General features: G+C 40.6%; 3 protein-coding genes across 3 annotated transcripts; 2 read left to right on the top strand and 1 right to left on the bottom strand.

The window, feature by feature from the left end:
• Window positions 1–10,955: 10,955 nt before the first annotated feature.
• prickle2b (prickle homolog 2b) lies at window positions 10,956–30,688 on the top strand. The gene is made up of 7 exons (XM_083907966.1): window positions 10,956–11,102; window positions 18,305–18,418; window positions 19,850–19,987; window positions 22,981–23,184; window positions 25,748–25,934; window positions 28,514–29,401; window positions 29,496–30,688. Exons 1-7 carry the CDS (start codon window positions 10,971–10,973, stop codon window positions 30,452–30,454), a joined length of 2,622 nt encoding a protein of 873 aa, XP_083764092.1. The 5' UTR covers window positions 10,956–10,970; the 3' UTR covers window positions 30,455–30,688.
• An 11,917-nt stretch (window positions 30,689–42,605) lies between these two features.
• Window positions 42,606–50,158, bottom strand: slc2a9l1 (solute carrier family 2 member 9, like 1; the record flags this gene model as incomplete). Its single annotated transcript, XM_083908074.1, has 12 exons — window positions 42,606–42,791; window positions 42,871–42,998; window positions 43,113–43,188; window positions 43,444–43,548; window positions 43,975–44,085; window positions 44,187–44,374; window positions 44,924–45,072; window positions 46,910–47,039; window positions 47,148–47,272; window positions 48,390–48,550; window positions 48,815–48,910; window positions 50,135–50,158. The coding sequence occupies 12 exons, from the start codon at window positions 50,156–50,158 to the stop codon at window positions 42,606–42,608; spliced, it is 1,479 nt and encodes a 492-aa protein (XP_083764200.1).
• A 1,280-nt stretch (window positions 50,159–51,438) lies between these two features.
• On the top strand, window positions 51,439–59,496 carry psmd6 (proteasome 26S subunit, non-ATPase 6). Its single transcript, XM_083907755.1, has 8 exons — window positions 51,439–51,703; window positions 52,906–53,111; window positions 54,477–54,622; window positions 54,726–54,945; window positions 55,844–55,952; window positions 57,473–57,641; window positions 59,139–59,216; window positions 59,309–59,496. The coding sequence occupies exons 1-8, from the start codon at window positions 51,559–51,561 to the stop codon at window positions 59,403–59,405; spliced, it is 1,170 nt and encodes a 389-aa protein (XP_083763881.1). The 5' UTR covers window positions 51,439–51,558; the 3' UTR covers window positions 59,406–59,496.
• The last annotated feature ends 11,758 nt before the right edge of the window (window positions 59,497–71,254 follow it).

The following is a 71,254-nucleotide window of genomic DNA, read 5'->3' on the forward strand; positions in this document are numbered from 1 at the left end:
GTATAAAAATGTATAGTTTTTAAGAGGGCGTTGCATTTGTCTGCCTGTGATTAGCTCTGACAGGTGGACACAGGTCTAATCCCTGTTCTGTTCTCAGGAATATGTCGCGTCTGGTTCTCACTAATTGGACGCTGAAGGAAAAACACGTACGCGAGACCTGAACCTGATCCTGAACCTGATCCTCGTCACAAACACCTTCAGTCGTCGCGATAAATCGTCTCTGAAGTCTGTGTGAGAGAGTTTTAAAACGCGCTCAAAAACTCGGACAACTTTAGGATGGAACGAGGGAATAAATAAATAAACAGCAGAGAGAGAGAGAAAGATAATCTGTCCTCCTTTTCACTCTCTGCTTCCAGAGAAAACACAGAAACGGGAGTAAAAACAGCTGTTTTCCTCTCAGTTTTATTGACTTCCGTTGATCTATTTATCTGTCTGATAGTCTAATCTATCTATCGTTCTTTACAGCTAGCTAGCTAATTTTCTATCTATCTGTTTGTCTATCTATCTTTCTATCTGGTTGCTAGCTGTCTATCTATCTGGAGTTCTTTCAATCTAGCTAGCTAACTTTCAATCTATCTGTTTGTTTATATATCTTTCTATTTAGCTTGCTGGCTATCTGTCTATCTATCTGGAGTTCTTTTTTCTATCTAGCTAGCTAGCTAACTTTCTATCTATCTGTTTGTCTATCTATCTTTCTATCTGGTTTGCTAGCTGTCTATCTATCTGGAGTTCTTTCAATCTAGCTAGCTAACTTTCGATCTATCTGTTTGTTTATATATCTTTCTATTTAGCTTGCTGGCTATCTGTCTATCTATCTGGAGTTCTTTTTTCTATCTAGCTAGCTAGCTAACTTTCTATCTATCGGTTTGTCTATGTATCTTTTTATCTAGCTTGCTAGCTGTCTATATATCTGGCGTTCTTTCTATCTAGCTAGCCAACTTTCAATCTATCTGTTTGTTTATATATCTTTCTATCTAGCGTGCTGGCTATCTGTCTATCCATCTGGAGTTCTTTTTTTCTATCGAGCTAGCTAACTTTCTATCTATCTATCTATCTATCTATCTATCTATCTATCTATCTATCTATCTATCTATCTATCTATCTATCTATCTATCTATCTATCTATCTATCTGTGTATAGTTCTTTATAGCTAGCTAGCTAACTTTCTATCTGTTTGTTTATATATCTTTCTTTCTCGCATGCTAGCTATCTGTCTATCTATCTGGAGTTCTTTTTTCTAGCTAGCTAATGTTCTATCTATCTATCTATCTATCTATCTATCTATCTATCTATCTATCTATCTATCTATCTATCTATCTATCTATCTATCTATCTGTGTATAGTTATTTATGGCTAGCTAGCTAACTTTCTATCTATCTGTTTGTCTATCTATCTTGCTATCTAGCTTGCTAGCTATCTGTCTGTGTATAGTTATTTATAGCTAGCTAACTTTACATCTATCTATCTATCTTTCTTGTCTAGCTTGCTAGCTATCTGTCTATCGATCTAGAGTTCTTTCTATCTAGCTAGCTAACCCTTCTAACTATCGTTCTTTCGCCGTTGGAGTAGATGTGATTGTAATCTGGAGTGATGCCATGTAAAGGCTCTGCCTTCAGTGGTTTTTCTGAGCGCTGCTCAGGATGAGAGTGGAATGAGACTCCGTCTTCAACTGAAAGGCCATATTTACCTCCAATGGTTTCTGGAGACGCTTGAATCAGATCTCTCTCTCTGAAAAGAGTCTCTTCGTCACAAACCCTAGAGTTTGGGCTCGAACCTTCTTCTTATTATGATGTTTTTCTCAACTTTGCACGGATCATTTCTGTGAGGCAGCGTTTACACGTAAGGCTAAACCTTTTATTTTGAAAATGCTCTTTTCAAACTGGCTTTGAACCTAAAAAAACATCTGTGTCCAGAAGAGCATTCAAGCTCCAGATTATCTGGCCAAATTATCTGTAGTTGAGGGATTAACAGACGTGATTTTAACGTCATCGGATGCAGGCAGTCTGTTTATATTCTGAAGTCACGTTAATCACGCTGAGAGTTTCTGTGAAATCCCAAATCCCTGGAATATCCCTTCCTTGATTAGACTTCAAGTGTGCGGTCCAGAGTCTGGACTGGATCGTCTCGTCTGTTCTTTCTCTGATTAAAACGTTGCGTCTGCGCTCGCCCACGCTTTTAAAGTCAAGTCGGATTTAACGATCCTCTAGTGTGGAGCAAACTCAAGAGAAGTAAGCAAACGCTAATGCTAATTCACTGAAAATGTACAGGTCAAACGGGGTTAAGAGGAAGTTGATCATCTAGATTATCAGTGAGTTTCAGGAGGTCCAAAGTGACGAGGAGCAGGAAAAACAGTAAAAGTCAAGAGCAGGGATTTCTTTTTGAGACGCACGACACAATGGAGCATTCAGGAAGTGGATGAGATTAGCTGCGTTGTCTTTTTTACAAGATCTCTGTTGATTTCTATCTGCTAACTATCAGGCTAGCTAACTTTCTATCTATGTCTGTCTGTCTATAGTTCTTACCCGCTAGCTAACTTTTTATCTGTTTGTCTATCTTACGTTCTATATGTCTGTCCTAAAGTTATTTCTAGCTAGCTAGCTATCTGTCCTATCAATCTATATAGTATTTGTCTATACTTCTTTCTAGCTAGCTAGCTAACTTTCTATCTATATAGAGTTATTCATATCTATCTATCTATCTATCTATAGTTCATGCTAGCTCGCTAAATGTTTATCCATCTAAAACATTTAGCTGGCTAGCGAACTTTCTATCTATCTGTTTTTCTATTGATCTTTCTTTCTAGCTCGCTAGCTAGCTATCTGTCTATCTATGTAGAGTTCTATCTATCTATCTATCTATCTATCTATCTATCTATCTATCTATCTATCTATCTATCTATCTATCTATCTATCTATCTGTATGTATGTTTATACTTCTTTATAGCTAGCTAGCTAACTTCTATCTATATAGAGTTATTTCTTTCTGTCTATCTATCTATCTATCTATCTATCTATCTAGCATTCAGGAAGTGAATGAGATTAACTGCATTATCTTTCTCTAACTGATCTCTAATGATTTCTATCTGCTAACTATCAGGCTAGCTAACTTTCTATCTATTTGTCTGTCTGTCTGTCTATAGTTCTTGCTAGCTAGCTAACTTTTTATCTGTTTTATCTGTTTGTCTATCTATCTTTCTAGCTCGCTAGCTAGCTATCTGTCTGTCTATCTATGTAGAGATCTATCTATCTATATGTAAGTCTGTTTATACTTCTTTCTAGCTAGCTAGCTAACTTTCTATCTATATAGAGTTATTTCTTTCTATCTATCTATAGTTCTTGCTGGCTAGCTAACTTTTTATCTATCTGTTTGTCTATCTATCTTTGAAGAAGTAAATAGTTTCATTCCGTTCACCAAAAGAACATGAAAATGTCATCATTCACCAGTTTATCAGATTATAGCTCTCCACACGTGTGACGTTAAATCGACTCTTCCTTGCAAAGCAGGTGACAGAAAAGTGTCCGTGCCGCTGATAGAGCGGTAAATATCAGATCCTGGTTACGCATTACATTACAAAGCACCCGTTGCCGTGGTTACGGGGGCTAATCTACAAGACCATGGTGATGATAATTAACCTGCAGCGGTGAATCATTGTCCACTGACATCACGGTCGCAGGGATCACTAACCAACAACATACCCCACAGGTCCTGAGCAAACCTCACAGATGGACCGCTCCACTATTTACGCGTCCCGGGGGGGGGGGGGGGGGGGGGGAGCGGTGCCGCTCTCATGTCGGCCGATGAACGAGCCCCTTCACTTCACTTTTATTTACCTCCTCTGCGAGTCATTTACGAGGCGTCGGTGAACAGTGAACACTCTGCTTGTTCTACAAAAATCCCCAAATCTCTCTCTCTCTAATTGACAATCATGCAGATTACAAGGAGAAGCTTTTGGGGGATTAAGTTTCAACGGGGGGGAAATCCCAGGCATGTGCAGGAACCTGGCTGTAAATCACCCCGGGATGGAAGTGGAAACAGCCAGGCCCCTGTAGGTTCTAGCTGTGTCTCTGCCGGTGCTGGTGTGTGTGTGTGGTGGAGATGTTTGTGAGGTGAATCACCAGAGAAGGAAAGGTCATCATCACACATCTGCTCCAGCAGAGTGGGTCAGAGAGGTGCATTTCTGCAGAGGTGGCTAGCTTTTATGCCTCCGCGGTGTTGTGGTGACGTGTAAAGGAGCTGTTGTTCTCTCTCTCGCCTAAAAAAATATTGCATTTTAAAGCAAATGTCACCTTTAAAATATGCAGTAGGAGCTTAAAAACACACGAGGGTCACGTAACAACATGTGGACATGAGCTGCGCAATGGCTGATGCTGCTGAAGTGAAGCAGAGTGAAATTGCAGAGGTTTTAGTAAAGAGATGCCCAAACTAAGTAGAGTAAATCTCTGCAGTTACAAGCTCTATGTGGATTATCTTGGTATCAAACTACAGATGACACTCGTGAGATTCCACCAGAGGTTTAAGTTTCACTGTAGATGCCACTGTGTCAGAGTAAATGTACATGGAACACAGCACAACTGAAGGATTTTTTTTCTCTCGCCTAAAAAAATATTGCATTTTAAAGCAAATATCACCTTTAAAATATGCAGCAAGAGCTTAAAAACACATGGAGGTCATGTAACAACATGTGGACATGAGCTGTGCAAAGTCTGATGCTGTTGACGTGAAGCAGAGTGAAATTACAGAGGTTTTAGTAAAGAGATGTCTAGGCGTTCTCTCTTTTGGCACAGTTTGGCACCATCTGTGCCCGGTACCGGGGGCAACCGTGAAGAAGAGGTTAATTGACCAGACTCCTCTGTTAAATATTGATATTTTAGACATTTCCTTTGCTAAATGTTGCTAAATTAACGCATGTTTTAAGTGACCAGGTAGCTTTTTCTGAAAAGTGCCATAAGTCTTCAAACATCATCTCCAAACTAGCTTAAGACGCATTTGTCAATATATTCGAATTCTGGGTGTTGAAGGAAGCTGCTGTTGAATCAAAAATAATCTACATTAACATACACGAAGAACATGCTAAGTCCGTAGCAACTGGACTTGAAGTTTTCTTTGAACTGGAAAGGAAAAGTTAAATAAAAAATTAGCAACTGCCTTATCTGTAACACCTCATATTTTGATTTTGTGACAATTAATAATTCCCAAGGGATGTTGTTGTTGGTAAATTAATAACAAACGTGTTTTATGCATGATATTTAAAACAAATGCACATAAAGCTGAACTAAAAGTGTGAGAAAATTCAGCAAAATTTGTTTGGGGACCCAAAAAATTCTCCCGGCGACACATCTGTGGGCCCCGACCCACTCTTTGAACAACACCCTAACGTCTCCAGACAGTTTCTTGAAGTTTCTGTCACTTCCCTGTTCAGCGACGGCAGAATTTTGACTTTTTTTTTTACAAGCTGCGGGCGACGGTTGAAAGCCGAAGCAGGCGCTAATAGGTTGTTAATCTCTTGCCGGAGGGCAGGGATTCTCCAGTGGTGAGAGGAAATGTGTCCCGTCTATGAAACCTATAGTTGTGAGTGTTTTCTTTTGGGGGGGGGAGATTGAATGTCTCATAACCAGTCGCGGCATGTTAGCGCCACGGTTTATTTCCAGGCTCTCGGCTCTCGTCGCGGAAATCCATCCATCACTGCTCGGCCAAATATAATGAGGTGCTTTGTTTAAACTCCAGCTCGACCTCGGTTTAGAGTAGAAGAAGAAGAAGAAGAAGAAGTGCTTCTTTAGGACTGGGCGTCGCTCCACTGAGTCCTTCAACACATCTGCTGCCAGTCCGTCAACCCGGCGTCCTCGGTGTCCTTAAGCTGCTCTGAAGGACTGTTTGTCCTCCAGGGGGTTTGGTGGGATGTGATGTTCAGGCCACCCACACCGAGGGGTCTCCTCGTACAGATCTGCTGAAAATGACATATATATAGAACATACATTTTAAAGGGATAGTTCGGAATTTTGGACATACGACCTATTTTCCAACTCAGCCGGTGTGATGGAGACGTCTGGAGACGTTTTCAAGAAATTTCATTCAGTTCTTCTAGTTGTTCTAGAGTTCGCTGGTGCTATGGCTAGCGCAAGTCAATGGTACCTGCTAGCATGGCATTAGAAACACTCATACCGACTCCACAGTGCACCTGAGGCAAATCAATTGTAACGGCAGACTATCGATGTACATATCTGTGTTGATAGAATGTTTGAAATAAAACCAACCTTGCAATTTGAAGGATTTATGTCTCAGCAGCAGCAGCAGCAGCGCGTCATACTTCCTGTTAGGCTATGGCAGCGGCGGACTGATTCCGCTGCTGCTGAGAAAGTAGTCCCTCAATAATGCATGGGACTCGAGGTTAGTTTTGTTTCAAATATTATTCTATCAACACAGATATGTACATCGATAGTCTGCCGTTACAATTGATTTTGAGTCGGTACGAGTGTTTCTAATGACATGCTAGCGTGTACCATTGACTTGCGCTAGCCATAGCACCAGCGAACTCGGCAACTAGAAGAACTGAATGAAATTTCTTGAAAACGTCTCCAGACGTCTCCATCACACCGGCTGAGTTGGAAAATAGGTCTTATGTCCAAAATTCCGAACTATCCCTTTAATGCACGCTCTCAGGGTGTTTACCGTAATTGTTCCTTTCACCACAACCTGTCTAGGCAGATGCCGCACATATTTGAGCCTGGTTCTGTCAGAGTTTTCGTCTTCTTTCCGCTGATTGCGTGAACTGTTGTGCGTCTCGTCTTTCTATAATTATGTCAAGGGTTCTGTCTTGAAATAATATACGTCTTGATTTCACGCGATACGAAATACAATTTAATTCAATTTCCTGCTTTTTTTCGTGAAACTCTCTTATGTTTCTCTAAGAACGTTAACTCTTGAACATTTAAAATAAAATAATTATACTTTCATCGGTGTTAAATACAGTTATATATGGTAAAATAAACACCCACGCTACTCCATTTTCACTAACAGATGCATTAATTTGGAGCTGCAACTAACGATTATTTTCGTGATCGATTAATCTGTCAATTATTTTCTCGATTAATCGTTTGGTTCATAAAATGTCAGAAAATTTAAAAAAACGCTGATCAGTGTTTGTCAAACCTGGAAATGATGATGTTCTTGAACGTCTTGTTTTTGTCCACAAACCAAAATGATTCAGTTTTCAATGATTTCTTTGATATGTGGAGCAAAGAAACGTTCACATTTAAGAGGCTAAAACAATCAGAAATCTTGTTTTAATCATGAAAAAAAGCTTCAAACCGATAATCGATTATCAAAATACTTGACGATGAATTTAGTAATCGATTAATAATCGATGAATCGTTTCAGCTCTACATTGATTGCCTGTATTCATTAGCTCAAGGGGGTTTTGTTGGGTTTGGGTTCTCGAAAAACTTGGCTCAAGTTGGAGGTTTAGCTTTAGCTTTAGCTCGTTCCACTGTAGTATGTGTAGGACGTTGAACTTGTTCACTATTTGCCTCCTTTGAAGGTTCCAGACTGTTGGTAATGTCAGTATCTGAATAGGTTTGCTTGGGTCACTTTTACACCATTATTATGTCATAAATGTCCAAACATCTGTATGGAGATTACTGCGAGGCTTGAGTTGAGTCGTCTGGATGATCGGGGAAACAAAGGCCCGTTAAAATTCACACATTCACACAAGTCTGTTCAGTTTCACTCTCATATTTTTCTACTTAAGTTGCAGAGTGTGATGCTGAGGTCACACAAGCCCAATGACGTATGTTTCAACCACAAGATAGCGCTTGTGTTCGCATTCTGCGACTTCCTCGCATACTTTTACTTACTTGCTGTTTCAACAGTCTTGTAAATTAGATTTCCAGCGCGACCGCAGAAATGATGAGTTTTTCCCTCCGTCACCACCTCACTCTGGCTGCTCGACGCAGACGTGACGTCGCGACAGTAGTCGGAGAATCTCGGATTCCTGTATCCCACGGTTCTCACGGGTCCTTGAAATCCTTAAAAAAGCCTTTGAAAAATGGCTCTAAACAGACACGGGTCATTGAAAGTGCTTGGATTTCGATGCAAAGAAAGAAGTGAAGTTGATATTTTAGGTAAACGTCTCCCTTGTTTGTTTACGACGCCACCTACTGTTTCACGTTCTGCGTTGCTCGACGTACGTAGTCCACTGTCTCTCTCTCTCTCCGACTGTTGACGTGAGATTCCGTGCAGAACAATGAGCGAGTAAAGCTAAAACAAGACTTTGACCAAGATCCCAAAAAGGGACAATCATGGACGAGCTCTTACAAAAGTCGCCCTCTCACATCTTAAGCTGTGTCTGCACATTTTGGTCCTTGAATTTGAAGGAATTGGTCCTGGAAAGTCATTGAATTTGATGTCAACGAGGCCTACGCGGGACAAACGTGGACTTGTAATCACTAGCGGTGTTGTGGACGCTCTCCACTCTCTCTTGTGGTTGTTGATGTGAGATTCCGTGCAGAACAATGAGCGAGTAAAGCTAAAACAAGACTTTGACCAAGATCCCAAAAAGGGACAATCATGGACGAGCTCTTACAAAAGTCGCCCTCTCACATCTCGAGCTGTGTCTGCACATTTTGGTCCTTGAATTTGAAGGAATTGGTCCTGGAAAGTCCTTGAATTTGATGTCGACGAGGCCTACGTGGGACAAACGTGGACTCGTAATCACTAGCGGTGTTGTGGACGCTCTCCACTCTCTCTTGTTGTCGTTGTTGACGTGAGATTCCGTGCAGAACAATGAGCGAGTAAAGCTAAGACGAGAGAGCAAGTGACAAAGACCGAAGGACAAATCCCTTTTCCAGATGCTACAAATCAGTCAAAGTGGACGCCAAGACGAGCTCCTGCAAAGTTGTCCTCCCGTCTGAAGCGGTGTCGACACATTCTGTCCTTGAATTTGTCCTGGAAACGTCCTTGAATTTGATGTGTGTGGGAACCTTGGAACTGGTGTTTTTTGGATTACTTATGAAGCCTTCAATATTCCTCTACTCTCATCGGAGGAGGAGGAGGAGGTGGAGGAGGAGGAGGAGGAGGAGGTGCCGTCAAACACTCACGGCCTTGTTTTCTGTGGAAACTCGCGCATTAATATTTTCCATTTTAAAGCTCCCTCTCTCTCTCTGGGTGGAGACGATTGAGTCAAAGAGAGTGTAGAAGTGTTCTGGCTCAGCATCTGTTAGTGTTTCCCTCTGAAGCTCTTCAAGTGTGTGTGTTTTAATGTGTGTGTGTTTGTACCGACGTCGTTGTGAGGGCCTGAACCACAGGAAGTGATGACACATTGGGACATTTTGGTCCGGTTTCCTCACGTTCTGTCACAGCTGAAACGAGCGGTTTATGGGTTAAAATGTGGTTTTAGGATTAAGATTGGAGGTAAAATAGGGTCGGGGTTAGAGGTTAGGAGGTTAAAACTCTGTTTCACAGGCCTTCTGATTCGGCGTGTGGTGATGGTGGTTCAGTCCAAGTCTGTCAGCAAGGAGGACAAGGCCAGATCCCCAGGCAGAGCTTCGGGCACTGCCTAGGGTTAGGGTTAGGCTTAGGGTTGGGTTTAGAGGTTAGGAGGTAGCACAATCCCACTGATCCGGCATGTGGTGATTGTGGTTCAGTCCAGGTCCGTCAGCCAGGAGGCCAAGGCCCGATTCCCAGGCAGAGCTTCGGGCACTGCCTAGGGTTGGAGTTGGGGTTAAAGGTTAGGAGGTTAAAGTTCTGTTGCACAGGTTTACTGATCCGGCGTGAGGTGATGGTGGTTCAGTCCAGGTCCGTCAGCCAGGAGGCCAGGGCCCGATCCCCAGGTAGAACTCTAGGCACTGCCTCGAGTTAGGGTAAGGCTTAGGGTTGGGGTTAGGAGGTTGCACAATCCGCCTGATCCGGCGTGTGTTGATGGTGGTTCAGTCCAGGTCCGTCAGCCATGAGGCCAGGGCCTGATCCCCACCCAGGTAGAACTCTAGGCACTGCCCAGGGTTAGGGTTAGGCTTAGGGTTGGGGTCAGATGTTAGGAGGTTGCACAATCCGCCTGATCCGGCGTCTGGTGATGGTGGTTCAGTCCAGGTCCGTCAGTCAGGAGGCCAGGGCCTGATCCCCACCCAGGTAGAACTCTAGGCACTGCCCAGGGTTAGGGTTGGGGTTAGATGTTAGGAGGTTGCACAATCCGCCTGATCCGGCGTGTGTTGATGGTGGTTCAGTCCAGGTAATTCAGCCAGGAGGCCAGGGCCTGATCCCCAGGTAGAACTCTAGGCACTGCCTAGGGTTAGGGTTAGGGTTGGGGTTGGGGTTAGGGTTTTGCTGTGATTGTGATGGTCAAGTTAAACGTAAACATAAACATAAAGTGGTAGAGAATGGAGTGTGTCCTCATGAAGACTGCTGTACACAAATGTGTGTGTGTGTGTGTCGGTGTGTGTCTGCACACAGCACTGGTTTCCATCACTGTCACTGGCTCTATTCGGCTAATTTCCACGGCCTGTTTGCGATTATATCCTCATACTCTGACGTTTCCCCGCAGGACGACTCGGGCTTTTTGCGTTTGTTGCACCCGCATTGTTTTTTTTCTTCGGCTGCGAGAGCTGCGGCAGGAAGCCTTGACCTTTGACCTCTGAGGAGTTCACACGCCGACGGGGGCCGCCTTGCAGTCATGTGCAGGCCGGGCGTTGAATGGCGTTTTTACAGAATTCAAACCTTGTTTTTTTGGGTGATTAATAGTTTTTATTGGCTCAAACAGTTGTTATTTTTCCCTCTTAATGCTTCAGCGTTCTAAACTAAATGTTAATAACCACAAATGACTGCAGAATGAAGGTCAGATAGCTTCTGAAGGTCAAAGCGCTCATTAAAACCTGCCTGTTAAATACATATTCACCTTATATTTGTGTTTTTTTTTTTTTCCATGATCCAGGAAGATCTGCGTGCACTGCAAGTGTCGTCGCGAGGAGCATGCGTTGCCGGTCATGCCTGTAGAAATGGAGAAGACGGTCACCAAGCTGATGTACGACTTCCAGAGGAACTCCACGTCGGACGACGACTCCGGCTGTGCCCTGGAGGAGTACGCCTGGGTGCCGCCGGGACTCAAACCCGAGCAGGTAACCACCGCGCGTTCACTGAATGTTGTGTGTCGGTCACTCGCCCCAAACAGACGCTGGGTCGCGACCCACAGATGGGTCGCGGGAGGTTAGTTTCAGGGTCCTCACAGATACAGATTTGCTAGTTTTGTTTAAAGGCTGAAAAAGTTGAATGTTTTTATTCTGTCCGTATGGAAACGGCGTTTTCTGGGACCTGACATTTTTTATTTTTTTTGGGAAACGCCATCCCCGTTTTCCCGCGTAAATGGCAAATATGCTACATTGGGAAAATTATGATATCATAGCCCCAGCTCTCTGATCTTTAACCCCACGTGACGGGACGTAATAACAACAATCGGCTAAAAAATATGGTTTTCGTATGGTGCCGCTTCCGCGTTTTCCCAACTTAAATCACTCAAAGGCGCCATATGTAAGAATGTGGCCAAAAACGGTTACTACATTCAAATTCAGTTTGCCAGAACTGTGATAATGAGTTGTTTTTCATGCTGTTAAAATAAGAAAAAATAGATGTTTTTCCTCCTTGTTTTAGCTCGTAACTGATCATTAAAGCCGTGGTGTCTTATTAAAATAAAGTTAGTTATACTTTTACTTAGAATTTAAGGCACAATATCAGACAACACCTTCTTAAAAGTCGTATTTTTGCTGTAAACACGTATGAAACCGTCCACGCTTCCGCTGTTTTCTCGTTTCTTCTCTTATATTTTTATGACTCCGTGTGGAAGAGTTTTTAAAGCTGAGCGAATAAAAAAAAAAAAAAAGCTCCTGATTTTCCTCAGCATGAGGTAAAGAAAAAAAACAGAGCAACAATAGAGTGAAACAGAGTTAATCTGCAGGATTGTCCTCAGCAGTGGGTTTAACTTTCTCCACAGGGAACAGTGTGTGTGTGTGTGTGTGTGTGTGTGTGTGTGTGTGTGTGTGTGTGTGTGTGTGTGTGTGTGTGTGTGTGTGTGTGTGTGTGTGTGTGTGTGTGTGTGTGTGTGTGTGTGTGTGTGTGTGTGTGTGTGTGTGTGTGTGTTCTTGTTCTTGTTCTTGGGGCATACTGAGGACGAGTGAGGGTTTTTAACCAACAAAGTGAGATAATTTGTGGGGACATTTTGGCCGGTCCTCACTTTGTTTCAATTGAAATAACTTACTTAGGTTGCTATTACATGCCGTACTCAATTTGTCAAAAAAATAAATAAATCTAATTTTGGACGACATAGTATAGTATGACTTTTTTGTCAAATTTTGGACCAGAATTTTTTTGTCAAATTCTGGACCAAAAATTTTGTCAGATTTTTTTTCAAATTGTGGACGACATAGTAAAGTATGACTTTTTTGTCAAATTTTGGACCAAAAATTTTTTGTTCCTTTTTTTTTCAAATTTTGGACGACATAGTATAGTATGACGTTTTTGTCAAATTTTGGACCAACATTTTTTGTCAAATTTTGGACCAACCTTTTTTGTCAAATTTTGGACCAAAAGTTTTTGTCAAATTTTGGACCAAAAGTTTTTGTCAAATTTTGGACCAAAAGTTTTTGTCAAATTTTGGACCAAAAGTTTTTGTCAAATTTTGGACCAAAAGTTTTTGTCAAATTTTGGACCAACAATTTTTGTCAAATTTTGGACCAACAATTTTTGTCAAATTTTGGACCAACAATTTTTGTCAAATTTTGGACCAACAATTTGTCAAATTTTGGACCAACAATTTTTGTAAAATTTTGGACCAAATGTTTTTGTCAAATTTTGGACCAAATGTTTTTGTCAAATTTTGGACCAAAACTTTTTGTCAAATTTTGGACCAAATGTCTTTGTCAAATTTTGGACCAAAAATTTTTGTCAAATTTTGGACCAAATGTTTTTGTCAAATTTTGGACCAAATGTTTTTGTCAAATTTTGGACCAAATGTTTTTGTCAAATTTTTTTTCAAATTGTGGACGACATAGTATAGTATGACTTTTTTTGTCAAATTTTGGACCAAAAAATGTTTTTCAAATTTTTTTTCAAATTGTGGACGACATAGTATAGTATTACTTTTTTGTCACATTTTGGACCAACATTTCTTTTTTCATTTTTTTAAAAATTTTGGACGAAATAGTATAGTATGACGTTTTTGTCAAATTTTGTAAAAAAAAAAAATCAAATTGTGGACGACATAGTAAAGTATGACTTTTTTTGTCAAATTTTGGGTCAAAAATTTTGGGTCAAATTTTTTTTTCAAATTTTGCAGACATTTTATGGTACTGCAACCAGTAGTTCTTTGTAGATGTCATTCATGACGTAGATATTTGTAATTGGGTTGATTTATAAAGTGGAAATGCTGGTCCTCACTTTGTCAGCAACCCAGTCCTCAGTATGCAGCAAGTACAAGAATGTGTGTGTGTGTGTGTGTGTGTGTGTGTTTGAGGCTGTTGTTCAGCGACCGCTGGAGTAAAGTCTGTTGTAAAGAGGGATTTCAGAGCAGCAGCAGCAGAGGCTTTCAGTCTTCATATGTGAGGATTATCAGGGATTCTCTCAGCTCTTAGTTTGGACTCATCCACTCTCCGCTGTGTTTTTATTTCTGTGAATCTCTGTCGACAAACCTGAAGCCGCTAAAGAGGCATAGACGTTATCAAAGAGACGACGTTCTCCGATATTCTGAATACAGCGTAAATAAGATCAGAATCTGCGTAAAGTCTTTGTTCACGTGTCGGCTTTTTAGCCACGCAGAACCGGCACTTTTGGTACGCACTAAAATGCTATTTGTGGAAAACGCTAAGAGACGACACAACACTGCGTTTTTCTGAACTTTGCAACTCTGGTCGCTTAATATCGGCTTTCTCGTCTACGGAGCTCCCCCTACAGTTTTGGAGGAATACGCGTACGTAAACATCCATCCATCGCCCACGTCTTTATCCTACGCTCAGTACGTTTGCATGCACAGTTAAATCGGGCTAAGGTCATAGTCCAACTATGTCTGACTCCGCCTCCGTAGGTGGCGCTGTATCTCTTGCTATAAGCTAGCGCGTTTTTAATCAGTTTCCTGTCTGACTCTGACAACCAACAAACTGACTGCCAAATACTGAGCTGATCAAAATTCACCAACAGACTGACTGCCAAATAGTGAGCTGTTGCATCTATCTACCAATAGACTGTCTGCCAAATAGTGAGCTGATCTAAATTCACCAACAGACTGCCGAACAATGAGCAGTCGTATCCATCTACCAATAGACCGACTGCCAAATAGTGAGCTCTTCTATATGTCAACCAACAAACTGACTGCCAAATACTGAGCTGATCTTAATTCACCAACAGACTGACTGCCGAACAATGAGCTGTCGTATCCATCTACCAATAGACCGACTGCCAAATAGTGAGCTGTTCTATACGTCACCCAACAAACTGACTGCCAAATACTGAGCTCATCAGAATTCACCAACAGACTGACTGCCGGACAATGAGCTGTCATATCTATCTACCAGTAGACCGACTGCCAAATAGTGAGCTGTTCTATACGTCAACCAACAAACTGACTGCCAAACAATGAGCCGTCGTATACATCGGTTTAAGTCGTTTCCAAATGAAGGTTGTTTTCTGGATTTTCTTCCCAGGAAATGTAGTTTCTTTTGTTTTTTTGTTTTTTTTCGCTAAAAGGGCGTCGAAAACCCGTGAAAAGACAGGAAATGATAGATCACACACACACACACACACACACACGCTAATGATAAATTACAAAACATGCTTTCAACAACAGCAGGGTTACAATCTGGAGGTGAAAGCCACATCGCCCCAAGGGAAAGATCTGAAGACAGATAAGACACACACACTAAAACACACAAACACACACACTAAAACACACACACACACACACACACACACATGAGCCTGATGGACGCACAGTTGCAGTGAGATCCAGGACGAGCAGCTTGTGATAATAACTGTAATCCAAAGCAGACCAAACTAAAGACAGGGCAAGGACTTTTTTTTTGGAGTATTTTTAAAAGCGCAGGCGAATCGCAGCATTTTTCTTTTTTTTTTTGCATGTGAGTGACAAGAGTGATGGCCTCACACAGCTGCTTTCCATTGCACTTAATTACCAGACGGGGGTAAAAGAGATGGGAAAGACGGCACCAGGCACCAGGACGGACTTTCTCAAAGACAAAGACACGACTACGGCGTCGTAGCTGCAGTCAAACGTCGAGGAAAAAAGAGGGCGTTTTTTTGTTTTTGTAGCAGATTCAATTTTAACGGCTGTTTTTGTCTCTTTTTTTTTTTGCTGAGTTGTGCGAGTGCCGGTGACTCAGCGCTTTGTCGGCACAGCTGAAAAGATGCAAATGATGTCCTGGATGTGTAACGTAGGCATGAAATGTACTGTATGTAAGCAACAGACACACAGAGCTGCAGTGTCAAGTCACTTCAGTTCCTCCCAGAAACTGGGTCAGGACCCACAGATGGTCACAGGAGGGGTTTTTTTTTAGGCCAACAAGTAAATTTACAGAACTTCTTTTCAGCATTTTATGCAAAAACAAATAAAACTGAGTTGTTATTCAAACATTTCTCGAAAATACCTGGTTTATTTATTCAGTATAATGTTGAGTGTCAGGCAGTAGTTGATGTTGCCGTGTTCTGTATAACCACAACCATACTGACTGCCAAATAATGAGCTGTTCTGTCCATCCACCAAAAGGCTGACTGCCAAATAGTGAGCTGTTTATTTGTCCATCAACAGACCGACTGCCAAATGAATGTGCTATTCTGTGCAATTAATCAAGAGACTGACTGCCAAATAGTGAGCTGTCATATACATCTACCGAGAGACTGACTGCCAAATAGTGAGCTGTTCTGTCCATCCACCAAAAGACTGACTGTTAAATAATATGCCATTCCACGCGATTAATCAAGACACTGACTGCTTAATACTGAGCTGATCTAAATTCACCAACCAGACTGACTGCCAAATAGTGAGCTGTTTATATGTCCATCAACAGACTGGCTGCCAAATAATATGCTATCCTGTGCAATTAATCAAGAGACTGACTGCCAAATAATGAGCAGTTCTGTCCATCTACCAAAAGACTGACTGCCAAATAGTGAGCTGTCATATACATCTAACGAGAGACTGACTGCCAAATAGTGAGCTGTTGTATACATCTAGTATCAGGGTGAGTATATCCGTCAACAGACTGACTGCCAAATAGGGGGCCGTTCAATAAATCCATCAATATATTGTTTGCCAAATACTGAGCTCTTCTATACATCCAAAATCAGGCTGAGGATAAACATCAACAGACTGACTGCCAAATAATGAGCTCTTCTATATACCAACCGACAAAGTGACTGCCAAATACTGAGCTGATCGAAATTCACCAACAGACTGTCTGCCAAAAACAGTGAACTGTCGTATCCATCTACCAACAGACGGGCTGCCAAATAGTGTAATAGCTGCTGCATACGTCCACAACAAACAGACTGCCAAATAGCGAGCTGTTCTATACACCCAGTATCAGGCTTTTAGTCTATCTACCAACAGACTGTATGCCAAATAGGGAGCTGTTCAATATATCTACCAACGTATTTTACTGAGCTGTTCTATACATCCAAAATCAGGCTGAGGATAACCAAATAACTGCCAAATAATGAGCTTTTCTATATACCACGTCTGTCTGTGACCTCTGTCCTCAAATCTCCCTTTAAAGCCCTGTGGCTTTTGTGGTTCTGCTCCTCCTCCTCCTCCTCCTCCTCCTCCTCCTCCAGTCACATTCATGTGTCGCTGCCTGACCTCTGTAACAACCCGACCCCCCCCCGTTACAGTGGAATGAAGAAGACGGTCATAAATAACGGGGAGATGACACAGTCATTGTCTGACGCTGTAATGTAAAGAAAGAGCGGCCGAGTCGTTTCGAATGGCTGGATTAGCATTAATCCCACTGTCGCACACGCGTGATTTCACCTGTGTGTGTGTGTGTGTGCGCAGGGATTAAGACCTGGTTTTAGGGTTATGGTTATTTATAATTAGGTTAAGGTAAAGGGTTAGGGTTAAGTTAAGGGTAACAGGCGAGGGGAATGCCTTAAGTCTGTGACTCTGTTTGCTGCACGAGAATGTGAATTTGTTGACCTTTTTCGACCTCTTTAAGGACATTTTTTCTGCCATAAACACTGACCTTGTCGGGACCAGTCGTCCTCCTGGAGACCAAAACCTGGTCCCAATGAGGCATGACCTCATTTCTGAAGACCTGGGTTAAGTTTAGGACATCAATTTGAATTCTGGTTCGGCTGAGTATATCCACTAACAGACTGACTGCCAAATAATGAGCAGTTCTGTCCATCTACTACCAAAAAACTGACTGCCAAATAGTGAGCTGTATGTATGTGCATCAACAAACTGCCAAACAAGGAGCTGTCATTTACGTTTACTCAGACTGACTGCCAAATAGTGAGCAGTTCTGTCCATCTACTACGAAAAAAACTGACTGCCAAATAGTGAGCTGTTTGTGTGTGCATCAACAAACTGCCGAACAAGGAGCTGTCATTGTTATATTTACTCAGAGACTGACTGCCACATAGTGAGCTGTTCTATACATTGAATATCAGGCTGAGTATATCCACCAACAGACTGACTGCCAAATAATGAGCAGTTCTGTCCATCTACTTCCAAAAAACTGACTGCCAAATAGTGTGCTGTATGTATGTGCATCAACAAACTGTCGAACAATGAGCTGTCATTTACATTTATTCAGAGACTGACTGCCAAATAGTGAGCCGTCTTATATGTGCATCAACAAACCGCCGAACAATGAGCTGTCGATGTTATATTTACACAGGGACTGACTCTGCCAAATAGTGAGCTGATATATATGTTCTGGTTAGGCATTAACTAGTTATGGTTAAGGTAAGGGATAAGACTGTCCAACCAAACCTGTGTGTGTGTGTGTGTGTGTGTGTGTGTGTGTGTGTGTGTGTGTGTGTGTGTGTGTGTGTGTGTGTGTGTGTGTGTGTGTGTGTGTGTGTGTGTGTGTGTGTGTGTGTGTGTGTGTGTGTGTGTGTGTGTGTGTGACATTAAATGGACAAAACACGGAATTGATGACTGAACAAAACGATGACGGTGAAGTCAAATCAATAATCCGCAATAATCCCAGTCTGTTCCCTTGTGTATTTGCTCTTTATTTGCCCCGTTTGTTGTTGTTGTTGTCGTCGTTCTTCATCGCCGTCTTCTTCCTCCTTGTCTCTATGTGCGGCTCTGCAGGTGCATCAGTATTACAGCTCCCTGCCCGAGGACAAGGTTCCCTACGTGAACAGCCCAGGAGAGAAATACCGCATCAAGCAGCTGCTGCATCAGCTCCCGCCTCACGACAATGAGGTGAGAAGTCCAAAGTGTCTCCGTCCTCCACAACATCATCCATCCACCCCTCACTCCCTCACTCCCTCACTCCCTCACCCCCTCACCCCCTCACCCCCTCACTCCTTCAGGGCAAAACAGAGATAAGAGAGAGGTGAAGGGATGATGACACACAGAGAGACAAACACAGGGAAAATGTCAGTGAGATAGTGAGTCATGAAAATCATCATTTAAATTGATTTATGAAGCTCATTTTAGTCGTAAAGGTTCCATTTTATTGTGAATAAAGGGTCAAAGGGCAAGGTCACATGACTGCCAATCTGTAAAAAATGGCTTTAAAGAAGTGATTTAAAACTGATTTTCTGAGGTTTTTCTCCGGGTCCCTGAAGCCAACAGCTCTGGATTTAAACCTTAATAATAATAATAATAATAATAATGTTACATTTAATTTATATTACACTTTTAAAGGGGGCGCTCAAAGGCGATTTACATATATTAAAAGGTCATAAAATCAAACACAGGCAAGAAACTACATACAGATAAAATGTTAAGTATTATTTTGGAAATTCTAACTCCATTATGCTTATACCTGCCAAATACTGAGCTGATGTAAATTCACCAAACAGACTGACTGCCAAATAATGAGCAGTTCTGTCCATCTACCAAATGACTGACTGCCAAATAGTGAGATGTTTTTATATGTGCATCAACAGATTGCCGAACAATGAGTTGTCATTTACATCTACTCCGAGACTGACTGCCAGATAGTGAGCTGTTCTAAATTCACCGAGCAGACCGACTGCCAAATAATGAGCAGTTCTGTCCCTCTACCAAAAGACTGACTGCCAGATAGTGAGCTGTTCTAAATTCACCGAGCAGACTGACTGCCAAATAATGAGCAGTTCTGTCCCTCTACCAAAACACTGACTGCCAAATAGTGAGCTGTCTTTATAATATAAAAACAGGTCACTATTTGGCAGTCTGTGTTTTGGTCTGTCTGTTTGGTCTGTCTACAATGAGATGTCGAACACATCTACCAATAGACTGACTGCCAAATAGTGAGCTGTTCTATCCATCCATCAACATACCGACTGCCAAATATTGAGCCGTTCTCTCTATTCTTGAGTGCTGATCATATTGTGACCTGTGCTCTTCATATACATGTAATAAACATGTAATAATAGCTACTTACGTTAGACATCAACATGAAAAGATGTGATAAATTGCAATTAATGAATTAAAAAAATATATATTGATTGACAGCTCTAAACTAAGCTTTAAGAAATGTCACGTTTCTAGGGCCGTCACTTTTTCCCATTATCAACTTTTGATGACTATTACGCGCCACGCTATATTCAGATTGCACAGAAATGACGTCAGACAGTCTGATGCACTTCTAGGCTGTATAATCTGAACATTACTGACAGGTAAACAAATTGTTTCTTTGTCCAGGTTCGCTACTGTAACGGCCTCGACGACGAGGAGAAGCGAGAGCTCAAGCTATTCAGTAACCAGCGTAAACGGGAGAACCTGGGCCGCGGAAACGTCCGCCCGTTCCCCGTCACCATGACCGGCGCCATCTGCGAACAGGTAACTTGACGGAGACGTCATTTTCCACACAGTAAACTGTATCTGTATCTGACAACTCGTCTGAAGGCAAACCACCGTCCTTCCTTTCTTCTGCTCGCTGTCACGGGAGTGAGTAAAGTGTGACGGGAGCAAAGGTCGACCGCGGTGAAAGCGATGGATGGTTCGAAAGATTTATTCACCGTCGTCCTCCGTCACATCAGGTCTTTGCGATGATGTGTGAGCCGTGTTTCACGGGCGACAATATGAAGGACAAAGACGCAACCGTCGTCTGCTTCCATCACCATGTGCTGACCTTGTCAAAGTGATGGTTGTAGCTTGATACTAAAAGCTACACCTTACGCTAGTTTACGACGTCTAAAGAATTACGTTTTCCACTGCATCTCCGACGATTCTGGTCCACTGCTGCCTTGTTTTTGCGAAGTTTGAGTCACTGACGCAAATCTGAACAAAAGCTTTCGGTCACCAAAGTTACACAATAACTTTTTGTTAGCTAGTTAAACGTCATTAACAGCGACAGCGGCGTCAACGTTAACACGCGTTAGCATATTACGCGTTTCCATGTCGACTGACCGGGTAAAGACGCGCGTGACGTAATGTTTATTTTAGTACCGCAGCACTGGAAGTCAGGGAACCATTTACCAGTTAGCTGCGTTAGCTGTGTTAGCTCCTTTAGCGCCGCTAGTTTTTAGTGTTTGGTGTTATTTTAGAGACTCATTGGGAACAATTGGGAGTCAAGTAAACATGACGTCACGTGCGTCTATTTCCGGTGAGTCGTCATGGAAACGCGCCATGCGCTAGCATGCGATAACGTTGACGATTGTTAAAATGAGTCTCTAAAGTAACGCTAACCTTTAAAAACAGAGGAACACGTACGCGGTAAACGGTGTCTGGACTCCGATCTTTTTCCGGTCAGTCGTCATGGAAACGCATCATGCGTTAAAGTGCGTTAACGTTGACGCTGCTAAAGCAATAAAGCGACAAACATACGTCATATATCGTAGACTGAAGCGGTTGCATTTTGAATTTCGTCACGTTTCCCGTGCGAAGGCTCCAACGTCTGCCTGAAAACACACCACATCGCACGTGTGCCATTAAATATTTAGCGCGCGGTCCGCGTTAGCGTTAGCAGAGGCCCTGTGGGACAGCAGAGTGCCGCGACGACGAGTTCTTACGGCAGCAAAGTGACGCAGGTCGGCGTTCGCCGGTCGTTATTTTTGTTTAAAGCCCTGAACACGTTCACTGGGCTGCTCACACACACACACACACATGTACAGAGTGTGTATTGATTTTAATTCCCCATCCACCCCCTCCAGCTTTGAGCCACTTAGATGAACCTGATTGTGGACCGATCCAATCCTCCCTCCCGTGTGTCGTTAACACTCTTTATTGTTTATAGCTGCAGCTCCTCTTCTTTTACACCCCCCCCCCCCTCCACCAGTTTCACTCTCCCTATTATCCTCTCGTAGATTCTCCATTTCCATTCGTCCCCTTTGCCCCTCGTCCTCCATCATCCCCCCATCAGCCACTTAGTTTCCCCTCTCTGTGTCCGTGACCTCGTTCAGACCTGATTTTAACATCTCAACGTGATCTGTGAACGCATTCAGACGCGGGTTTGAGGCTGAATTTCAAGAGTCAGAACCAGTTTGATGCAACAAATCGATTTTAGAAACAAAGGAATTGCAAAAATATGACGTAATTTTGCCTTATTTCCACGTATTCTTGTTTGTTTTTTTTAGTTTTGTTGTCTTTCTAGTGCTGGGGCGCTAACGGTGCTAACAGCGTCAAAGTTAACACATGTTAGCGCTTTACATTTCTATGACGACTGACTGGAAAAAGAAGTGCGTGATGCGTCATGTTTACGTGCCACGGCACCGGAGTCCAGGCACCGTTTACCAGTTAGCTCCGTTAGCTCCTTTAGCTCCTTTAGCTCCTTTAGCGCTATTTTGTGATTTAGGGTTGTTGTAAATCTGCACCAAATGACAGACAGCATCTCCTGTGTCTCTGTGAACTGAAAACATGGTTTTCTGAGTGTTAGTCCAATTAAAAATCAGACTATTCTTAGTCAGACTAATGGCGCTTTTCCATTATACAGTTCTAAAAATACTCATTTCAACTCTATTCTACTCTACTTGGGTGTCGCGGCACCGGAGTCCAGGCACCGTTTACCAGTTAGCTCCGTTAGCTCCGTTAGCTCCGTTAGCTCCGTTAGCTCAGTTAGCTCCTTTAGCTCCTTTAGCGCTATTTTGTGATTTAGGGTTGTTGTAAATCTGCACCAAATGACAGACCGCATCTCCTGTGTCTCTGTGAACTGAAAACATGGTTTTCTGAGTGTTAGTCCAATTAAAAATCAGACTATTCTTAGTCAGACTAATGGCGCTTTTCCATTACACAGCTCTAACAATACTCATTTCAACTCTGTTCTACTCTACTTGGGTGCCGCGGAACCGCAGTCCAGGCACCGTTTACCAGTTAGCTCCATTAGCTGCATTAGCTGCATTAGCTGTATGAGCTGCGTTAGCTCCTTTAGCGTGGAACTGGAGCGGTCTATTTATTATTATAAAAAATATGATCTGATTTTTTAAAAATCTTTTTCTTTTAAATGAATCAAATAAATTTGACAAACAAACAAACATTTATTTTAAAATATTTTACACTGTTATTTTCGCGTGTTGAAATCCGTACCAAATGACAGACCGCATCTTTTGTGTCTCTGTGAACTGAAAACATGGTTTTCTGAGTGTTAGTCCAATTAAAAATCAGACTATTCTTAGTCGGACTAATGGCGCTTTTCCATTACACAGTTCCAACACTGTGCTCGTCTCGACTCTTGTTGTTTTTCTGAACTATTCTTTGAAACGAATCCTTTTTAAATCGACTCATTCTAACGATTCATTAACAGCCAAAACAACTGCTTTTTCAAAGACGTGGAAAAACGCCGTGAAATTAAAACGTTCTTCTTCTTCTTCTTCTTCTTCGTCTTCGTCTCGTCGCAGTGCGGGGGACAGATCAACGGCGGCGACATCGCCGTGTTCGCGCCGCGCGCCGGCCACAACGTGTGCTGGCACCCGGCGTGCTTCGTCTGCAGCGCGTGTCGCGAGCTCCTCGTCGACCTCATCTACTTCAACCAGGACGGGAAGATCTACTGCGGCCGACACCACGCGGAGAGGCTGAAGCCACGCTGCACCGCCTGTGACGAGGTAAACACACACACACACACACACACCTGGATCAGTTAAAGCTGCAGTACGCTGGATTACTGTCCGATTGAGTCTGTTCTTTTTCACTTTTATTTGCGATAAAATAAGCATTTATAAGCAAATACACTCATGTTATAGGTAATAAATAACAATAAATATGCATTTTCAGAGCTATAAATGTATAATATTGAAGAATATTTAGTAATATAACAATAAAAAAAAGCACCAGGAAAAAGTACTATGTGTTGTTGAAGAGGGAACAACAACAAAAACAAGTTTCTTTTGGCGTCTTAAATCAAACCAAATTATATTACATAGTTATTGTGTGTTTTTTCTTGTCACAGAGAAACCGTTTCCAAAAATATCTTTGGTTTCAAGGACATCGTCATTTTGAGGTTTTTTTTGCGGAAAAACACTGGCTGAGTGTTTTTAATTTAGAATATAATTCGGAGATGAATGAATGTAATTGTTAGCTGTGAGGCTGTAAACTGAGCCCAGAGGATTTTTTTTACTTCTTTTTATAGTTTATTTTTGTAATTTATTGTTATAATTGCATCCGTTTATCTTGTTTTTATATAAAATCACAATGATAAACATGATAAAGAGCAATTTGTTGAAGAGCAATAAACTCTTTCATACTATTCAAATGTTTTTCAAAACAAATTTTAATATATATTTTTATTTTAAAGTAAATTTTAAGCATGACTTAATTTAAATATATGGATATTTATTTATACTGAAGTTTGACTTTCGTGCTAATTCTCAGCAGAACACGACTTTCAGATTTTTCTCCGTCTGTATTCATTTTTATCAGGAAAAAAACCTTGCATTTAAGCCTGAAAAGTGTCATTAATTAAATTATTATTTAAAAAAAAAAATGTTATTGTATTATTTGTGTTCAATGCCGATATTGATATTAGTCTGGTACCAGTCTTTTTAGACCGTTTATGAACAAATGTACACATTTGTGATAAACAACCCCAAACATTACTCAGCTAAAATACTTTTGCTGATTTTTTATTATATAAAAAAAATGTATTATATAAAAATTTACATTCATTCAGTCATTGCGTAGCAAATCCTGCATACTGTCCCTTTAACAGATCCACATGTCCTCCATGAACACACTGTGCCGTTGACGTGGAACAAACAGAGCTATTTATAAAAAGGTTTCAAATAGCACACATGATGTGCACCTGCACGCTATATATATTAATATATATATATATATATATATATATATATATATATATATATATATATATATATATATACATGAATGTAAGGCTTTTCCAGTCTAATGGGGGTCACCCCCCTCAATGTCACGATCTCCAAACCATTAGCACCGCGCGAATGGGGACAACGACACCGTTAGCGCCTTAAAGATCGCCCCGGTGATACGACGGCGGCGGCGTAAATTAAAAGTTAATGCGCCGTTTAAATTCCAGCACACGTTAACCTGCTGCACGAGTCACTGATGAAGACGACGATCTCTGCTGCCGAGGAGGAAGGAAGCAGTTTGTAAGGGAGGGAAAGTCTTTGTGTGCGTCTTAGCGAACACGCATTATTTATAACGTTAACCATCACGACTAAGTGCTCTAACCCTAACCTTAAAACCAGGTCTTAACCCGGGAAAAAAAGCCCTTTAAAGCTAAGAAGTACACACACATAGAGAAGGGCGCTAGCAAGCTAATACTACCTACTTAGCTAACTAATGCTAGTAGCAGAAAAAGGACCACGTATGTTGTAAAAACTATGAAAAAAAGCATCTGTGTTTGCTGCTCTGCGTAGCATTAGCTTGCTTAGCTACGTTACAGTGAGCTATCGTGACAACACGGCAAGCTAGCAATCGCAGACATTGAGAACAAGATTAAAGATTTCCTTATTGTAATTTCCTGTGTACTACTTGCTTAAAAATACAATTTTGATCATATAAAAGATAATAAAAGTATAACAGAACATACAATTAAAGTGAGTAGCAGCTGTTAGGCTACCGTAATGTCTGCTAACGTTCCCGTAGTGCGAGTAATGTTAGCATCAGGCTAATCTCTTGTAGGTGACGCAACATTTATGTCAGTTTCAGGCGTCAAAACACTCAAATAAGTGTTGTTTTGTTTGTTTGATTTCATCTTGATTCTGTGCTCACAGCTGCGACGCGTTAGCCCGTGACAAAACATATGATGAATTCCATTATATTTAAAAAAAATTCGACTGAAAATTACCTTTAATTTGCAAAAATAAAGTGCCACTTCCGTTAAAAACAATTGGTTTCATTCGTATCGGTGTGCTATTTTTAAATGGTAATTTGTAAAATTCTGGCCCTTTTTACTGTGGAAGTTCCTTCTTATCACGTTTGAGTGTTTCTCAAACTTTTTATACCAAGTACCAATGAAGTATTCCTCGCATTATGGTTCAGACACTGGTATTAGCAGGGTTAGCGAGAGATAAAGTGACTCAAATTATTATTATTATTTCACAGGAAGCGTAGACGACGCCACATGTAATGCGCTAAATTGAGATTCACATTAACCTATGACGACGGACTCTCTTTTCCTCACCTCAGATCATCTTGGCGGACGAGTGCACCGAGGCGGAGGGACGTCACTGGCACATGAAGCACTTCTGCTGTTTCGAGTGCGAGACGGTGCTCGGCGGCCAGCGCTACATCATGAAGGAGGGTCGGCCGTACTGCTGCTCCTGCTTCGAGTCGCTCTACGCCGAGTACTGCGACTCCTGCGGGGAACACATCGGTACGCCGCCGCCGCACCTCACATCTATCACTGTTCATGCGAGGCTTCATTAATCACCTGCAGGTCTTTTGTTAGGAACACTTAGAGAGAAGGGGGGGGGGATGCTACAAGGGACAATAGCAAGAGACTGACCTCGTTTTTGTAGCGAGAAAGAGAAAACAATAGAAAGGATGTGGTATGACTTCCAGAAGTTTAAAGGCTTTATTGGTCAGAAATTGGCATTTTACTTTATACTGAAGTCAAGGGCCTTGCTTTTTGGAGGCAGCCATCTTGCTCCATGGTGCTCCAGGTTATCGGGAACTTCATTAGCTAACAAACAACCTGCCGTGCTCGTTGATGACGACATCCTTCCTGGTATGTGAAGGGCACCGTAGATTCCTGACGTGATTGGGAAAGGGTTGGTTGAGCACAGGAGTCCTTTGTTTGTTGCAGTCTGCAGCCTCACCAACAGATGTCACCAAATCTTACTTAATAGACCTTCAAATGTCCATCCATCCATCCATTATCTACCGATTTATCCTCCACCAGAGGGTCATGGGGCCTATCTCAGCTGACATTGACATTGGGCGATAGGTGGGTTACGGGACAGTCCACATATAGAGACAAACCGGTCAATTTAAACGTGCGATAATCCCCATATCGCATGCGATTGGACTGTGGGAGGAAGCCGGAGAACCCAGAGAAAACCCACGCACACAAGGGGAGAACACGCAAACTCATGGCAGAAAGGCCCTTGTTCCGAAGTTGTTCCAAACGGGGCTCGAACCCAGGAACCCGGGTCTTCTTGCTGCAAAGGCAAGAGTGCTAACCACTACACCAACCGTGGGCCCCCTTCTAAAGTCTGCCTCAGTTAAATAATGGCGCTATTCCATGCTACAGTTATAGTTCTTTCCCATCAGTGATCAGAACCTGGTACCTGGTACTTGTTTTAGTACCTGCTCTGGCGAGAAGTCCAAGCGAGCTGAGCAGATACTAAAATGTGACGTCAACAGATCGCCGGCCAATCATTGGTCAGAGAGTGCGACATTTGACACCAGAATCAAACCAAACAATGCCAGTCTTTGGATCGGGTTAAAAAAGACTTAAAAATCCTGAAAACATGCATTAATCTCCAACATTTAGCAAAGGAAATGTCTAAAAATCAGTGTCTAGTAAAGGAAAACGACGTGACTGATACCAAAACCGAGTAGAATCGAGCGCTATAAGACTTAAAATGTGGTCGAGGGTCAACACCAAAATGACGTCCTCGCCAGATGTGTCTGCAGATCAAAACCCAAACTGATTAAGACATACAGTAATTGTCCTATACGGTCTATCATAGCAACGCTAAAACAACACATCTAATGCACTTTTGCACGGTACTGTATATATTTACACAGTTATAAATATTCCTTGACATCTCGTCCTCTGCGGCCTGGTTTCCGTGAGACATGTCAGGGTTTTTCAGAGTAGATAAATACGGTATTTATACATTATACATTATATACAGTGTGCACTGAGCTGACATGCAAAGGCCTGTCGGTTAAATGCAAAGTTTACCATCACGCAAAACTCAAACGCTGCAGTGTTTAGAGGGCGACCCCCACGGAGAGAAGAAACTGGGATCCTTTTCAGCAGGAAAGCTTCATATTAGAGCGTCTTGGCCTCGTGCCACCGCCTCTTATAAAGTGTGTGTGTGTGTGTGTGTGTGTGTGTGTGTGTGTGTGTGTGTGTGTTGGGTTTCCCCCCTGAAAGGATGCCCAGGTGTGACTCTGGCGCCCACCTCCCCGTACGAAATCCACTCTGTAATTATTTGTCAGACAGGATACGGAGTATAAAGTATTTGGCTTAAAAAGCACAACTGATTATAAATGGAAACCATCATCAGAAAACACGGCCGAAACCAGATGGCAGCCATTAGCCAAATAGCTGGCTTTTCTTTTCCCTGCGAGACAACTTGAAACATGCTGAAAATAAAATGCCTTTGTTTAACGCTGGGCCCCCGTTTCTGAAACGAGTTGGCCCCCAAAGTCACGTGGTCATGCGCAGTCGTGTGTGACGGCCTCTAGCGCCGTTCCTTCACTCAACACGCAGCTTTTAACGGGCTACTATTTTCATTTTGGCTGCATTTTGTACAAAGAAAAATCAAGTTTGAGCAGCGTCTTTAAAAAAGACTGTAAGTATTAGATTTTAGTGATGATCTGGGTCCTTCATTATGAGAAGCCATAACTTGCAATCGTTCATTTTACCTGAAAGGGATAATTCAGGTGTTGTTTTAGGTGCTTACATAATTGAGTCTTGACTGCATTGCGTACGGCGCCCCCTGCACAAAGAACCGGATTTATACCCGGTTGCTTTGCACGCATTGGCAAAACAGATTCATACCATCTACTTCACCACCTTTATCTGGCTGGAAGATCCAAGTTTTCTGTTCTTTTTCAACCTACCAATGTAATCCATTTTAGGAGATTCTGAAGTAGGCCAAAACGGTATCCTTGCTAGACCTTTTTGCAGACCTTTTCTGGGCTGGATTCACCCAGGCTACTGTTTTGTAAAGTTAAGCTAAAGCTTGTGTTGTTGTTTTTTGGTCTTTCCTGCAGGCATTGATCAAGGCCAGATGACATACGACGGTCAACACTGGCACGCCACCGAGGGCTGCTTCTGCTGCGCCCGCTGTAAGCGATCTCTGCTGGGTCGACCCTTCCTGCCCAAGCAGGGCCAGATCTTCTGCTCGCGGTCCTGCAGCCTGGGCGAGGAACCGAACGGCTCCGACTCGTCTGACTCTGCCTTCCAAAGCGCTCGGTCCACCAGAGAGTCCAGACGCAGCTCCAAGATGGGCAAGAGTGTAGGAGGAGGAGGAGGGGGTGGTGGAGGACAGTCGGAGAGGTTTTCAGGGGAGGTGGACCCACTTTCTTTACAAATGGATCTTCTGAGCCTGTCCAGCCAAACGCCAAGTTTGACTCGCGATCCTCCGGCCTGGCAGAACCAGGAGCAAACCGGTGACGGATATACTTACGGGTCCCAATCAGACCAAATTGCCAACCCCACCCCTCTCCAGCTTCTCAGCCAGTGCAATGTCAGGACCACCTACACCTCTGCCTGCTCTGGAAAGGTTACCCAACAGCAGGATCACAGTATCTTGGACAACGCAGGTTTTAAGAAACCTCCCATCTCGGCCATGAAGGGCCACTCTATGAACGAGGCCTGGTTCCAGCAGTCCACTCCAGAGGAGTACTACCCCCCCAAGCTGATGACCCAAAAGAGCTTCACCGAGGTTTCCCACTGCTCTCAGTACCGCAACGGCTTCTCCGCTGACAAACGCTCGATCAGCTTGCACGGCTTCCAGAGGGACAGGGATGTAGGGATGCCAGCAGCAACCCAGGTGGCAAGAAGCAGGAACCCCATCAATGCACTTAACTTTCCTGAGCAGCTGACCCCCCTGGAGCAGACCCCAAGAGGGTCCATGGAGTCCTTGGCCTTGACCAATGGTACGGTTGGGTGATGCGTGAGATCTTTGTGTCGTTGTTTGTGAATGTGGGCTGTCCCCAAACAAATTTAATCTAACTTTGTTTCCTCTCTCAGGAAACTCAGCAGATGGCGGAAGAAAGCGTCAGGAGCACCTTTCCCGTTTCTCCATGCCGGACCTGAGCAAAGACTCTGGAATGACGAACGCGTCGGAGAAAAGCAATGTTCAACCTCTGAACTCTTCGGTGCAGTTTCGAAACTCTGACTCCATGCACAGCCTCACCTCCGGCCAGCCGTACATGGAGATGGACCCGCCCAGGTCCGCTCACTATAAGGGGCAGTACGGTGATCCTGCCGGCATGGGCGTTGGAATGGCAAAGGCCCATCTACCGCCAGGTTTCACCTTCCAGGAGGAGGACCGGGTCAGTTTGGTGAGCAGCGCCAATGCTGCCCGTCTGCCGCCCATCAGCGAGCGCGTGGTGGGAGTCGGCGGCGGCGGTGGAAGGGCGGCAGCGTTCCGGATCGAAGCCCCAGAGGAGACTCCGCAGAGGCGCCGGCACCATCACCACCACCGCTCCCGGAGATCCCGCCGATCTCGCTCAGAAAACGCCCTCAATTTAGTGGCAGAGCGAAGACCGAGGCCTCAGGAACGACCGCAGTTGCGAGTGCGAGAGGATTATGACCGTTTTCCACCACCAAGGAGCGCCAGAGACCAGTTTGGTGTCGGAGGAGGAGGAGGAGGGGGACGTTATCAACCCCAGTTCTTCAGGCAGTGTCCCAGGACCACTTCAGACCTGACACTGCAGAACCCCGGGGCCGGCCGACGTACCGGTTTGAGCCAGTACTCCTGGGACGATTACGACGATGACGATTGGTGCTCGACCTGCTCCTCGTCCTCCGATTCAGAGGACGAGGGTTACTTCCTGGGCGAGCCGATTCCCAGACCCGTTCAGCTGCGATACCTCAGCAATCAGGATCTGGTCCACAAGTACAACACGGGAATGGGCGGAGCCAGTCGCGGTGGGCAGGTGTACAACCACAAACGCAGAAAAAGCAAGAACTGCATCATATCCTAACACCGAGAACCTTTAGCACCTCTCTCCACCTTGTGGACACTAACCTCCACTACCGTCCAAAAACAGAAACGAAACTCACCATGCGTTTATCCAGTGTTGTTGTGTGTGTTGAATATTATGTAATTGAAAGTCAGTGATGAACAACAAGTTGGTAAACAGTGAAAAAGCAACCGTGTTTGCATGTCTGTTCACTTTAAATGTTTCTGAAAATCTCCTCTGAGTATTAACGCTGTTCAAGCCCAGTTCACACGACACGATTTTCCACGATTGATGGCAATTTCGCAAACCCGAAATTAGAGACCTGGGGGGGGGTGACACCAGCTGAAACCTGAACTGTTACAACCACGTTCTTCAAATCTGATTTGAATCAAGATTTGGTCTGCTGAGATCTGAGCGTAATTTATTCCCTGCGCGATTATGGATGGAACTTCCTGAGCAGAAGCGGAAGTAGCAGTAAGCTAGTTCTTTCAAGTAGCTACAAGGTCGCACTGTTCCTGCAACGCAGTTTGTATTTCACCTGATGTTGAAACTAAAATCCAGACTTGATGATGTGGGAGACATTGGATTTTGACATCGCATCCTTTAACTGTTCATAGCTTCTCCGTCTGTAGCGACAGAGCTAATCAAGTAGCTAAATATGCTAGCAAACATTAGCTGAGGTCACCTCGGCCTCTGGTCGGTCCTTCCGTGCTTCACTCTTAGAAATAAAAGTGCTAAGTAGAACCATAAGGTTCTTCGGGCTTGTCCTCATAGGAGAACCCCTTTTTGGCTCCAGGTAGAACCTTTTTATAAAGGTTCCACCTGGAACCCTTTTGGAGGATTCCACCAAGAACCTTTTTAAAACCCTTTATTCGGGATAAAGGGTTCTCTGGATCAAAATGGTTCTTACTGGAACCGTCGGTGTTACCAAGAACCATTGAACCCTCAGAAGCAAATGGTTCCAGGTAGAACCTCAGCCCTTGTAGAAGAACCCTTTTGGAACCCTTATTTCTAAGAGTGTACAGAAGATCACGTTGTGCCGTTTAAGACATCCATGGACCACGTTCTAAAGTGACACTAAATCTGATTTGAAGATTGGTTGAGTCATTTCAGCCTGCTAATCTGAACGTAGCCTCGTAGCGTAGCTCATCGGAGCTTTTTGACAGTCAAAACCGAGCTAAGTTATGCTAATAAACTCCCAACACGTGCAAGTCGTGGATTTGCGAACTTGGCTTTTACGCGTTTAGTTCGATCAAGTCACACGTTGTTTATCAAAAAAAAGCTGATGTGCAATTCTATTTTTTCTTTTTGTTGTTTGGTACAGTTAGCTTCTTTCTTTCTTTCTTTTGTTTTTCACACAATGTGATTTCGAAGTAGTATATACTGTACTATTGTAATCAGTTCAGAGTGTGTACATAGACAAATGAGTTAATAATTTCACTTTAAGTTAAAAGTTTAAAAAAAAAAAAAGTCTGTGTAAATATGGTTGTAAATGAGGCATCACATATTTTTATATTTTGTATGGATAGAATCATTTATGTATTAAATATCTATAATGTAGAGATAGTAAATAACAAAAAACAACAACATATGCATGTTTGATTTGACTGACCTGGTCCTTTGGAATAAAGGAGAATTTCAGTGATTTTCGTTTTTTTTCGTGATCATTGTGACGTAGCTCCGAACGCGTAAATCAGGGGTTCTCAAAGTTTTGATACCCGAGGGCCAATTTAGGAACCCAATATTGGACTGAGGGCCGCCAAAGGAAAAAAAAAAAGTAATAACTATGTTGTCCAGTTTAAAAAAAAAATTAATTTGGTCCAAAATTTGACAAAAACGTCATACTATACTATGTCGTTCAAAATGTTAAAATCTTTGGGGAAAAAGTTGTTGGTCCAAAATTTGACAAAAACGTCATACTATACTATGTCGTTCAAAATGTTAACATTTTTTGGGAAAAAGTTTTTGGTCCAGAATTTGACAAAAACGTCATACTATACTATGTCGTTCAGAATGTTAAAAAAAATTTGGGGAAAAAATTTTGGTCCAAAATTTGACAAAAACGTCATACAATACTATGTCGTTCAAAATGTTAAAAAAAAATTTGGGAAAAATTTTTTGGTCCAAAATTTGACAAAAACAAACTATACTATGTCGTTCAAAATGTTAAAATTTTTGGGGAAAAAGTTTTTGGTCCAGAATTTGACAAAAACGTCATACTATACTATGTCGTTCAGAATGTTAAAAAAATTGGGGGAAAAAATTTTGGTCCAAAATTTGACAAAAACGTCATACTATACTATGTCGTCCCTAATTTGACAATTTTTGGGGAAAAAATTTTTGGTCCAAAATTTGCCAAAAACGTCATACTATACTATGTCGTCCAAAATTTGATAACATAGTAAATACAGTTGTACAGTTTACACTTATTGGTCTGTATCCAGTAATGTCCAATAAACATTTAACAAGCTTAGTCGCTCCTGGATTAAAACTATCAACTGTAATTCATTGCGGGGCCGCCAGAAATGTTTCTGCGGGCCGCCATTGGCCCCCGGGCCGCACTTTGAGAACCAATGGCGTAAATGAACGACATTGTGGTGTGAGGTCGACGCGCGAGTCACTCTCCGCCGCCGCGCTAATACGCCACATGTGTTCCGACGAACACACTGAGAGAACACACTCTATTGTTCCCGGAAACAGATGCAGCCCAGGTTCTGTTTTTTTTTTTATTGCATCAGCACACGTTAGGAACCGCTGACGCGAGGATTTAGCTAACGAGATGTGATGATGCTTTTGTTTCGGTGTTCCGTTAGTCACGCGTTCCCGTGTGGATTGAGACACAGCTGTCGACCATTTTCACAAAATATGGGCAGCCCGTGGCCAAACAAGACACAAGTGCAATTAACCGTATGAGTAGCAGAGGGTTCTTTCTGTTGACGCAGGAGGCAGCCATCTTGGAAATTCCTATGTTTGTTTGGTAAACTGAAGTTCTGATTTCCGACAAGAACTGGAATGAAGCAAAAAAAATAGGGCTTTTAATGAAAATAATGTGACTTTACGAATGATAAAAGTAAACAAAGTAAGTGGAAAGAAAGCTACAAATACTGTATATCCACTCATTTAAGGAATAATCAACTAAGACTTTAACGAAGTTAGCAGTGAACTACAACAATACTGAAGTTTGAACACAATAAAATCTATTTAAATATATTTCATATAACAAAAGAAAGTACCTCACAAAAAAGCGATGAATCTAGATCACTTAGTTATTTAATACATGGGAAAACTGCTTCTTTTCAAATCCCCCCTTCTTTAAATCTGCCGTGGCCTCTTCCACTTCCTGTGGGCGGAGCTTCTTCGCCAGGTTTCGGCTCTTTTGCTAACTCGGGAAACTTTGGAGCAAACACAGGTGAGTGTTTACCACTGAAAATGTACTCAAATATGTAAAAATGAGGAGTTAGCAAAGTGTGTAACATAAACTTAAACTGAACTGTGTGGTAGTTTAATCAAATGTGTGAAATGTGTGATGTAAATACATGCTAACACTAGTGTTAGGTGTAGTGTGGTTAACTGTAGTGAGTGTACTTTACTTTAGTCACCAGTGGGAGCAATGTTAGCATCAGGCTAACGTTTTCTGCCGACTCACTGTCCTCTAAAGTGGCTGTAGATTCACTTACAGGCTGTTGAAAACACTCCAAAAGTGTTGTATAGCTTCAGCTTCCATTTCATGTCACTGTGGTTGTGTTGTGCCTTTAGCTGCGATGCATTAGCATGTAGTGCTAGTAAAGGGCTACGGTTGAGCCCTGTTCATCCGGCTAGCTACTGTTAGCGAATATTAGCAACAATACCAGTTGATAAGAAGGCTCTACATGGTATTTTACCCACAAAACAGTATCTGTTGATTATTTGATTGATTTATCAAGTACTTGTTTGGTCTGTAAATTGTCAAAATGTAAAAATATTGATCAGTCTTTCTCAAAACCTTGATATGACGATGTTGTCAAATGTCAAATGTCTCAAAATGATTCAGTTTATATGAATTCCTTGTTATTTGGAGAAAAAAAACTCAAAAATATTCACATTTAAGCTGAAAAATCTGAGAAACTTGTTTTAATTATTGAAATTATTGAAATTAATAATCGATTAATAATTTATTAATAGATGGTAGCCATCTTGGAATCCTAAACCATGATTCGTGAGGTTACAGCAAGTTTCCAAGTTGGAAATCTGAGATTATTCCAATTTCTGACAACAAATGGAACGCACCAATAACAAAAAAAAGACTCAAAGCAGCGTGGGTTGCCAGACCACCAGCACAATTACCATCAAAAACACAATGCATATGATAAATTTAACCATTTATTACTATTCCCCCACCTTTTATTTGCTATAACAAATTGACATTTTTCCTAATTTTAAGGCACATTATTGTCTGAAATTGGCTACACGTGCGGGCTAGTTTTAAGTAGCCTAGCCAAGCAGAATTTGTTTATACCATTGCCGGATTATTAATCGATTTTACGGAATGCTTGGCCTGTTTTTGCAGCGCACGCAGACTTGACCGCTGTATTTAAGTGTTGGCGTATTTACTGTAGCGTATGCGTTAGTGTTAAGCAGGGTCACACTGTAAATTGGATTGGTCTGTGACGTCCATGTGGTCCAGGGATTTACCAACCACTCGCCCCCATAATCCACACACACACACACACACACACACACACAGAGCGTTAGCCTCTTGATTAGCGGCGTCGCGGCGCTAATGCCGTCGACATGATTGGCACATTAGTGCGATTACTTCACCTGACCTCAACTTCCAGCCGGGCGTGCGCTTCACTTTTTCGTGTTTACTCTGGGACGATCCACTCCGATAGCTTCCAGACGGGGGTAAAAAAAAAAAGAGGAAAATTTAGATTCCTAATTAAGTCGTCCGTGATATGACAAAGCCAGCTGCGTAAACATGCGAGATACGTTATGAGTGCGAATTATTTATTTCCCTTCAATTCTGACGCCACAGAAGCTTCCTCAGACTCATCAGGGGTCTCAAACTCGCGGCTCGTGGTCCACATGTGGCCCCTCCAGTACTTAACATAGAGTTAATTATGTATTTTTGTTAATTTTGCACCATAACGACGTTGTTATTATGAACTATGTGTTGTTCCATAGCAATACGGAAGCTTTTATTTTGAAATTCTGTCAAATATCTGTCAAATATAGCAGTTAAAGATAGTTTTTTTTTTTTCAAACACAATCTACATATACAACTAAATTAGAAGCCAGAAAATAATAATAAAAAATATATGATAAAACAATTAAACATATTTCTTGAGGTTGTTATTGAAATTCGATATCCGTAAAGCCAGATTCTCCGGAAGTTATCCTCTGGTGATGCATACTAACACTTTCATTAGCATTAATAATAACAATAAATTTACAAATACATAATAGGATTTTTTTTTTTATGTAATTTTAGAATTATGAATATAATTAATTTATTATTTATTCATTCATTCATTCATTTATTTATTTATGAAAAAAACGTTATTTTAATGTCCCTGTATAATTTCTTATGAACCATAAATAAGCTACTTTAAGATGTCTATCAACATGAATAACAAGGCTATATAACAGGTAATACATGTTATGGAGACTTATTCATATTTATAAGATTCTAATGAGGTCTAAGAGCCTATAAGTGTCTTACAATCAATAATAAATGTGTTAATTAGGCTTTTAACACTTATATGGACAGTATTAGGTCTCATAAACGGCTTATTTATGGTGAATTACAACTGATATAAAGACCTTAAAGTGTTTCCTTTAATATTGTTATTTTTTATGACTTTATGCATTATTATGTATAATTATAGTTAATATGAATGTGCGCTCACTTTTATACGCCATTGTCAGAGAAGCCCCCGTTGGACGTTTAACTCTTTCCTTGATACGTGAACTTGTTTAATTGTTAAATTTTCCCAAATATGATTTTTTTGGAAAAATCATAGCACAAACGCTACATCGCGCTAGCTATGAAAAGTTGAATTGCACAGATGAAAAACTTGATAAACGTGTATTGCAGCTTGAATCGGGTTTAGTGTGAACGGAGACACCAGCAGGTTTTTTGGTAATTACTCAGAATTCCTCAAGGGGGCGACAGACATTACGCTCTGGAGCTTTAACCTTTCCCACAACAGTTTGTCCATTAGTGCTGTGCCAGGTTTTTACCCCAGTGTGTGTGTGGTTGATGATGATGAGGAGGTGGTGGAGTATCACCATGTGTTTAATTAGAAGCAAATGGAGGTGGAGGTGGGGGGGGGTGTGGGGGGGGGGGGGCCACAGATTGCAGCCATATGCTCACCGGGGCCTTTGCCACATTCAAGGTCATGGATGCTAAGTACTGCAGATAATCCACGTCCACGTGTCTTTCCTGGCAGAAACACGAGAGAAACTTAACGTTTTGGACGAGTCTGAAGAGTTTTTATTGTTAAAATAAACATTATTGTTAGCGTAGAACTCTAGACGCTCCCTAGCGATAGCTCATTAAATTTGAAACTCCTCGTTAGCATCACAAGCTGCAAAATCCAAACCCTGGTTTGGTCCAATCACATTGTTGTCTTTGACTCTGCGACAAATCTCCCATTCAAAGGTCACGTTTGTGACGTACAGAATGGATTATTAGCATAAAATGGAAGACATTAGCCTTTAGAGCTAAAACAATTCATCGATTATCAATCGCTTACTAAATAAATCGTCAACTATTTCGATCATCGATTAATCGGTTTGAAGCTTTTTCAAAGCTTTTAGATTATTTGGCGGAAAATGCGATAGTGACAGCCCGAGGGCTCTATAGCACCCCCGGTGGTCGTGTCGTGTTCAGACAAAAGTCATCGGATTGGGACGAAATTTGGTGAGTGCGTCGGGCTTACTCCAAAGTTTCTTGGGGATTTTTTTGGGAATTTTGGACGCGAGAGAATGTGGTCAAAATTGCGTTAAATGCAATTAAACTATTAGTCGATTATTAATAAAAAACTATTTTGATCATCGATTAATCGGTTTGAACACCCGACTAGAAACTAAAGTTTGTAAAGCTGTCACTCCCCTGCACCAAAGCCCGTAGAGAAAATCTGAGAAAATGTATTATTTCAAACGCTGAAATCACAAAATAAGACATTTAAACTCACTTATCTCAACTCGTTGTCTTTATGGACTTTGGTGCAGGGAGAGTGAGCGGTGTACAAAACGACGGCGACTGTTATCACAGGACACCGTGAGCTCTTTATGTCACACAAACAAGTTTAGAGTCTGAGTCGATCTTGCTTACGTCTGTTTTTCCTTCTACGGTAATTAGCCGTTGGAATTGGATTTGCTGCAGTGTGTTTTCACACACACACACACACACACACACACACACACGTCTGACAAGAGTGAGCAGTGTCTGCACAACACACTAACGGCTAACGTCTGAGGTATGTGTCTGCGTCAAATACACAACCATGAGTCAGCTGACAGAGGTCAGGTTGTCGGTCAAACGCCTGTTTCTGGAGAATCCTCAACTGTTTTAGAGAAGGTTAGAAAATCAGGATCGGAAGCTTATGTCACTTAAGTCTGTCCCATACTCAGGGTTAGGGTTAAACCAACTGATATTCAATGTTTTAATCCTGAGAAAGCACAGATTAGACGCGTTTAATCAAACGATCTCACGGAATGAATTTTTGAAATTCAGGAAATGATCCATTTGCCCTGATGCACTTTGACAGTGAGCTGACTTTCTACTCAAAAACAAAAAGTATCTTGGAATGACTTGAAATTTACCATCATAATAGTCGGCATCGCCCTCAAGAAGGATCTGTTAAAAATATTTTGAAACCTCTTTAAGAATAATTTTAATGAATTTTTGAAATTCAGAAAATATCCATTTTCCCTGATGCTCTTTGACAGTGAGCTGACTTTAGTCTGAAAAACAAAAAGGATCTCAGAATGACTTAAAATTTACCATCATAATAGTCGGCATCGCCCTAAAGAAGGATCTGTTGAAAATATTTGCAAACCTCTTAAGGAATAATTTTAATGAATTTTTGAAAATCATGAAATTATCATTAGCCCTGATGCACTTTGACAGTGAGGTGACTTTCTTTAAAAAACAAAAAGTATCTCGGAATGACTTGAAATTTACCATCATAATAGTCGGCATCGCCCTGAACAAGGATCTGTTGAAAATATTTGCAAATCTCTTAAGGAATAATTTTAATGAATTTTTGAAAATCATGAAATTATCATTAGCCCTGATGCACTTTGACAGTGAGGTGACTTTCTTTAAAAAACAAAAAGTATCTCGGAATGACTTGAAATTTACCATCATAATAGTCGGCATCGCCCTGAACAAGGATCTGTAAAAAATATTTTGAAACCTCTTAAGGAATAATTTTAATGAATTTTTGAAATTCAGAAAATATCCATTTTCCCTGATGCTCTTTGACAGTGAGCTGACTTTAGTCTGAAAAACAAAAAGGATCTCAGAATTACTTAAAATTTACCATCATAATAGTCGGCATCGCCCTGAACAAGGATCCGTTGAAAATATTTGCAAATCTCTTAAGGAATAATTTTTATGAATTTTTGAAATTCAGAAAATTAATCATTAGCCCTGATGCACTTTGACAGTGAGCTGACTTTAGTCTGAAAAACAAAAAGTATCTCGGAATGACTTGAAATTTACCATCATAATAGTCGGCATCGCCCTGAACAAGGATCTGTTGAAAATATTTGCAAATCTCTTAAGGAATAATTTTAATGAATTTTTGAAATTTAGGAAATGATCCATTTGCTCTGATGCACTTTGACAGTGAGCTGAGTTTCTTCCAAAAAATTAAAAGTATCTTGGAATTACTTTAAATTTACCATCATAATAGTCGGCATCGCCCTGAACAAGGATCTGTTGAAAATATTTGGAAACCTTTTAAGGAATAATTTTCATGAATTTAACAATCGTGACTTGCAGCTCGAGACGGAATCAACTCGGTCTTAACAAAAGTGTGTTTGTGTGTGTGTGTGTGTGTGTGCGCGTGTGTGCGCGTGTGTGCGCGTGTGTGAGCACAGCTGTCATGAGTTGAAGCCATTTAAGATGTTTTGGGAAAACTCTAAAAAGCTATAATTACCCGTATTTAAGAGCAGATTACAGCAAACTAAGATCGCCTGATTCAATTATTTACAATTGAAGAATGCCACACACACACACACAGGTCCACACACACACACACACACACACACACACAGGTCCACACAGCTGTCTCTTTAAGGACGTCTGCATTGACCGACCTAAACAAAGCCCGATTATTAATGATTAACCCAAAACCCTTAACCTCAGAAATGAGCTTCTGCCTCATCGGGACCAGGTTTTGGTCTCCATGAGGACTACTGGTCCTGACAAGGTCAGTGTTTATGACAGGAAGAAGGTCCTAAAGAGGTCACAAATACAAGAACTCACACACACACACACACACACACACACACTGTGCTGGTAAATCAGAGACCCATGACTCTTAACTGCAGTCTTTCATTATGTGTTTGATTATCATCATGCACAAATAAAAGCTCAGAGCTTTCACCACATTTTTACTGAAGTACATTTAATTTGACTTAAGTACAAGCTAAATACAATTTAATTAAAATGTACATCATACAAAAACACTTCCCTTTAACTAAACCCTTACTGTTTTTATGTTGGGGCTTTGAGCTTCTCCCTCTCTAGGGGGCGCCACAGCGGATGATTCGGCACCACTGAATGAACCACTCAATATCTAGTTCCAGTTTTTTGATATTTATGGATTAATTTAGTGTTATAAATGTGGCTTTACACTTTTATTTTGAAATTCTGTCAAAATTTTTGTTATTGCTTTATCAAGATGGAATATCAGGATATAATTTTAAGATAATATCACCTGTTTTTTAAGGGTTTTTTTTCCCCCTACACAATTAGATTTTTTTCACCTAAAGGGCCACTTCACCCATAAATATATATATATATATATATATATATATATATATATATATACTACTAATATCCAGAGTGTTATTCGATCACCAGTCTTGTTCCAGGGATGGAAAGAAAGAAATAAAACTGACAAAAATGAGAAGTCAAAGTCGATTCTTTCAAAAATGTACAACACGTTTAATGAGTAAAAGATGTGTGAAATAAAATAAATTGAATAAAACTCTGTATTATTGAATTGAATGTGAATTAATCAAATACAGCAGCATCAAAATGATCTTAAACAGGTGAAACAGCCCTTTAACTGTCCTCCTATAGATGCTCAGTGGCCTCCAGGTCATTTGAGTTTGAGAGTTTTCAATCAACAACGAGCAATTGATATTTGGTTTATTTAATTTGAACCTTTAATTTAACGTTTTTTCCTCAATAACGTCATTTTCTTATGTAAAGAGTGAGTTTTTCCCTGTTTTCTCACAGTTGTACAGTAGAGTTCCACCTGTGGAAACTGTGAGGGATTTCCAGTGCAGGCAGAAGTGTAACGGCGCCATCTGTTGGTGGAAGTGAGTCATTACAGCTGAAAATACAGTAAATCATGGGAGCGTGTACAGTTTATTTATTCCATCCATTCGTTCTCTCTCAAATGAGTTTAGTCTTTTAAAAAACATGTTAAATTTGTCATGTCACTTTATTTCACTTTATTTCAATGTACATGGCAAATATATACTGTACTATACATATTTATTATATACTATAAAAAAAAAAGACGTCATTAAATATTTCTCACACAGTACATTAAAAACAGTCATTTGGACATAGCTAATAAGCTATAATCAGTAAAATATACTCATTATTTTAATTGAAAATAAAGGAGCTTTTAATGAATTCATGTCAAGTATAAAACTGCATTACCTCCTTTAAAGGTCCAGTGTGTCAAATTTAGCCTCCACATCTTATATCAGGCGTATAGAGGCGGCCATTTTGAATACTGTATATTCAGTGCCTCTAAACAACCCAACTCTAAGGCAGCTAGTATGCTGCTAGCTAGTATGCTAGGAAACTATCACGCTTATTCTAGCTGGTCACCAATGAAAACACATGTAAGTTATAAAAAAAAAATTTGTTATAAAAAACAAAAAAGGGATGCTAACGTTACAGGTTAGCTACATTTGTAGCTTTAAACTCAGTCATTTGTTTCCTCAGTGAGGTTTCATTTACATCGGGAGTCGGAACTGGAGTGACGAGAAATAATTTTTGTTAGCAATGCCAGTCGATACACGGTAAATAAATAACAGAAGTTTACAATTATCTTTAAAAGTTTTATTTTTTATTTTATTTTTTACTATTGTCAGGAGTGGCAGCCATTTTGGAATCCCATGTTGACGTTTAGCAAAGGAAATGTCTAAAATCTCAATATTTAACAGAGGAGTCTGACGTATTTAGCGACAGCACTGCTGAAAGCTAGCGATCGTGAGTGGAATCGCAACCCGTTCAGTCGTATTTTAGTGCAGAGACTGTACAGTTGCTAACAGAATCCCGAATAACATTTTAGCATTTAGCGGACGCTACATGGAAGTCTTGGAAATCCAATCCAAGTGCAGAAGGAGATGCAGGGGGAGGGGTCAGGTAAGCGCTAGGACAGAAGAGCCCTTTGAAGAGCTTCTTGAAGATAGACCCTGTTCTGGTAGGGACCGTATCTATGTTCCCCGGGTCCTATGTTCCCCGCTTTGTATGTGACCGGGTAACATAGGACCCTTTTTCTAAAAAAGGGTCCTATGTTTTCACCCAAAAGGACCCGGGGAACATAGGACCCTACCCCTTACCCTACCCCTTACCCGAACTCCAACCCCAACCCCTACCCTAACCCTAAACCCTAACCCTAACCCTTTACCCTGGCGCTCCACACCCAGGCTTCCACAAGGTGGGGAACATAGGACCTTTTTTGGGAAAAACGAGGAACATAGGTACGACCCCTTCTGGTATCGCTCGGTAAGTCGATCCACCAGCGTGGAATGGCACATGCTAATGGTAGCCAGTGGAGCTTAATGAACAGAGAGGTGACATGTGCCATTTTAGGCTGTTTGAAGATCAGGTGCGCCGCCGCCGCCTCGTTTTGGACCAAATAGCGGCAGTGGCTACGCTGAGTCATCAAGCAACATGTCTGCAGCTTCCATGTCCGAAACCACCGACTTATAACTTGGTCTCGATGTCCTTTTTCCCCGCGAGGGATTTCCCGCCCACGGTGATGGCTCTAAATTGCTCGGCGATCTCCAGCATGGTCTTCCCTCTGGTCTCGGGCAGGAAGAAGAAGGTGAATAAAAAGCCCACCAGACTCATGACGGCAAACACCAAGAAGCTGTAGGAGCCGAGGTACGTCTGAGGACAGAGGGGGGAAACGGTGAGCTAGCTTCGGCCGCACCAGTTACGACACCGTCTCGGGTTTGGCCGTACTCACCAAAACGAACGGAAAGGCGAGGCCCACCGTGACGAAGGTCAACCAGCGCAGGGTTCCGATCACGACGAGCGCCGCCACTCGATCGGACTGGATAAATAACTCGCTGTTGAGCGCGGCGGTTGCTCCAACTGTCGATGAATGGCAGGAAGCGTGAGTTATAGACGTTCACAAAACCGCGAACTGTGTCTTAAATGCTCATTCGGACACTTGGTAACACGTGGTGCAACTTGCAGAGAACTTACTAGGTCCACCGCAAAAGACGATGATGAAGAGGACGATCAAACCCGCAGTGACGTAGGAAATCCAATCACTCTGATTCTGTACGAGACACAATTACATAATGGTACAAAACCGTCATTTTATTGTTTCGTGGTATTGTGTATTTATTGTTTTACGGAGTATCTTGCAGGTGTTGTAAAATGTTTTATAGATAAACACTGATTGCTATACAGCGGCGATAAAAGAAGACAGTGGCGCGTGTCAGTAAAAATGGGGGTTATGACGAAATTTATAGAAAAAGCCCGACCAATTTGCTATTTTACCATTTGTGCCTAAGGTGACCCCGGGTTTTACCTGCAGGTTCAGCATGATCGTCACCAACACCCAACAGGACGACATGATGATGTAGCCGCCCCAGATCAACGGCCGCCTGCCGAGTCGCTCGATCAGCAACAAACCCTGAGGACACAAAAAAACATTTAGCAGACGCCTTCATCCAAAGCGACTTAGAAGAAGTCTTGGAAAGAACTCCACGTGATATTAACGGCGAGAGTGCCGAGGTTTGGGTAAGTGCTAGGACAGAAGATGTTCTTGGAAGAGCTAGGTCTTCAAGAGCTTCTTGAAGACAGGGACGCCGATTGTTCTGGTAGCCCTCGGTAGGTCATTCCACCAGCGTGGGATGACGCACGAAAATAGTCTGGATTGTCCGGTGCGGGGTGTTGGCACCATCTTTTGATCAACCGAGTAGTCAAGGGCTAACGTAAGCCTTTAAGGCAGCATCTAAGTCGGTGGGAGCAGACCCATGAAGGTCTTTGTAAGCTAGCATCAGTGATTTACTATTAAATAGTAGAAAAACCCGGTCTTGTCGTGAAGTGAGCTACTCACAGCGGAGACCGAGGTGAGGATTTCAACGAGTCCAAGTCCAAGAGTGATGTAGCGGATCTGGCCTGCCGGGATCCCGACTTGCAAGAAGATGTCAAACGCGAAGGTGCTGATCTAAGGACGCAGAGGAACATCGGAGTCCTTAGATCTTTGCGGGGCTACAGACACAGATGTATACGAAATTTATGAAAATTTCCGTTAAGTTTCATCCTCACCACTGACATCCCCGACATCAGGTTGCAGAGGTAGATGAGGACCATGGTGACGAGCTGCCAGCGGACCGATCTGTCCCGCAGCAGCTTCAGAGGGGTCTTTGGCGGCGCCGCCTCCATGGCCGCCTGCTCGGCCAACATGTCGTCCATCTCCTCTTTGTAGACGCCTTTCCCCCACAGAGTCTGCAGAGCTGGAATTTTAAAAAACAACAACAAACAAACAAGATGGCTGTGAATCTTCGCCGGTATCCCTAAACCTAACCCTAACCCTGTACTGGACGAGGAGATGACAATCACATCAACGGCTGCCAGTTTCAGCTCTTCTGATCATCCATTATCTACCGCTTTATCCTCCACCAGAGGGTCGCGGGGGGTGCTATGCCTATCTCAGCTGACATTGGGCGATAGGCAGGGTACACCCTGGACAGTTCGCCAGTCCAAGACCCTTGTTCCAAAGTTGTTCCAAACAGGCCTCGAACCCAGGAACCTGGGTCTTCTTGTTGCATAGGCAAGCGTGCTAACCACTACACCAACCGTGGGCCCTCTTCTGATCCCATTTTGAGGTAAATAGATGATTGTGTGACAAATTTGGGTGGACACCGGTGTGATTGACGGCTGGACTTGTCCAATAGGAGCCTGGTTTGCTGTTGGTTGACATCTGTGAGCAAATCCGAAACCTCGAGGCTTCCAAACTACGTCTGTTTACCGTCTACGGTGAAGACGCGGTGAGCTGTACCAACCTTTCTTGCATGACTCGTCGTCGTGTTTCTCGATGAGCAAATATCTGGGAGCCTCGGGGAGAAAAGGCAAAGCTACGAGAGCGACTGCCGAGAAAAGTCCCGGCACAGAGAGGAGGACGTTCCACAGATCCTCACGACCCAGGAGCTCACTGGAAAAACAAACAAAAACTGATGAGACCACATGAGGACTGATCTGATCCGGCTTCAGTCTTCACCCTTTATTCAAATAAACACTGGCCTTGTCAGGACCAGTCCTTTTGGAGTCTTCATGGACACCAAGACCTGGTCCTGATCAGGCAGAACCTCAGTGGTCAAGTGTAGGGCTAAGAGTTGACTCGTGGTACGGTGTTTGATAGTGAGTGAGTGAGTGAATGAGTGAGTGAGTGAGTGAGTGAGTGAGTGAGTGAGTGAGTGAGTGAGTTTGATAGTGAGTGAGTGGGTTTGATAGTGAGTGAATGAGTGAGTTTGATAGTGAGTGGGTGAATGAGTGAGTTTGATAGTGAGTGAGTGAATGAGTGAGTTCGATAGTGAGTGAGTGGGTAATTTGATAGTGAGTGAGTGAAAGAGTGAATAAGTGAATGAGTGAGTTTGATAGTGAGTGAGTGAATGAGGGAGTTTGATAGTGAGTGAGTGAATGAGGGAGTTTGATAGTGAGTGAGTGGGTAATTTGATAGTGAGTGAATGAGTGAGTTTGATAGTGAGTGAGTGAGTGAATAAGTAATTTGATAGTGAGTGAATGAGTGAGTTTGATAGTGAGTGAGTGAAAGAGTGAATAAGTGAATGAGTGAGTTTGATAGTGAGTGAGTGAATGAGTGAGTTTGATAGTGAGTGAGTGAATGAGTGAATAAGTGAATGAGTGAGTTTGATAGTGAGTAAGTGAATGAGTGAGTTTGATAGTGAGTGAGTGAATGAGGGAGTTTGATCGTGAGTGAGTGAATGAGTGAGTTTGATAGTGAGTGAGTGAGTAATTTGCTAGTGAGTGAGTGAGTGAATGAGTGAGTTTGATAGTGAGTGAGTGAATGAGTGAGTTTGATAGTGAGTGAATGAGTAATTTGCGAGTGAGTGAGTTTGATAGTGAGTGAGTAAGTGAATGAGTGAGTTTGATAGTGAGTGAGTGCATGAGTTTGATAGTGAATGAGTGAGTAATTTGATAGTGAGTGAGTTTGAGTGGGTGAGTGAGTAGATGAGGGAGTGCGTGAGTGAATGAGTGGGTGAGTGAGTGAGCGAATGAGGGAGTTTGATAGTGAGTGAGTTTGATGGTGAGTGAGTGAGTTTGATAGAGTGAGTTTGATAAAGTGAGTTTGATAGTGAGTGAGTTAGTTTAATAGTGGGTGAGTGAGTTTGATAGTGAATGAGTGAGTGAGTTTGATAGTGAGTGAGTGAGTGAGTTTGATAGTGAATGAGTGAGTTTGATAGTGAATGAGTGAGTGAGTTTGATAGTGAGTGAATGAGTGAGTTTGTAGTGAATGAGTGAGTGAGTTTGATAGTGAGTGAGTGAGTGAGTGAGTGAGTGAGTGGGTGAAAGATCAAAACAATAGAACTCAGATGAAATAAAATCTACAGCTCACCTATAAAAATCCATATCTCCCTATGTTTATGATTCATGTCACAGTTTGAGTCTCACACCAAAGTCCATAGAGAAAATCAATGATTTTACATGAAGTGCACACAGATCCACTGCTGCTTCTGTCACTGAGTTCACACGTGTTGTTTTCTGACTTCGGTGTTTAAAATCTGTGGTTCAGCTTTACCTCACAAACGTCCAGATTCACCTCAGACACACAAACGCACCAAACGTGGCAGCGGTGGATCAGCAGCTCCTGTGTCCATGTGAGCTAAAAAATGGAGATTTTCTCTATGGAGTTTGGTGCAGGAGAGTAAATGATTTACAAACTTCAGCTTTCCTGTCAGAAAACGCTGTGTCATGTCTTGTCAGGACACTGGAAATTTGATTTTGTTCATTGAGGTTTGTGTTGTAGCTCGTACCTCAGGCCTAAAAGCTGTCCGGACAGTTTGCCGAGGGACGTAAAGGTCGCTGAGGTCAAGGTCACGATGCCTCTGATATTCCTGGGTGAAATCTCACTGAGGTACATCACGTGGATGCTGTTTCCTAAACCTGGACCACACAAAAACAACACAACACGCTTCAGCGTCATGAACACACACACACACACAGACACACACAGACACTCACAGACAGACACAGACTGTCCTGTCGTCTCACCTGTGGACCAGCCGTACAGAATCCTGGCCACAATCACCATTTCATACGACTTGGCCTTTTTACTGGTCAGCATGATCACCATGGCAACGAGGGAGACAATGCAGCTGAGCATCATGGTCTTTTTTCTGGTGAACGCAAAATACGGCACAAAATCAAACTTCACTCACTCATTCATTCACTAACAAACACAGTCACTCAGCAAATAAAACTCACTCACCTGGACATGGTGACCTCACTCACTCACTCACTCACTCACTCACAAACTCACTCATGCACTTGTTCGCTCACTCATTCACTCAGTCACTCACTCACTCGTTCACTCATTCACTAACAAACACACTCACTCATTCACTCACTCACTCACTCACTCCTTCATTCACTCATTCACCCACTCACCTGCCCAGTCTGCCAGAGATGATCTTGACACTCACTTGTTTGTTCGTTCATTCACTCGCTCGCTAGCTCACTCACTCGTTCACTCACTCACTCGTTCACTCACTCACTCGTTCACTCACTCAGTCACTCACTCACTCAGTCTGCTGGAGATGATCTTGACACTCATTCACTCACTCACTCACTCACAAACCCATTCACTTACTCACTCATTCACTCACTCACTCACTCAGAAACCTATTCACTTACTCACTCCCTCACGCGTTCACTCACTCACTCACTCACACACTCATTCACTCACTCACTCGTTTGTTCGTTCACTCGCTCACTCACTCGTTCACTCATTCACTCACTCACTCGTTTGTTCGTTCACTCACTCGCTCACTCACTCACTCGCTCATTCACTCGTTCACTCGTTCACTAACAAACACACTCAATCGTTCATTCGCTCGCTCACTCACTCGTTCACTTACTCACTCATTCACTCACTCACTCGTTCACTTAGTCACTCACTCACTCGTTCACTCTCTCACTCGTTCACTCGTTCACTAACAAACACACTCACTCGTTCACTTACTCACTCACTCATTCACTCACTCACTCGTTCACTTACTCACTCACTCACTCACTCGTTCACTCACTCACTCACTCACTCGTTCACACGCTCACTCACTCACTCACTCACTCACTCGTTTACTCACTCATTCACTCACACACTCACTCACTCACTCACTCACTCACTCACTCACTCACTCACTCACTCACTCACTCACTCACTCACTCACTCACTCACTCACTCATACACTTACTCTCTCACTCACTCTTTCACTCACTCGTTCACTCCCTCACCTGCCCAGTCTGCCAGAGACCATCTTCACGCTCCCGGCACCAAAGAGTCCGCCGACGGCGTACATGGAGACGATGAGAGACCAGATCATGGTGACGGTCTGAGGGGGCGGAGCCTCGCCGTATCTGTCAAACCAGGTGCTGTTGATGAAGCTCTGGATGAACTGCAGACACGCCCACATTTGTGGTTTTTAGTCTGCATCGTAGTGGTAACATATTGTGTGTGTGTTTGTTTGTTTGTTTGTTTGTTTTTGTCCGAATCTGAGCTGCGGAAACATCTAAGTGTGAAACAACAACAACGGCCCGAGGGTTGAGCCCTGAGGAACTCCACTGCTCAGATCTGTGCTCTGTACCTTTGACACAAAGGTTCACGAGTACGATTCCCGCAGACGGGCAAACGTGAGGTCGTGAGTGGAAAAACATCTCACCGGTGACGGGGAGCTGGTATCAGTCACGTGGTAGCCGATGTGAAACGTCCCTCCGATCCCCAGAATAATGATTACCAGCAGAGCTTTGCCTCTGCACTACAGGGACACAAGTACAACAGGACACGCTCCAATCATCTGTTCAGACGTGCAAAAACACTGTGTACACAATAGGTAAATATACTACGAGATGTAATGTAATGTTGATTTGCACTGACCAGTTTACATGACTGAGTACTTAAAATGTAAGAAAAACAGTATACGTATATTTATATTATATACACATAATGGTTTTCTTTGTATAAATATATACACACATAATGTTTTTTCTTTATCTATATATACACATCATTGTTTTATTTATATATGTACGTATATATACATAATGTTTTTCTTTATATATGTATTTATGTGATGTTTTTATTTATATGTACATATATATATACAAAATGCTTTTCTTTATATATGTATATATATGATGTTTTATTTATATATGTATATATGATGTTTTTATTTATATATGTATATACACATAATGTTTCTTCTTTATATGTGTATATATATATATATACATAATGTTTTTCTTTATATATGTATATATGATGTTTTTCTTTATATATGAATATATATAATGATTTTCTTTATATATGTATATATAATATTTGTCTTTTTATATGGGTATATATACACAATGTTTTTCTTTATATATATATATACATATAATGTTTTTCTTTATATATGAATATATATAATGAGTTATATATGAATATATATAATGATTTATATATGAACATATAAAGAAAATATATGAATATATAAAGAAAAACATTATGTATATACACATAATGTTTTTCTTTATATATGTGTTTTCTTACATTTAAAGTACTACAGTGCTAAAGCTTTACACCAAAAAAATAAGGGTCATATTTTGACACAAATATATATTATAATACAATATAATGTATTATATTGTATTATAATATAATATAATATAATTTTAATTTGTCAAAAAAAAGTGCAATGAATGACCTAAAGCTGTTGTGATGAGTCACCATGGTGAGTACTTTTTTCTCCGTCATATTAAAGATAAGATTTACACTTAAAAAGAAAGGTTTTGACACAAATATAGAACATTTTTAACATTTTAGCAAATTGAATGTGAATCAGAACTCTTTTTGTGTTACTGTAACACAAACTGTAACAATGTAACCAAATCTGTACTCTTTTAAAAAAAAAAACATTTCTGCACTTTTCTTATCAGTTTTCTCACTTATCAGTTTTCTCACTTATCAGTCAATAGTAATAAATGCAGCGAGATCTTACCAGCTGTTGTAAAACTGAAACCATGGCGTCTTTGTCTCTGACTCTGTGTGAGTGTGTTCGCTCTGCACATGGACACACAAGTACTTTAGGCTGCGTATCATTAACTTTACAGAGCAACTTATAAAGTCACTGTCACTGTGACTGTGTGTGTGTGTGTGTGTGTGTGTGTGTGTGTGTGTGTGTGTGTGTGTGTGTGTGTGTGTGTGTGTGTGTGTGTGTGTGTGTGTGTGTGTGTGTGTGTGTGTGTGTGTGTGTGTGTGTGTGTGTGTTGTTTTTGTGCAAGGTTCATGTTGTGATGTAATAATAGAGGAAACCATGTAAACACATGTCTTTGATTGACAGACAACAGACCTGAGTGTTTAATGATTGAGTGATGAGTGACATCAGCATTTTACTTTCAGCCCGGGAACATGGATTTTTTAATGTCAGGATCAAACCCAGGAACGTGTTTTTTACGTTAGGGTTAAACCCGGAAAATTGATTTTTTTGATGTCAGGATTAAACCTGGGAACATGGATTTTTAACATCAGGGTTGAACCCTGGAACATGGATTTTTAATGTCAGGATTAAACCCAGGAGCATGGGTTTTTAATGTCAGGATTTAACCTGGGAACATGGATTTTTAACATCAGGGTTGAACCCTGGAACATGGATTTTTAATGTCAGGATTAAACCCAGGAGCATGGGTTTTTAATGTCAGGATTAAACCCGGGAAAGATGGGTTTTTAACATCCGGATTGAACCCTGGAACATGGATTTTTTTTTATGTCAGGATTAAACCCAGGAGCATGGGTTTTTAATGTCAGGATTAAACCCGGGAACATGGGTTTTTAATGTTGTGGTTAAACCTGGGAACATGGGTTTTTAATGTCAGGATTAAACCTGGGAACGTGTGTTTTTTTATGACAGGATTCAACCTGGGAACATGGGTTTTTAACAGCAGGATTAAACCCGGGAACATGGATTTTTTAATGTGTTCGTGTAGAGAGTTCAAGAGTTAGATTTAGTGTTACTTTAGCACTAATGAATAAAGCAATGTTTAAAAGACCATTAAACATTGCTAAATAAATGTTTTCAATGCGTTTATTTATTTATCCATTTATTTATTTACTCATTAATTCATTCATGTCTTATTTATTTCTGTATTCATTCCTTTTTGTTTATTATGATGATGTCATTTATTGTCCATGACATAGCAGGAGTATTTCAGGTGACTGGCCATGTAGTTCTCACTCCTGGCCGGCAGGGGGCAGTGAATGATAAGCGCCTCCGCTCGCGGACGGACGCCGAGGCGGAAGCGACCGAGCGCGCAGTGTTTTCTCTGTAGTCATCGTTCGTGTAGCTGCTAACGAGCGAGTGCCTCCGGACGCCGTGTTACACAAAGAAAAAAGACTCCACTTTCGTGCGTTTTTCCGACCGACGAGATGCCGCTGGAGAACCTGGAGGAGGAGGGTCTGCCCAAGAACCCGGACCTGAGGATAGCGCAGCTCAAGTTCCTGCTCACCATGGACGGACACCGGCAGGATGCTAGCGTGAAGACGGAGCTAATGGATGCTATCAAAGTGAACAGTGAGTTAGCATTTCTCTCCGCTGTCTGACATGAGACCGTGAAGCTTTGACGTTCTCATTTACACATCACTGTAGCTGACATAAATGTAAATACACCGTGTTTTAACAGGTGTTTTCTTTATTTATATATATATATATATGTGGACCTACCGTATTTTAAGGAATATTGACAATGCTAGTAAACGTTTCGTGCTAAAGCTAGCCACATAGCCATAACCCCTTCATACATACTCTACTCGTTTAGATCACCTTTTTTTTTTATCCTTTAACGTTATTAAATTAGAATTAATGCCTAGCAATAGACTGATTTTCTTACCAAAAAACACAATTATCATTGATTTGTGTTTTCGGCGTTACCACTTTATTAGGTAATTTGACTTATGACATAAAATCCTTAAATGAGCCATAAATGTGCAGTTTTTACAGCAGCGAACAGTAGTAGTTAGTTAATAAGAGTTAAATTACTAAATAATACATTTGCGTGTGAGCTTCATCTTGGTAAATTGTCACATGTTCGTTGTTGTGCAGTAAACAAATGTTACACGTTCAATCCTTGAGCAGTTTTCTGTACGTACATTATTATATATTTCTGTTTTTGGCTATTGATTCATTATTTTCTCGATGAACTAAGTTGTTGTTTGAAACTTGTTGTTGTTGTTGTTCAGCAGCAAAGAAACCAGAAACATATTTATATCTGTAAAGATGTAAAATCAGAAGACTTTTGATAATAATAATAATAAACACTCACAAACCTATGAGCCAATTATCTAAGTAGTTGGCGATTAATTTAGTAATCTAGCCCTAATTTAATTGCCATATCATTTATGCACCTATTTAGACACATTTTATAAACCATGTTTATACCATGTTCCACATTTTACCTGCTGCTTTGATCGTTTTATTTGTTATTTTGTCAGTTCTTAGCTATTTAATTTCTGTAAGTGCAAATGTAACACGTTTGTGTTAAATGTGAGTATTTTCTGGTTTCTTTGCTGTTGTCGTACAAATAAATAAATAATTTAAATGAAAAGATTTGACTGAAGATAATCTACTGGGATTTTCATGCACCCGATTACAGAGAAGAGATGAATATACGACACAAGAAGCAGCAAAATATTCCAGATTACAGTCAAATTACCAACATCTTTAATGTGCTGTGACATGAATATTAAAAGTGTTTTCCCTGCTCTCTGTGTGTGCAGACATGGCTCCGTACTACGAGGCTCTGTGTAAAGAGCTGAAGTGGCCGCTGGACTCAGATCTGCTGAGTAAAATGAAGAAAGCCAACGAGGAGGAGCTCAAACGTCTGGACGACGTCCTGGACGACGCCGAGAAGAACCTGGGAGAGAGCGAGATCAGAGACGCCATGATGGCTAAAGCCGAGTATCTCATCAGGATCGGAGACAAGGTAATAAACGGAAGAATAATACAAAATACTGGTTGTATATTATTATTATTATTATTATTGTTTTTGTAATTGGACATAAAATAACAAAGCTACAGTAAAGTTACTAAGTAAGATATGATGATGATGATGAGAGAGAACTCTTCTGATCTTTCAGCTTCTTAAATGTGAATATTTTCTGGGGTTTTTTTGTGGTTTTTGGACAAAACAAAACATTTGAAAACATCAGGTTTGACAAATTAAACTTAATCTATTTTTGATCCTCTGTTTTATTATGTTGACTAATCAATTAATCTGTCAATTATTTTCTTGTCAATGGAGAAATTGTTTGGTCAAACCTGGGATTGATGACGTTGTCAAAAGTATGGTTTATGTCCACAAAGATTTATTTGTTTTATGGAGCAAAGAAACCAGAAAATATTCACATTTAAGAAGCTTTTTTAAATCATTTTAAACATTAAAAATAAATGTTCTGCTGATACTTTTTCAGCAGCTTCTTAAATGTGAACATTTCCTGGTTTCTTTGCTTCTTATAAACAAATAAATCATGAAAAAAGAATACATTTGGTTTGTGGACAAAAACAAAACATTTGGAAACCTCAGAATTCCCAGTTTTGACAAATAAAACTTAATCTATATTTGATCCTCTGTTTTATTGTTTTCCTTATCAATTAATCTGTCAATTATTTTCTTGTCCAATGGAGAAATCGTTTGGTCAAACCTGGGATTGATGACGTTGTCAAAGACCTGGTTTATGTCCACAAATATTTATATGTTTTATGGAGCAAAGAAACCAGAAAATATTCACATTTAAGAAGCTTTTTTAAACATTAAAAATACACTTTCTGATTATGTTTTTTCAGCAGCTTCTTAAATGTGAATATTTCCTGCTTTCTTTGCTTCTTATGAACAAATAAATCATGAAAACAGAATAAATTTGGTTTGTGGACAAAAACAAAACATTTGAAAACCTCAGAATTCCCAGGTTTGACAAATGAAACTTGTTTTTTTTTCCTAATCGATTAATCTGTCAATTATCTTATTGTCTAATGGAGAATTTGTTTGGTCAAACCAGTGATTGAAGGTCTGTTTTAAAATATTCACATTTAAGAAGCTATTTTAATCATTTTTACACATTTAAAAACGTGTTTTTCAGCTTCTTAAATGTGTATATTTCCCGGGTTTCTTTGCTCCATATAAACAAATAAATCATAAAAACGGAATAAATTAAACAAAGACATTTGAGAAAATCATCATTTTGAAGTTTACTGAACAAAACCAATGTTTTTTTAAACATTTTCTTTCCACGACTCAAACAAATCGTCGATTACTCTCCTAAACGATCGCCGTTTGTGCGTCCGTCCACAGGAGGGCGCTCTCACCGCCTTCAGGAAGACCTACGACAAGACGGTGGCTCTTGGACACAGACTGGACATCGTCTTCTACCTGCTGAGGATCGGCCTCTTCTACATGGACAGTGACCTCATCACGCGCAACTCTGAGAAAGCAAAGAGGTGACGACGGGTTTGACGACGACTTTGTTCTGGAGACGTCTGCACGCACAACTCACTGTGTGTGTGTCTGTGTGTGTGTGTCTCTGTGTGTGTGTGTGCGCAGTCTGATCGAGGAGGGCGGGGACTGGGACAGGAGGAACCGTCTGAAGGTCTACCAGGGTCTGTACTGCGTGGCCATCAGAGACTTCAAACAGGCGGCCGAGCTCTTCCTGGACACCGTCTCCACCTTCACGTCCTACGAGCTCATGGACTACAAGACGTTCGTCACGTACACCGTCTACGTCTGCATGATCGCGCTCAAGAGACCGGACCTGCGCGAGAAGGTGACGCAGAGAACTTTGTGTTTATTATATCGGATATATTATGGAATCGGTCTCGAGCGTCCGCAGATTTTAGCCGTTAACGCGATAACTGGAAAGGCGTTTGAGATTAAATGTTCTTTTCTTTTTTAATAGGTCACATACCACCTGTAGATGATCCCTATTGATTTTGAGCTGTCTACCATTATTATTAATTAGTTAATTCATTAATTAATGATATAAAAACAACATATTTTCGCCTGTATCTTCCAAAGTATTTGCAGGTATTGGCTTCAAATTTTGCACGGGCATCACATACCACCTGAGAATTATCCCTATCTTTGTAGCTTTATTATTAATTAGCAAATTATTTAATTTATTATGCTTAAAAAAAACACATTTTCGGCTTTATCTTCCAGACCGATGGAGATATTGCCTTCAAATGTTGTACAATGATTCATGTAACAACTATCTACAAGTACAATCATTATTACTTTGGCTATGATTGGTAATAGTTACATAAGAAGTTAATTTGGACACTTTGAAGTTATGGCAGGTGTGGTTAGCATTTTAATATTCATAATATTTAACAACTGGTTTTATTAAAAACTAGAGAGAAATGTATGAGTTCAGATATTCTGTGTTCAATATCGAGTTTGTACGGATACTATGAACATGTATAAAGTGTAGTCAGCATTATATCATAATATTTAACAGTTATTTTGTTGAATTTATTAATAATTAATTGAAACAGTTAGTGGCAGGTGCGAGTGCGTATACTTTGGGTATATTGGAAAGTTGAGGATTGGACAAGTTGGCGGATATACCCCTCGCTGTCGACCCCCGACAGCGTAGGCTGGTTTATGAAAGTGTTGTTGTTGTTGTTGTTGTTGTTGAACGTCGGATGTTTGTTTGTGTGCAGGTGATCAAAGGAGCAGAGATCCTGGAGGTTCTGCACAGTCTTCCTTCCATTCGTCAGTATCTGTTCTCGCTCTACGAGTGTCGCTACTCCGTCTTCTTCCAGTCTCTGGGTGAGTCCACGCTCTTCTCGTCGTCTTTTCACTCGAAAAACAGGAGATTTTTGGTCATTTTTAACAACCGGCACCGGCTGATTCTTAAGTACCAGCTCTGACGAGGTTCCATTCTTAAATGCGTCGTCCTCTGATTGGTCAGGAAGTCGTCACTGAAGAGTCGTGGGCGCGACGTTTGACGCGAGAATCAAAGCGAACAAAGTCCAACTCTAGATTAAAGTTAAACAGACTTAAAAATCCTGAAAACATTAACGTTAATCTGCAACATTTAGCGAAGCAAATGTCTAAAATGTTAATATTTAACAGAGGAGTCGGGAAGTCCCGAACGATTCAGTGAACAAATCTTTTTTTTTAAATCCACTGATTCTAATGATTCACTTTCACTGAAAACAACTGTTTTATAAGTCACTCGTTTGTGTCGCGTATAAAACGTTGTTGCGTCAGTTTCACGCAGTTGCGCTGCGGTGGCTCCGCCCACGTTGAGGAGGAGGAGCTATGACGTCATGTAGAATGGTTAAATGGTGAAATCATGTTTTTTTATTTCATATTTAGTTTGTATATAGTTTTCATTGAAAATCCTGTATATAAAGGCACAGGAGCACAGACAGGAAGTGTAACGACACAGATTATTGTTATTATTATTGTTGTTGCTCTGTTTTCATCTGCGCGAGTTTATCGTCCGTTAGCAACTTCCTGACGACAGTTTTTTGACAGATCGACGATCGTATTTACGTCAAAACCCCTCAGATTTGAACACAGACGCTGAATTTAATCCAGATTACAGATGTATGAAGCATTTCTCAGACGCGTTTGTCTCAGCGATCTTGTCATGTTTATATGAGACGGTAATAACTCTACGCATATGAAGTTCTATCATTGTAAACATTTCTTTGTCCTAGGGCTGGGCGATATGGCCTGAAATCAATATCACGATATATCGAGCAGCTCACCTCGATAACGATAAATGTACGATAAGTTTGAAGTTGCAAAATTATGTCATCGGCTAATTTGCATAATTGACCATTTGCCTGTTATAAGTGTCCGAGTGTCTTAAAGGGACATGAACATACAGGTAGCCTGCCTAGCTACACACAGCCAAAAACAACTTTTATTTTGTTTTCTTTTTCTTTTTTTTGAATTATCGAATGTATCGATAATGGCAAAATGATGAAGATTATCGTCGTAAATTTCGATAACGATACATTTTCGATATATAGCACAGCCCTACTTTGTCCCTTTTGAGAAAGTACGAACGTCTGTGCAGATTATCAGATTAACAGGACGTTCTGGACGTTCTTGAACGAGTAGATTGAGATTTAGCTGAGAGTGAGACAGAGTCCGTCCTCTAAAGTAAAAGTAGTCGTAAAATAGACTTTATGAATAAATAAATAACTGAAAACCTCATGACAAATAAAATCAAACTGCAGATTAAACCTCGCAGTTTATTTATCAATTATTCTGACTGTATTTTCCCTGTTCTGCCATGTTGTCATTCCTTTATCTTCTTCTTCCTCGTTCAGCCACGGTGGAGCAGGAGATGAAGAAGGACTGGCTCTTTGCTCCTCACTATCGTTACTACGTCAGAGAGATGAGGATCCAGGCGTACAGTCAGCTGCTGGAGTCGTACCGCTCCCTCACCCTGGGATACATGGCCGAGGCGTTCGGCGTCAGCACCGAGTTCATCGACCAGTGAGTCACCATTTTATTCTACGGGTTGAAACATTTATCTCGATCTATATATCAGGAAATTAAGTTGCTAAAGTAAACGGCTCACTCTCTCACACCAAACTCCATGGAGAAAATCAGCGATTTAACAGCTCCCTCGTGTGGTCAGTCTGTGTTACTGAGGTAAATTGAAATGATGGATTTAAAACCACTAAGTCGTGAAATTATTGAATTCAACTGAACCGACGGAGGCGGCAGTGGATCAACAACTGTGTGCTGTGATGTAAAATCGCTGATTTTCTCTGTGGACTTTGGTGCAGGAGAGTGAGCTCAGAGTTCCCCGATCATAAAAGTCAGCCTTAAAATATCATCGATGGATTTTTATCAGCCTTTTTTCCTGTGTCTGTTTTTGGCGGCCATTTTGTTTTCCGTGAGATTGTGTCCTTGAAAGTTTGTCATTTTTGGGGAAAAACATATTTTAAAGCCCTTGAAAATAGCCTTAAATAGACGCAGGTCATTGAGTTTTGGTGCAAGGAAGAAGTGAAGTTTATTTATTTATTAAGCTAAACATCTCCCTCGTTTGTTACGACGCCCCCTACTGTTTCATGTACGTAGATGAGGACAAACACGAAGACATAGTTACTGTGTCACTCTCTGTCGTTTGAAGTGAGATTCCATGCAGAACAATGAGCGAGTAAAGTTAAGCGAGAGCAAGTGACGATTCCCAAGAATTTGAGGTCAACCACTGTGAGGGAACTAGACCTGAATCGATTACTAAATTAAACGTCAACTATTTTGATCATCGATAAACATTTTGAAGCTTTTTTTCATGATTAAAACACAATTTCTGATTGTTTCAGCTTCTTAAATGTGAATATTTTCTTACGTTTCTTTGCTCCACATAAACAAAGAAATCATTAAAACTGAATCATTTCCAGGTTTGACGAACACTGATCGACGTTCTCTGGACCAAACGGTTCATCGATTAATGGAGAAAATAATCGTTCAATTCAATAATTTGAATTTAAGGCCTTAAAATAAGTATATAGTATATATTAAATTCTCCTAAAATCTCATAAAAAGGTCTTAAATACAGTTTTGAAAGGTCTTAAAAATCCATTAACGTTACTTTTATTTAAAACGTGCATAAACTTCAGTCTCGCTTTGAAATGTTTCTATTTTTGATGATGCGATAACAACAATAACTACTAGCGTGCTTTGCACGCGCCGCGGTGCGTTATAGCTTAGCATATCGGCGGAGAAAACTTAACGAAAACCCACAGCTAAGCCGAACTGCGGGTTCAATCATTTGTGGCTCCAATTTTCCTTCATGTCTTTTGTACTTTTTTTGTCAGTATGGATGTGAAATGGGTCTTAAATTGTATTCGTTATGGTCTTAAAAAGTCTTAAAAAGCTGCAGAGACGCTGTTGCACCTCTAGTGGTGAAACCCTTCTTTAAAGTTGTAGGAAATCTCCTCGAACGTTGTGATCTAACTTCCATGTTTTCTTCATTTCCCTCAGGGAACTGTCGCGATTCATCGCCGCCGGTCGCCTCCACTGTAAAATCGATAAAGTCAACGAGATCGTGGAAACCAACAGGTGACGATTCTTTAAAAAAAAACTCTGTAACAAAGTGTTGAAGGTAATCTAATCTAATCTAATCTGACGCTCTTCTTCCTCTTCTTCTCCAGACCCGACAGTAAAAACTGGCAGTACCAGGAAACCATCAAGAAAGGCGACCTGCTGCTCAACAGAGTGCAGAAACTGTCCCGAGTCATCAACATGTAAAACACCAACTCACAAACATGTAAACACAAACTCACAAACACCTCTTTGACTTCAAGTGAACTTCTCTACGTGTGTATGTATATATAATAAAAAACAAAAGCTTTTGTTTAAAAAAAACCAAAACGTTTCTCTAAACTTTGTTCAAACTCGGCAGGAAAACAGGAAACGCAGACGACAGCGTGTTGTTTTTTTCATATAAATAGCAGTATAAATTATTCTTTTATTTACAGAGACTTGTTACAAAACAAATATACTATACAATCTTTTCTCCTCTTTTTTTAAATATTAATTCTAACCCCCTAGACGTTTTTGTTCGTGAATTACAGAGCAGCCAACGCGTTAAAGTCCAGCTGGAAAATGATTCTGATAATGTATACAACAACAACAACAACAAAAACAAATCTATACACTTTGCTTTTACAGAGTATGAACCCCGATTTACTTTCTCTTCTTCTTTCCTCGCCGTCACATTCCAAGTCTACGGTTCTGATTTAAAAACAAACAAAAGGTTGCGACGTTTGAGGGTAAACAAAAACACTCGATTCAAAGTTCTTTGCGTAGAAAAAGCCGACGTTGCGATTGTCTACGTCTTGTCTGGAGAACGACCGCTTTTACAGAAACTCAATCGAAAACTCGGGTGTTTCAAACGATGTTTGTGTCCGATTCGCTCTTTCACGTCAATTAAGGCTAGCGCTTTTAACGCGTCTCTCGATGCGGTAGGGCTGTCAGTTTATCGTAAAAATCTAAGGTAAGCTAAGGTAAATAACGTAAAAAAAAAAAAAAAAAACACGCAACAGAGCCCGTTCACGCAAGAGTTGTAAAGAAATCGCAAAAAAAAAATTGTATCGTAGTTGACGTAATCGCCATTTTGGGTATCGTAAAAAATGCGACATTTGTACCGTTTTTTTTTTTTTACCAATAATTTTCTATTAGCAAGAGTTCGCAAAATCTTATTGTTTTGTCGGAATCACGTCTTAATGTATCTTTTTTTGAGATTGTTCACAACGCGCAAGCTTTTTGCCTCTTGTGTTTTTAGTGTATTTCTGTGGCAGTGTTACAGCGCCACATACAGGCCTGACAGATGTACTACAGCGTTTATAGCGTGTTTTATGGGAAACCTTAAGGACAACTGAATTAAAAATCGTACAGGGGGGGAAGTTCAGTTTCCGTGTGGCTAAGGCCCGGAAGTGCATCAGGCTGTTTCAAGTAATTGCCACATGGTCCAGCAGAGGGCGCTTTCTCTCGAAAAAGCATCTGAAAAGTACGTTTTTTTCACTTCTTCACAACAGCGACAGCCGAGATAGCGAATTTATTTTTGCAAAAAAGTGACAGCCCTACTTTACGACGAGACCGCTCGCTCAACGGAGCAATTTAACGCAATATTAGTAGTGTTTACGAATCTTATCAAATGAAGTTGAGGTTTTTCGAATCGCTAGATTTCGGATTCTTAGGTTAAAAACGACCAACGTCCCGGGAACACTTTGAACATTCAAGTAAAGACACGACACGACGCGAAGAAGACGAATAAATACTGTCCTCGGAAAAAAACAGTCGCGGCGAAACTAATTTAGGCACTTTCTTTAGAGTTCGACGATTGGAATTTTTTTTTTTACAAAAAATACGACGATGACTCGTTTGGCGACGACGGCGCGAAGCGGTCGAAAATTTTGACGACGCGTCCTCGGCAAAATTTCAAACGCGAGGGAAAAAACGAGCAACGTAAAAAAATCGTAATAGCGCGTTTGGGGAACAATAAAGTTTTTTTTTTTCCCATGCTACAGTGGCAACGCTTTCACCGCCGCTAAGTCCACGATTCATGAAACGCCTCAGCTTCTGTTTCACATATATATATTTATATATATATAATATAGAGGCATATTGCATTATATAGACTTGGCAGTGAACCACTTCAAAATAGTCGCGTTATTTTTGACTTAATCATCTTTTCTTTACTCTCTGTTTCCCCTGAAAATAAATACTTTATTTTCAAAATAATTATAATAATAATAATAAAAAAAAGTACCAAAACTTTTTTAGCGGTGTACGAAAAAATTGCCTGTGCAAAAATACATATTTGACTTATATGTACAATTTGTTAACAAAATATGTGATTCTCAGATCAGGGGAAAAAAACTTAACAATACTTTTGTTTGATTCTCAGGCGACGAAGAAAAAAAATAAAGAAGCTAAAATTAAGATTTTTTTTTTTTTACTTCTCCGCACGATCTGACATCACTGGAGCTTCAGTTTAAAAAAAAAAAACGCTAACATCGACCGTGTTATTTCGTGACTTTAGAGTTTGAAACGCTTTGTTTTCGGATTTACACCTGTGACGCGAAGTGACCACAAGAGGGAGCAGTGAAGCAGCAGCTGTCTCAATGGGGTTTAGCACAGTTAGCGTTTAACAGTGAGATAAAGTATTAAACGTGTTTTTAAGCTAACGTAGACTTAAGCAAAAATCCCTGCACGATCGTCTCAAACATCCAGAGTGTTGGGTAGTGGTTACACAGCGGGGGGCGGGGCTTGGGGGGGGTAGGGGGCGGTGCATAAAGTTTGTTCCAGTTAAGACGTACCTAACGTAGCTAACATACCTGATTCCCCGTGACGGAAAAACATTAAAATATTACAATGCAAATAATAAAACTGATAAAATGAGGTGAAAAAAAAAACCGACGGTCACTGCGTCACGAGCCTGAACCACCTTTGTTTACAAGTTGGCGAAGCTGATAGCAGCTTTTATTTTGGCGAGTCATGAGCGACTGTGGGGAGAAACAGGAAGTTAGTGCTGTTCACAGTTGGGGGGGGGGGGGGGGAGAGGGGGGGTGAAGGTCTACTGCGGCAAATAATTCACACCCTCGTCACTCTGTTCTCCCGGCACATCAGGCGTCCGTTTTCACATTTGAAATCACGTCTTCTTCACGTCTTCTACAAAGACTCTTATTTTGAAAGTTCAGTGTAAAAAAAAAAAAAGTAATAAAATAAAATAGAAATCATGGAAAAGAAAAGAAAAACGGTAACACTTGCATAATCGTTATTGTTCTGGGTAATAAAAGACTCGACCAGATCGTCCTCAGGTTTCAACGCACGTGGGGGCGACTCCACGCGACGCCGCGGGAAGTCGGGAGTTTTTTAAAAAAAAAAGAAAGTGGAACGACCCGGTGATTGAGAGCAGGGAACAGGTTTTTGCTCCTCCTCCTCCTCCTCCTCCTCTTCATCGACTTCTTCTTATATCCAAGGCTTCTGAGATCAGGCGCTGGGGGTGTCATTGAGTTGTTGGAAATTCCAGTAGAATCTTGGACGCGACAAAAACAAACAAACGACTAAAATCTCTCGCTCACAGACGTACGATCAGGCTACATCCGCACACCGGGGTTTTTTTTTTTTTTTATTCAAGTTTGAGAACACGTTGAAGTTTTGTTCGCGGCGTCGCGTTTCAGTCCGGAGTTAAAGTAACGTCGGTTTCTCGGCGTCGCGGTTTTTGTTTCCCCGACGCGGCCGAGAAGCGAAACCTAGGAAAACCTAGCATTTCACGTCGTAACGTACGAACGTCGCACAGGTTTTTAGCTTCTCGTGAGCGCGATCGCCCCCCGAGATCCCCCAAGGAACTCCAAAGCTGCGACGATGAACGACGCAAATGCGTGAAATTAGCAAAAAACTACTGCAGACACGGGAGAGTCCACAGGGGGGCGATAGAGGGTCCACACTGGAACGAGCTAACCTCTTAACTCTCTCATAACAGAAGGCGCTGATTTGAGTAGAGATGGCTTTTTTTTTCGTAGTTGTCGTCACCGTTTAATCCGAAAAATTATTTTATCCGCTGCAAAATAACGTTTTTTTGCGGAGACGCAAACTAAGCTAACGCGTTCTTCCGGGCGGTCGATTGCGACACTAGAGCGCTAAGAGTTCCGACTATGTCTTCGAAGCGTTAGCGCGTCATGGAATATTCAGCCCTAGTGTCCGATACACGGTATCACGAGCGCGACAACCGACGATATCAGTCGAACCCAGTTTTTTTTTAGTTTTCCCGCTTCTTTTATCACGTAGCCGCAACGAGCTATTTTTAAAAATACGTTTACATTCGGGTTCTACCGATCACACCAGGACCGCGTTTTTTTCGGTGGAGTTATTCTCGAGTAATACTTAATCGTTAAGCTAGCGTACCTAGCGTGGTCACATAGTTTCGTGGTGTTTTTGCGTAGTAGTTTGGATGTAGCCTCACACACACACACACGCACGCGCGCGCTCTACGACAAACACAGAAAAAGATCGGCTCGTTTTCTCCTACGTTGCTCAGCGTCGCGACGTTTGTTGCTGCAGCCCTTTGACGTGGACGTGACCACGCCCACAGTTTCATTTCTCCTCTGTCCAAAACCACAACAGGAAGACCTCACAGAGCTGTGGGACGACGGCGGAACCACAGCACCACCATGTCCAAGGCTCACACACACACTCACACACACACACATGGCTTTGGGAGAATTAGTAAGGACCACATTGACTTCACTGGGCAGTCCAGATCATCTCCACCCTGAGGATTGTGGGAAGCTGAGAGTAATGTGAGTTTGGATTTTTTTTTTGAAGGCCTCGTTCAGTCCAGAACTCCGGACTAATCCCACGTCTGCACACGCACACTCAGGCACGCGCACACACACACACGCGCACACACACACACAGATCGCTGTCAGGGACGAGCCTTTGGCTGCAGAGAAACAGATAGAAAAGAAGAACAAGGACATTAAACATGAGTTTGACTGCTTCTAATTTCCTAATAAACCACAATATAGTTACTTTAAATTTGACAAAACTTGACAAAAACGACATACTATACTATGTCGTCCAAAATCTGACCATTTTTTTGAAAAACGTTTTTTTGGTCCAAAACTTGACAAAAACGTCACACTATACTATGCAGTACGTCATACGATAGCATGTCTCCAAACTGTGACCATTTTTGGAGAAAAAAAATTTGGTCCAAAATTGGACAAAAACGTCATACTATACTATGTCGTTTTTGATTCTGACAGTTTTTTTGAAAAACGTTTTTTTGGTCCAAAACTTGACAAAAACGTCACACTATACTATGCAGTACGTCATACGATAGCATGTCTCCAAAATGTGACCATTTTTGGAGAAAAAAAATTTGGTCCAAAATTGGACAAAAACGACATACTATACTATGTCGTTTTGGATTCTGACAATTTTTTTGAAAAACTTTTTTTGGTCCAAAACTTGACAAAAACGTCGCACTATACTATGCAGTACGTCATACGATACCATGTCTCTAAAATGTGACCATTTTTGGAGAAAAAAAATTTGGTCCAAAATTGGACAAAAACGACATACTATACTATGTCGTTTTGGATTCTGACAATTTTTTTGAAAAACGTTTTTTTGGTCCAATACTTGACAAAAACGTCGCACTATACTACGCAGTACGTCATACGATACCATGTCTCCAAAATGTGACCATTTTTGGAGAAAAAAAATTTGGTCCAAAATTGGACAAAAACGACATACTATACTGTCGTTTTTGATTCTGACAATTTTTTTGAAAAACGTTTTTTTGGTCCAAAACTTGACAAAAACGTCGCACTATACTATGCAGTACGTCATACGATACCATGTCTCCAAAATGTGACCATTTTTGGAGAAAAAAAATTTGGCCCAAAATTGGACAAAAACGACATACTATACTATGTCGTTTTGGATTCTGACAATTTTTTTGAAAAACGTTTTTTTGGTCCAAAACTTGACAAAAACGTCGCACTATACTATGCAGTAGGTCATACGATACCATGTCTCCAAAATGTGACCATTTTTGGAGAAAAAAAATTTGGCCCAAAATTGGACAAAAACGACATACTATACTATGTCGTTTTGGATTCTGACAATTTTTTTGAGAAACGTTTTTTTGGTCCAAAACTTGACAAAAACGTCGCACTATACTATGCAGTAGGTCATACGATACCATGTCTCCAAAATGTGACCATTTTTGGAGAAAAAAAATTTGGCCCAAAATTGGACAAAAACGACATACTATACTATGTCGTTTTGGATTCTGACAATTTTTTTGAAAAACGTTTTTTTGGTCCAAAACTTGACAAAAACGTCGCACTATACTATGCAGTAGGTCATACGATACCATGTCTCCAAAATGTGACCATTTTTGGAGAAAAAAAAATTTGGCCCAAAATTGGACAAAAACGACATACTATACTATGTCGTTTTGGATTCTGACAATTTTTTGGAAAAACGTTTTTTTGGTCCAAAACTTGACAAAAACGTCGCACTATACTATGCAGTAGGTCATACGATACCATGTCTCCAAAATGTGACCATTTTTGGAGAAAAAAAATTTGGCCCAAAATTGGACAAAAACGACATACTATACTATGTCGTTTTGGATTCTGACAATTTTTTTGAAAAACGTTTTTTTGGTCCAAAACTTGACAAAAACGTCGCACTATACTATGCAGTACGTCATACGATACCATGTCTCCAAAATGTGACCATTTTTGGAGAAAAAAAATTTGGCCCAAAATTGGACAAAAACGACATACTATACTATGTCGTTTTGGATTCTGACAATTTTTTTGAAAAACGTTTTTTTGGTCCAAAACTTGACAAAAACGTCGCACTATACTATGCAGTACGTCATACGATACCATGTCTCCAAAATGTGACCATTTTTGGAGAAAAAAAATTTGGCCCAAAATTGGACAAAAACGACATACTACAAAAACGACATACTATACTATGTCGTTTTGGATTCTGACAATTTTTTTGAAAAACGTTTTTTTGGTCCAAAACTTGACAAAAACGTCGCACTATACTATGCAGTACGTCATACGATACCATGTCTCCAAAATGTGACCATTTTTGGAGAAAAAAAATTTGGCCCAAAATTGGACAAAAACGACATACTATACTATGTCGTTTTGGATTCTGACAATTTTTTTGAAAAACGTTTTTTTGGTCCAAAACTTGACAAAAACGTCGCACTATACTATGCAGTACGTCATACGATACCATGTCTCCAAAATGTGACCATTTTTGGAGAAAAAAAATTTGGCCCAAAATTGGACAAAAACGACATACTATACTATGTCGTTTTGGATTCTGACAATTTTTTTGAAAAACGTTTTTTTGGTCCAAAACTTGACAAAAACGTCGCACTATACTATGCAGTACGTCATACGATACCATGTCTCCAAAATGTGACCGTTTTTGGAGAAAAAAAAATTGGCCCAAAATTGGACAAAAACGACATACTATACTATGTCGTTTTGGATTCTGACAATTTTTTTGAAAAACGTTTTTTTGGTCCAAAACTTGACAAAAACGTCACACTATACTATGTAGTACGTCATACTATACTATATCTCCAAAATGTGACCATTTTTGGAGAAAAAAAATTTGGTCCAAAATTGGACAAAAACGACATACTATACTATGTCGTTTTGGATTCTGACAATTTTTTTGAAAAACGTTTTTTTGGTCCAAAACTTGACAAAAACGTCGCACTATACTATGCAGTACGTCATACGATACCATGTCTCCAAAATGTGACCATTTTTGGAGAAAAAAAATTTGGCCCAAAATTGGACAAAAACGACATACTATACTATGTCGTTTTGGATTCTGACAATTTTTTTGAAAAACGTTTTTTTGGTCCAAAACTTGACAAAAACGTCGCACTATACTATGCAGTACGTCATACGATACCATGTCTCCAAAATGTGACCATTTTTGGAGAAAAAAAATTTGGCCCAAAATTGGACAAAAACGACATACTATACTATGTCGTTTTGGATTCTGACAATTTTTTTGAAAAACGTTTTTTTGGTCCAAAACTTGACAAAAACGTCGCACTATACTATGCAGTACGTCATACGATACCATGTCTCCAAAATGTGACCATTTTTGGAGAAAAAAAATTTGGTCCAAAATTGGACAAAAACGACATACTATACTATGTCGTTTTGGATTCTGACAATTTTTTTGAAAAACGTTTTTTTGGTCCAAAACTTGACAAAAACGTCGCACTATACTATGCAGTACGTCATACGATACCATGTCTCCAAAATGTGACCATTTTTGGAGAAAAAAAATTTGGCCCAAAATTGGACAAAAACGACATACTATACTATGTCGTTTTGGATTCTGACAATTTTTTTGAAAAACGTTTTTTTGGTCCAAAACTTGACAAAAACGTCGCACTATACTATGCAGTACGTCATACGATACCATGTCTCCAAAATGTGACCATTTTTGGAGAAAAAAAATTTGGCCCAAAATTGGACAAAAACGACATACTATACTATGTCGTTTTGGATTCTGACAATTTTTTTGAAAAACGTTTTTTTGGTCCAAAACTTGACAAAAACGTCGCACTATACTATGCAGTACGTCATACGATACCATGTCTCCAAAATGTGACCATTTGTGGAGAAAAAAAATTTGGCCCAAAATTGGACAAAAACGACATACTATACTATGTCGTTTTGGATTCTGACAATTTTTTGGAAAAACGTTTTTTTGGTCCAAAACTTGACAAAAACGTCGCACTATACTATGCAGTAGGTCATACGATACCATGTCTCCAAAATGTGACCATTTTTGGAGAAAAAAAATTTGGCCCAAAATTGGACAAAAACGACATACTATACTATGTCTTTTTGGATTCTGACAATTTTTTGGAAAAACGTTTTTTTGGTCCAAAACTTGACAAAAACGTCGCACTATACTATGCAGTAGGTCATACGATACCATGTCTCCAAAATGTGACCATTTTTGGAGAAAAAAAATTTGGCCCAAAATTGGACAAAAACGACATACTATACTATGTCGTTTTGGATTCTGACAATTTTTTGGAAAAACGTTTTTTTGGTCCAAAACTTGACAAAAACGTCGCACTATACTATGCAGTAGGTCATACGATACCATGTCTCCAAAATGTGACCATTTTTGGAGAAAAAAAATTTGGCCCAAAATTGGACAAAAACGACATATTATACTATGTCGTTTTGGATTCTGACAATTTTTTGGAAAAACGTTTTTTTGGTCCAAAACTTGACAAAAACGTCGCACTATACTATGCAGTAGGTCATACGATACCATGTCTCCAAAATGTGACCATTTTTGGAGAAAAAAAATTTGGCCCAAAATTGGACAAAAACGACATACTATACTATGTCGTTTTGGATTCTGACAATTTTTTGGAAAAACGTTTTTTTGGTCCAAAACTTGACAAAAACGTCGCACTATACTATGCAGTAGGTCATACGATACCATGTCTCCAAAATGTGACCATTTTTGGAGAAAAAAAATTTGGCCCAAAATTGGACAAAAACGACATACTATACTATGTCGTTTTGGATTCTGACAATTTTTTGGAAAAACGTTTTTTTGGTCCAAAACTTGACAAAAACGTCGCACTATACTATGCAGTAGGTCATACGATACCATGTCTCCAAAATGTGACCATTTTTGGAGAAAAAAAATTTGGCCCAAAATTGGACAAAAACGACATACTATACTATGTCGTTTTGGATTCTGACAATTTTTTGGAAAAACGTTTTTTTGGTCCAAAACTTGACAAAAACGTCGCACTATACTATGCAGTAGGTCATACGATACCATGTCTCCAAAATGTGACCATTTTTGGAGAAAAAAAATTTGGCCCAAAATTGGACAAAAACGACATACTATACTATGTCGTTTTGGATTCTGACAATTTTTTGAAAAACGTTTTTTTGGTCCAAAACTTGACAAAAACGTCGCACTATACTATGCAGTAGGTCATACGATACCATGTCTCCAAAATGTGACCATTTTTGGAGAAAAAAAATTTGGCCCAAAATTGGACAAAAACGACATACTATACTATGTCGTTTTGGATTCTGACAATTTTTTGGAAAAACGTTTTTTTGGTCCAAAACTTGACAAAAACGTCGCACTATACTATGCAGTAGGTCATACGATACCATGTCTCCAAAATGTGACCATTTTTGGAGAAAAAAAATTTGGTCCCAAAATTGGACAAAAACGACATACTATACTATGTCGTTTTGGATTCTGACAATTTTTTGGAAAAACGTTTTTTTGGTCCAAAACTTGACAAAAACGTCGCACTATACTATGCAGTAGGTCATACGATACCATGTCTCCAAAATGTGACCATTTTTGGAGAAAAAAAATTTGGCCCAAAATTGGACAAAAACGACATACTATACTATGTCGTTTTGGATTCTGACAATTTTTTGAAAAACGTTTTTTTGGTCCAAAACTTGACAAAAACGTCGCACTATACTATGCAGTAGGTCATACGATACCATGTCTCCAAAATGTGACCATTTTTGGAGAAAAAAAATTTGGCCCAAAATTGGACAAAAACGACATACTATACTATGTCGTTTTGGATTCTGACAATTTTTTTGAAAAACGTTTTTTTGGTCCAAAACTTGACAAAAACGTCGCACTATACTATGCAGTAGGTCATACGATACCATGTCTCCAAAATGTGACCATTTTTGGAGAAAAAAAATTTGGCCCAAAATTGGACAAAAACGACATACTATACTATGTCGTTTTGGATTCTGACAATTTTTTGGAAAAACGTTTTTTTGGTCCAAAACTTGACAAAAACGTCGCACTATACTATGCAGTAGGTCATACGATACCATGTCTCCAAAATGTGACCATTTTTGGAGAAAAAAAATTTGGCCCAAAATTGGACAAAAACGACATACTATACTATGTCGTTTTGGATTCTGACAATTTTTTGGAAAAACGTTTTTTTGGTCCAAAACTTGACAAAAACGTCGCACTATACTATGCAGTAGGTCATACGATACCATGTCTCCAAAATGTGACCATTTTTGGAGAAAAAAAATTTGGCCCAAAATTGGACAAAAACGACATACTATACTATGTCGTTTTGGATTCTGACAATTTTTTTGGAAAAACGTTTTTTTGGTCCAAAACTTGACAAAAACGTCGCACTATACTATGCAGTAGGTCATACGATACCATGTCTCCAAAATGTGACCATTTTTGGAGAAAAAAAATTTGGCCCAAAATTGGACAAAAACGACATACTATACTATGTCGTTTTGGATTCTGACAATTTTTTGGAAAAACGTTTTTTTGGTCCAAAACTTGACAAAAACGTCGCACTATACTATGCAGTAGGTCATACGATACCATGTCTCCAAAATGTGACCATTTTTGGAGAAAAAAAATTTGGCCCAAAATTGGACAAAAACGACATACTATACTATGTCGTTTTGGATTCTGACAATTTTTTGGAAAAACGTTTTTTTGGTCCAAAACTTGACAAAAACGTCGCACTATACTATGCAGTAGGTCATACGATACCATGTCTCCAAAATGTGACCATTTTTGGAGAAAAAAAATTTGGCCCAAAATTGGACAAAAACGACATACTATACTATGTCGTTTTGGATTCTGACAATTTTTTGGAAAAACGTTTTTTTGGTCCAAAACTTGACAAAAACGTCGCACTATACTATGCAGTACGTCATACGATACCATGTCTCCAAAATGTGACCATTTTTGGAGAAAAAAAATTTGGCCCAAAATTGGACAAAAACGACATACTATACTATGTCGTTTTGGATTCTGACAATTTTTTTGAAAAACGTTTTTTTGGTCCAAACTTGACAAAAACGTCGCACTATACTATGCAGTAGGTCATACGATACCATGTCTCCAAAATGTGACCATTTTTGGAGAAAAAAAATTTGGCCCAAAATTGGACAAAAACGACATACTATACTATGTCGTTTTGGATTCTGACAATTTTTTTGAAAAACGTTTTTTTTGGT

This window comes from Microchirus variegatus (genome assembly GCF_963457635.1).
Source record: "Microchirus variegatus genome assembly, chromosome: 21".
Lineage (NCBI taxonomy): Eukaryota > Metazoa > Chordata > Actinopteri > Pleuronectiformes > Soleidae > Microchirus > Microchirus variegatus.

Bases quoted from the DNA above. Each gene is read 5' to 3' on its own strand.
- prickle2b (XM_083907966.1), top strand. From the start codon at position 10,971: ATGCCTGTAGAAATGGAGAAGACGGTCACCAAGCTGATGTACGACTTC. The intron at 19,988-22,980 runs GTAACTTGACGG...GTCTCGTCGCAG, and splicing joins CCGGCGCCATCTGCGAACAG to TGCGGGGGACAGATCAACGG. The intron at 23,185-25,747 runs GTAAACACACAC...TCCTCACCTCAG, and splicing joins GCTGCACCGCCTGTGACGAG to ATCATCTTGGCGGACGAGTG.
- psmd6 (XM_083907755.1), top strand. From the start codon at position 51,559: ATGCCGCTGGAGAACCTGGAGGAGGAGGGTCTGCCCAAGAACCCGGAC. The intron at 54,946-55,843 runs GTGACGCAGAGA...GTTTGTGTGCAG, and splicing joins GACCGGACCTGCGCGAGAAG to GTGATCAAAGGAGCAGAGAT. The intron at 55,953-57,472 runs GTGAGTCCACGC...TTCCTCGTTCAG, and splicing joins CGTCTTCTTCCAGTCTCTGG to CCACGGTGGAGCAGGAGATG.